General features: G+C 43.7%; 3 long non-coding RNA genes across 3 annotated transcripts in view; 2 read left to right on the top strand and 1 right to left on the bottom strand.

Annotated features, from left to right (window-relative positions):
• LOC116603021 overlaps positions 1–13,171 on the top strand; it is a 16,212-nt gene extending 3,041 nt beyond the window's left edge. The window contains exon 2 of the long non-coding RNA XR_007308187.1: positions 12,734–13,171. This is a non-coding gene — a long non-coding RNA (uncharacterized LOC116603021). The remainder of the gene's footprint in view (positions 1–12,733) is intronic.
• A 22,700-nt stretch (positions 13,172–35,871) lies between these two features.
• LOC116613955 lies at positions 35,872–71,821 on the bottom strand. Its single transcript, XR_007308040.1, has 2 exons — positions 71,252–71,821; positions 35,872–37,283 (listed from the first exon to the last, which is right to left on the bottom strand). It is a non-coding gene; the product is annotated as an uncharacterized LOC116613955 (long non-coding RNA).
• Positions 37,194–44,763, top strand: LOC125562990. Its single transcript, XR_007308041.1, has 4 exons — positions 37,194–37,279; positions 42,735–42,821; positions 43,420–43,527; positions 43,748–44,763. It is a non-coding gene; the product is annotated as an uncharacterized LOC125562990 (long non-coding RNA).
• Positions 71,822–72,089: the final 268 nt, after the last annotated feature.

The raw sequence follows: 72,089 nt of genomic DNA, 5'->3' as shown, positions 1-72,089 counted from the left end.
TGTAATTACAACACCAATAATCCCTTTGTCAATAATGTAAGTACAACACCAATCATCCCTTTGTCAATAATGTAAGTACAACACCAATCATCCCTTTGTCATATGTGTAAGTACAACACCAATCATACCTTTGTCATATGTGTAAGTACAACACCAATCATCCCTTTGTCATTTGTGTAAGAACAACACTAACCATCCCTTTGCCATAGATGTGAATACAACACCAATAATCCCTTTGTCATATGTGTAAGTACAACACCAATCATCCCTTCGTCATAGGTGTAAGTTCAAACCTACCATCCCTTTGTCATTTGTGTAAGAACAACACTAACCATCCCTTTGTCATAGATGTAAATACAACACCAATAATCCCTTTGTCATATGCGAAAGTACAACACCAATAATCCCTTTGTCATATGTGTAAGTACAACACCAATAATCCCTATGTCATATGTGTAAGTACAACACCAATAATCCCTATGTCATATGTGTAAGTACAACATCAATAATCCCTTTGTCATATGTGTAAGTACAACACCACTAATCCCTTCGTCATAGGTGTAAGTTCAACACCAATAACCCCTTTGGGGATGGTTAGAAAGTACACCACCAATCATCCCTTTGTTATAGGTGTAAGTACACCACCAATCATCCCTTCGTCATAGGTGTAAGTTCAACACCTACCATCCCTTTGTCATAGATGTAAATACAACACCAATAATCCCTTTGTCATATGTGAAAGTACAACACCAATAATCCCTTTGTCATATGTGAAAGTACAACACCAATAATCCCTTTGTCATATGTGAAACTACAACACCAATAATCCCTTTGTCATAAGTGTAAATTCAACACCAATAACCCCTTTGTCATATGTGTAAGTACAACATCAATAATCCCTTTGTCATATCTGTAAGTACAACACTAATAATCCCTTCGTCATAGGTGTAAGTTCAACACCAACCATTCCTTTGTCATTTGTGTAAGAACAACACTAACCTTCCTTTTGTCATAGATATAAATACAACACCAATAATCCCTTTGTCATATGTGAAAGTACAACACCAATAATCCCTTTGTCATAAGTGTAAATTCAACGCCAATAATCCCTTTGTCATATGTGAAAGTACAACACCAATAATCCCTTTGTCATAGTTGTAAATTCAACACCAATAATCCCTTTGTCATATGTGTAAGTACAACACCAATAATCCCTATGTCATATGTGTAAGTACAACACCAATAACCCCTTTGTCATATGTGTAAGTACAACATCAATAATCCCTTTGTCATAGGTGTAAGTACAACACTAATAATTCCTTCGTCATAGGTTTAAGTTCAACACCAACCATTCCTTTGTCATTTGTGTAAGAACAACACTAACCTTCCTTTTGTCATAGATATAAATACAACACCAATAATCCCTTTGTCATATGTGAAAGTACAACACCAATAATCCCTTTGTCATAAGTGTAAATTCAACGCCAATAATCCCTTTGTCATATGTGTAAGTACAACACCAATAATCCCTTTGTCATATCTGTAAGTACACCATTAATCATCCCTATGTTATGTGTAAGTACACCACCAATCATCCCTTTGTCATATGTGTAAGTACACCACTAATCATCCCTTTGTCATATGTGTAAGTACACCACCAATCATCCCTATGTCATATGTGTAAGTACAACACCAATCATCCCTTTGTCATAGGTGTAAGTACAACACCAATCATCCCTTCGTCATAGGTGTAAGTTCAAACCTACCATCCCTTTGTCATTTGTGTAAGAACAACACTAACCATCCCTTTGTCATAGATGTAAATACAACACCAATAATCCCTTTGTCATATGCGAAAGTACAACACCAATAATCCCTTTGTCATAGTTGTAAATTCAACACCAATAATCCCTTTGTCATATGTGTAAGTACAACACCAATAATCCCTATGTCATATGTGTAAGTACAACACCAATAATCCCTATGTCATATGTGTAAGTACAACATCAATAATCCCTTTGTCATATGTGTAAGTACAACACCACAAATCCCTTTGTCATAGTTGTAAATTAAACACCAATAATCCCTTTGTCATATGTGTAAGTACAACATCAATAATCCCTTTGTCATAGGTGTAAGTACAACACTAATAATTCCTTCGTCATAGGTTTAAGTTCAACACCAACCATTCCTTTGTCATTTGTGTAAGAACAACACTAACCTTCCTTTTGTCATAGGTATAAATACAACACCAATAATCCCTTTGTCATATGTGAAAGTACAACACCAATAATCCCTTTGTCATAAGTGTAAATTCAACGCCAATAATCCCTTTGTCATATGTGTAAGTACAACACCAATAATCCCTTTGTCATATCTGTAAGTACACCATTAATCATCCCTATGTTATGTGTAAGTACACCACCAATCATCCCTTTGTCATATGTGTAAGTACACCACTAATCATCCCTTTGTCATATGTGTAAGTACACCACCAATCATCCCTATGTCATATGTGTAAGTACAACACCAATCATCCCTTTGTCATAGGTGTAAGTACAACACCAATCATCCCTTCGTCATAGGTGTAAGTTCAAACCTACCATCCCTTTGTCATTTGTGTAAGAACAACACTAACCATCCCTTTGTCATAGATGTAAATACAACACCAATAATCCCTTTGTCATATGCGAAAGTATAACACCAATAATCCCTTTGTCATAGTTGTAAATTCAACACCAATAATCCCTTTGTCATATGTGTAAGTACAACACCAATAATCCCTATGTCATATGTGTAAGTACAACACCAATAATCCCTATGTCATATGTGTAAGTACAACATCAATAATCCCTTTGTCATATGTGTAAGTACAACACCACAAATCCCTTCGTCGTAGGTGTAAGTTCAACACCAATAACCCCTTTGGGGATGGTTAGAAAGTACACCACCAATCATCCCTTTGTCATAGGTGTAAGTACACCACCAATCATCCCTTTGTCATAGGTGTAAGTACACCACCAATCATCCCTTTGTATAGGTGAAAGTACACCAGCAATCATCCCTTTGTCATAGGTGTAAGTACAACACCAATCATCCCTTTGTCATAGGTGTAAGTTCAACACCTACCATCCCTTTGTCATTTGTGTAAGAACAACACTAACCATCCCTTTGTCATAGATGTAAATACAACATCAATAATCCCTTTTTCATATGTAAAAGTACAACACCAATAATCCCTTTGTCATAGTTGTAAATTCAACACCAATAATCCCTTTGTCATATGTGTAAGAACAACACCAATAATCCCTATGTCATATGTGTAAGTACAACACCAATAACCCCTTTGTCATATGTGTAAGTACAACATCAATAATCCCTTTGTCATAGGTGTAAGTACAACACTAATAATCCCTTCGTCATAGGTGTAAGTTCAACACCAACCATTCCTTTGTCATTTGTGTAAGAACAACACTAACCTTCCTTTTGTCATAGATATAAATACAACACCAATAATCCCTTTGTCATATGTGAAAGTACAACACCAATAATCCCTTTGTCATAAGTGTAAATTCAACGCCAATAATCCCTTTGTCATATGTGTAAGTACAACACCAATAATCCCTTTGTCATATCTGTAAGTACACCACCAATCATCCCTATGTTATGTGTAAGTACACCACCAATCATCCCTTTGTCATATGTGTAAGCACACCATTAATCATCCCTTTGTCATATGTGTAAGTACACCACCAATCATCCCTTTGTCGTAGGTGTAAGTACAACACCAATCATCCCTTTGTCATAGGTGTAAGTACACCACCAATCATCCCTTTGTCATAGGTGTAAGTACACCACCAATCATCTCTTTGTCATAGGTGTAAGTACACCACCAATCATCCCTTTGTCATATGTGTAAGTACACCACTAATCATCCCTTTGTCATATGTGTAAGTACACCACCAATCATCCCTTTGTCATATGTGTAAGTACACCACCAATCATCCCTTTGTCATATGTGTAAGTACACCACCAATCATCCCTTTGTCATTTGTGTAAGCACACCATTAATCATCCCTTTGTCATATGTGTAAGTACACCACCAATCATCCCTTTGTCATTTCTGTAAGAGCAACACTATCCTTTTGTCATAGATGTAAATACACCACCAATCATCCCTTTGTCATATGTTTAAGTACAACACCAATCATCCCTTTGTCATAGATGTAAGAACACCAATAATCCCTTTTTCATAAATGTAAGTACACCACCAATCATCCCTTTGTCATATGTGTAAGTACACCACCAATCATCCCTTTGTCATATGTGTAAGTACACCACCAATCATCCCTTTGTCATATGTGTAAGTACACCACCAATCATCCCTTTGTCATATGTGTAAGTACACCACCAATCATCCCTTTGTCATATGTGTAAGTACACCACCAATCATCCCTTTGTATAGGTGAAAGTACACCACCAATCATCCCTTTGTATAGGTGTAAGTACACCACCAACCGCCACTTTGTCATATGTGTAAGTAAACCACCAACCGCCACTTTGTCATAGGTGTAAGTACACCACCAACCGCCACTTTGTCATATGTGTAAGTACACCACCAACCGCCACTTTGTCATATGTGTAAGTACACCACCAACCGCCACTTTGTCATATGTGTAAGTACACCACCATCCGCCACTTTGTCATAGGTGTAAGTACACCACCAACCGCCACTTTGTCATAGGTGTAAGTACACCACCAATCATCCCTTTGTCGTAGGTGTAAGTACAACACCAATCATCCCTTTGTCATAGGTGTCAGTACACCACCAATCATCCCTTTGTCATAGGTGTAAGTACACCACCAATCATCTCTTTGTCATAGGTGTAAGTACACCACCAATCATCCCTTTGTCATAGGTGTAAGTACACCACCAATCATCCCTTTGTCATAGATGTAAGTACAACACCAATCATCCCTTCGTCATAGGTGTAAGTTCAAACCTACCATCCCTTTGTCATTTGTGTAAGAACAACACTAACCATCCCTTTGTCATAGATGTAAATACAACACCAATAATCCCTTTGTCATATGCGAAAGTACAACACCAATAATCCCTTTGTCATAGTTGTAAATACAACACCAATAACCCCTTTGTCATATGTGTAAGTACAACATCAATAATCCCTTTGTCATATGTGTAAGTACAACACCACTAATCCCTTCTTCATAAATGTAAGTACACCATCAATCATCCCTTTGTCATATGTGTAAGTACACCACCAATCATCCCTTTGTATAGGTGAAAGTACACCATCAACCGCCACTTTGTCATATGTGTAAGTACACCACCAATCATCTTTTTGTCATATGTGTAAGTACACCACTAATCATCCCTTTGTCATATGTGTAAGTACACCACCAATCATCCCTTTGTCATATGTGTAAGTACAACACCACTAATCCGTTTGTCATATGTGTAAGTACAACACCACTAATCCGTTTGTCATTTGTGTAAGTACACCACCAATCATCCCTTTGTCATTTGTGTAAGTACACCACCAATCATCCCTTTGTCGCCACTTTGTTTTTTGTTTAAGTACACCACCAATCATCCCTATGTCATATGTGTATGTACACCACCAATCATCCTTTTGTCATAGGTGTAAATACACCACCAATCATCCCTTTGTCATATGTTTAAGTACAACACCAATCATCCCTTTGTCATAGATGTAAGAACACCAATAATCCCTTTTTCATAAATGTAAGTACACCACCAATCATCCCTTTGTCATATGTGTAAGTACACCACCAATCATCCCTTTGTCATATGTGTAAGTACACCACCAATCATCCCTTTGTCATATGTGTAAGTACACCACTAATCATCCCTTTGTCATATGTGTAAGTACACCACCAATCATCCCTTTGTCATATGTGTAAGTACACCACCAATCATCCCTTTGTCATATGTGTAAGTACACCACCAATCATCCCTTTGTCATTTGTGTAAGCACACCATTAATCATCCCTTTGTCATATGTGTAAGTACACCACCAATCATCCCTTTGTCATTTCTGTAAGAGCAACACTATCCTTTTGTCTTAGATGTAAATACACCACCAATCATCCCTTTGTCATATGTTTAAGTACAACACCAATCATCCCTTTGTCATAGATGTAAGAACACCAATAATCCCTTTTTCATAAATGTAAGTACACCACCAATCATCCCTTTGTCATATGAGTAAGTACACCACCAATCATCCCTTTGTCATATGTGTAAGTACACCACCAATCATCCCTTTGTCATATGTGTAAGTACACCACCAATCATCCCTTTGTCATATGTGTAAGTACACCACCAATCATCCCTTTGTCATATGTGTAAGTACACCACCAATCATCCCTTTGTATAGGTGAAAGTACACCACCAATCATCCCTTTGTATAGGTGTAAGTACACCACCAACCGCCACTTTGTCATATGTGTAAGTAAACCACCAACCGCCACTTTGTCATAGGTGTAAGTACACCACCAACCGCCACTTTGTCATATGTGTAAGTACACCACCAACCGCCACTTTGTCATATGTGTAAGTACACCACCAACCGCCACTTTGTCATATGTGTAAGTACACCACCATCCGCCACTTTGTCATAGGTGTAAGTACACCACCAACCGCCACTTTGTCATAGGTGTAAGTACACCACCAATCATCCCTTTGTCGTAGGTGTAAGTACAACACCAATCATCCCTTTGTCATAGGTGTCAGTACACCACCAATCATCCCTTTGTCATAGGTGTAAGTACACCACCAATCATCTCTTTGTCATAGGTGTAAGTACACCACCAATCATCCCTTTGTCATAGGTGTAAGTACACCACCAATCATCCCTTTGTCATAGATGTAAGTACAACACCAATCATCCCTTCGTCATAGGTGTAAGTTCAAACCTACCATCCCTTTGTCATTTGTGTAAGAACAACACTAACCATCCCTTTGTCATAGATGTAAATACAACACCAATAATCCCTTTGTCATATGCGAAAGTACAACACCAATAATCCCTTTGTCATAGTTGTAAATACAACACCAATAACCCCTTTGTCATATGTGTAAGTACAACATCAATAATCCCTTTGTCATATGTGTAAGTACAACACCACTAATCCCTTCTTCATAAATGTAAGTACACCATCAATCATCCCTTTGTCATATGTGTAAGTACACCACCAATCATCCCTTTGTATAGGTGAAAGTACACCATCAACCGCCACTTTGTCATATGTGTAAGTACACCACCAATCATCTTTTTGTCATATGTGTAAGTACACCACTAATCATCCCTTTGTCATATGTGTAAGTACACCACCAATCATCCCTTTGTCATATGTGTAAGTACAACACCACTAATCCGTTTGTCATATGTGTAAGTACAACACCACTAATCCGTTTGTCATTTGTGTAAGTACACCACCAATCATCCCTTTGTCATTTGTGTAAGTACACCACCAATCATCCCTTTGTCGCCACTTTGTTTTTTGTTTAAGTACACCACCAATCATCCCTATGTCATATGTGTATGTACACCACCAATCATCCTTTTGTCATAGGTGTAAGTACAACACCAATCATCCCTTCGTCATATGTGAAAGTACACCACCAATCGCCACTTTGTCATATGTGAAAGTACAACACCACTAATCCCTTCTTCATAAATGTAAGTACACCATCAATCATCCCTTTGTCATATGTGTAAGTACACCACCAATCATCCCTTTGTATAGGTGAAAGTACACCATCAACCGCCACTTTGTCACATGTGTAAGTACACCACCAATCATCCCTTTGTCATATGTGTAAGTACACCACTAATCATCCCTTTGTCATATGTGTAAGTACACCACCAATCATCCCTTTGTCATATGTGTAAGTACAACACCACTAATCCGTTTGTCATATGTGTAAGTACAACACCACTAATCCGTTTGTCATTTGTGTAAGTACACCACCAATCATCCCTTTGTCATTTGTGTAAGTACACCACCAATCATCCCTTTGTCGCCACTTTGTTTTTTGTTTAAGTACACCACCAATCATCCCTATGTCATATGTGTATGTACACCACCAATCATCCCTTTGTCATAGGTGTAAGTACAACACCAATCATCCCTTCGTCATATGTGAAAGTACACCACCAATCGCCACTTTGTCATATGTGAAAGTACACCACCAATCGCCACTTTGTCATTTGTGTAAGTACACCACCAATCGCCACTTTGTCATATGTGTAAGTACACCACCAATCGCCACTTTGTCATTTGTGTAAGTACACCACCAATCGCCACTTTGTCATTTGTGTAAGTACACCACCAATCGCCACTTTGTCATTTGTGTAAGTACACCACCAATCGCCACTTTGTCATTTGTGTAAGTACACCACCAATCGCCACTTTGTCATTTGTGTAAGTACACCACCAATCGCCACTGTCATTTGTGTAAGTACACCACCAATCGCCACTGTCATTCGTGTAAGAACACCACCAATCGCCACTTTGTCATTTGTGTAAGAACACCACCAATCGCCACTTTGTCATTTGCGTAAATACACCACCAATCGCCACTTTGTCATTTGCGTTAGTACACCACCAATCGCCACTTTGTCATTTGCGTAAGTACACCACCAATTGCCACTTTGTCATTTGCGTAAGTACACCACCAATCGCCACTTTGTCATTTGCGTAAGTACACCACCAATCGCCACTTTGTCATTTGCGTAAGTACACCACCAATCGCCACTTTGTCATTTGTGAAAGTACACCACCAACCGCCACTTTGTCATATGTGTAAGTACACCACCAATCATCCCTTTGTATAGGTGAAAGTACACCACCAACCGCCACTTTGTCATTTGTGAAAGTACACCACCAACCGCCACTTTGTCATTTGTGAAAGTACACCACCAATCGCCACTTTGTCATTTGCGAAAGTACACCACCAATCGCCACTTTGTCATTTGCGAAAGTACACCACCAATCGCCACTTTGTCATTTGTGAAAGTACAGCACCAATCGCCACTTTGTCATTTGTGAAAGTACAGCACCAATCGCCACTTTGTCATTTGTGAAAGTACACCACCAATCGCCACTTTGTCGTATGTGTAAGTACACCACCAACCGCCACTTTGTCATATGTGTAAGTACACCACCAACCCCCACTTTGTCATATGTTTAAGTACACCACCAACCGCCACTTTGTCATATGTGTAAGTACACCACCAACCGCCACTTTGTCATATGTGTAAGTACACCACCAACCGCCACTTTGTCATATGTGTAAGTACACCACCAATCATCCCTTTGTATAGGTGAATGTACACCACCAACCGCCACTTTGTCATTTGTGAAAGTACACCACCAATCGCCACTTTGTCATTTGTGAAAGTACACCACCAATCGCCACTTTGTCATTTGTGAAAGTACACCACCAATTGCCACTTTGTCATTTGTGAAAGTACACCACCAACCGCCACTTTGTCATATGTGTAAGTACACCACCAACCGCCACTTTGTCATATGTGTAAGTACACCTTCAATCATCCCTTTGTATAGGTGAAAGTACACCACCAACCGCCACTTTGTCATTTGTGAAAGTACACCACCAACCGCCACTTTGTCATTTGTGAAAGTACACCACCAATCGCCACTTTGTCATTTGCGAAAGTACACCACCAATCGCCACTTTGTCATTTGCGAAAGTACACCACCAATCGCCACTTTGTCATTTGCGAAAGTACACCACCAATCGCCACTTTGTCATTTGTGAAAGTACACCACCAATCGCCACTTTGTCATTTGTGAAAGTACACCACCAACCGCCACTTTGTCATTTGTGAAAGTACACCACCAACCCCCACTTTGTCATTTGCGAAAGTACACCACCAATCGCCACTTTGTCATTTGTGAAAGTACACCACCAATCGCCACTTTGTCATTTGTGAAAGTACACCACCAATCGCCACTTTGTCATATGTGTAAGTACACCACCAATCATCCCTTTGTCATATGTGTAAGTACACCACCAATCATCCCTTTGTCAAATGTGTAAGTACACCACCAATCATCCCTTTGTCAAATGTGTAAGTACACCACCAATCATCCCTTTGTCATATGTGTAAGTACACCACCAATCATCCCTTTGTCATATGTGTAAGTACACCACCAACCGCCACTTTGTCATATGTGTAAGTACACCACCAACCGCCACTTTGTCATGTGTGTAAGTACACCACCAACCGCCACTTTGTCATGTGTGTAAGTACACCACCAACCGCCACTTTGTCATGTGTGTAAGTACACCACCAACCGCCACTTTGTCATTTGTGAAAGTACACCACCAACCGCCACTTTGTCATTTGTGAAAGTACACCACCAACCGCCACTTTGTCTTTTGTGAAAGTACACCACCAACCGCCACTTTGTCTTTTGTGAAAGTACACCACCAACCGCCACTTTGTCATTTGTGAAAGTACACCACCAACCGCCACTTTGTCATTTGTGAAAGTACACCACCCATCGCCACTTTGTCATTTGTGAAAGTACACCACCCATCGCCACTTTGTCATTTGTGAAAGTACACCACCCATCGCCACTTTGTCATTTGTGAAAGTACACCACCCATCGCCACTTTGTCATTTGTGAAAGTACACCACCCATCGCCACTTTGTCATTTGTGAAAGTACACCACCCATCGCCACTTTGTCATTTGTGAAAGTACACCACCCATCGCCACTTTGTCATTTGTGAAAGTACACCACCCATCGCCACTTTGTCATTTGTGAAAGTACACCACCCATCGCCACTTTGTCATTTGTGAAAGTACACCACCCATCGCCACTTTGTCATTTGTGAAAGTACACCACCCATCGCCACTTTGTCATTTGTGAAAGTACACCACCAATCGCCACTTTGTCATTTGTGAAAGTACACCACCAATCGCCACTTTGTCATTTGCGAAAGTACACCACCAATCGCCACTTTGTCATTTGCGAAAGTACACCACCAATCGCCACTTTGTCATTTGCGAAAGTACACCACCAATCGCCACTTTGTCATTTGCGAAAGTACACCACCAATCGCCACTTTGTCATTTGCGAAAGTACACCACCAATCGCCACTTTGTCATTTGCGAAAGTACACCACCAATCGCCACTTTGTCATTTGTGAAAGTACACCACCAATCGCCACTTTGTCATATGTGTAAGTACACCACCAATCGCCACTTTGTCATATGTTTAAGTAAACCACCAATCGCCACTTTGTCATTTGTGTAAGAACACCACCAATCGCCACTTTGTCATTTGCGAAAGTACACCACCAATCGCCACTTTGTCATTTGCGAAAGTACACCACCAATCGCCACTTTGTCATTTGCGAAAGTACACCACCAATCGCCACTTTGTCATTTGCGAAAGTACACCACCAATCGCCACTTTGTCATTTGCGAAAGTACACCACCAATCGCCACTTTGTCATTTGCGAAAGTACACCACCAATCGCCACTTTGTCATTTGCGAAAGTACACCACCAATCGCCACTTTGTCATTTGTGAAAGTACACCACCAATCGCCACTTTGTCATATGTGTAAGTACACCACCAATCGCCACTTTGTCATATGTTTAAGTAAACCACCAATCGCCACTTTGTCATTTGTGTAAGAACACCACCAATCGCCACTTTGTCATTTGCGAAAGTACACCACCAATCGCCACTTTGTCATTTGCGAAAGTACACCACCAACCGCCACTTTGTCATGTGTGTAAGTACACCACCAACCGCCACTTTGTCATATGTGTAAGTACACCTTCAATCATCCCTTTGTATAGGTGAAAGTACACCACCAACCGCCACTTTGTCATATGTGTAAGTACACCACCAACCGCCACTTTGTCATATGTGTAAGTACACCACCAACCGCCACTTTGTCATATGTGTAAGTACACCACCAACCACCACTTTGTCATATGTGTAAGTACACCACCAATCATCCCTTTGTATAGGTGAATGTACACCACCAACCGCCACTTTGTCATTTGTGAAAGTACACCACCAATCGCCACTTTGTCATTTGTGAAAGTACACCACCAACCACCACTTTGTCATTTGTGTAAGAACACCACCAATCGCCACTTTGTCATTTGTGTAAGTACACCACCAATCGCCACTTTGTCATTTGTGTAAGTACACCACCAATCGCCACTTTGTCATATGTGTAAGTACACCACCAATCGCCACTTTGTCATATGTGGTAAGTACACCACCAATCGCCACTTTGTCATATGTGTAAGTACACCACCAATCGCCACTTTGTCATTTGTGTAAGAACACCACCAATCGCCACTTTGTCATTTGTGTAAGAACACCACCAATCGCCACTTTGTCATTTGTGTAAGAACACCACCAATCGCCACTTTGTCATTTGTGTAAGAACACCACCAATCGCCACTTTGTCATTTGTGTAAGAACACCACCAATCGCCACTTTGTCATTTGTGTAAGAACACCACCAATCGCCACTTTGTCATTTGTGTAAGAACACCACCAATCGCCACTTTGTCATTTGTGTAAGAACACCACCAATAATCCCTTTGTCATATGTGAATGACTGACTGATCATTTTGTGACTTTCAAATCTTATGTGACCATATGTCACCATATGTCTTTGCAGACTGATGACAAAGGGGTGTTCCGTACAAGCTTGTCTAAAGAGTATGCCATCATGGCCAGCACTTTAAAGCTGACCAAAAGTCAAGTTTGGGACAAATCTTACAAAGCCATCGATCATGTGTTTGCTGATGATCAGCTCAAAGATGATCTGCGCGAAGTGTTTGACAACGAAAAGCTTGCATGTTTTAGCTGAGGGTTTCCTTGAAACTAGACTAATGAAAATGACGCATTTCCTCGTTCCAAAGATTTTGTCAATATTCATACAGTATATTAAAAAAGGTTTTATCTAAGAAACACCACATAGGGTGCTTTTCTATAACCCTTTAAACAAAGTGTAATGGTCAAAGATTTATAACCAAGGGAGTTCAAAAGCGAATTTTACCCTAATAAAGTGAAATATGCTATGATAAAAATAAATTGCGCATTATTTGAGCTTAAACACTGTTGAAGCTTGGCCTAACGAGGAGAGAATATAGTTTTACCTAAGGGGAGAAAGGAGAGTTCGACCTAATGGGAAGAGAGTATAGTTAGACCTTATGGGGAGAGAGGATAGTTGGACCTAACGGGGAAGAAGGATTGACAGAAGATGAAGAGCTTTGCTTAGAAAACTTTGTTTTTTTAACCTGGTTTCGCTTGATCAACCCTGCCCTACCTAAGCTCGTAAAGCAGAGGTACGGGACTGAGGGGGACTCGGGAGTTTCAGTGAAACCGGCCGGCCCGCCGAGCCTCCCAGCCCATTTTCCTAGTTTTGCCTTGCCCCCGATACCCCACTAATCATGAGTAACATAATGCTGGTCCTATAACAAGGTCTTTCCAGTTAAACCCGGAACTAGCCCCGCCCCAGCGTAGAACCTCTTTTTCGTACGCTCGACGCCTTTATCCCCCTGTAAAACTATTCGATGTCCGAGGATCTCTTTGCTCTTTCCGTGATGGAAGTTTGAGTGCACTAGTCCTAGCCGAAGAATCATAATCATGGTCCATGATCATGGTCATGGTCATGATCAGACGCTTAGTCATGTCCCGTTTGGCGATAGAACATTCTAGAGCACCCGTCATGCTGGTCACGTTCTAGATTCTAGCGTCTTAGATGAGTTTCGAAGGCCAGAAATCGTTCGAGAAGTACAGAATACTCTAAAGCGTGATAAATTAACAAACTGTTCGGAAAAATAAGAACGCAGACTGAATGTAGACATTACGCTTGAATGATCTGTCATCGGCAATAAAAGGTCATGGTCGCGGATGTGCACGTTATCGCCAGCTAGTTCGTTTTAAGCTGCACCCAGCCCATATTAACACGTGCATAGTCTAGGTATGGACCTGTGGACTGTGTAGTAGTTGTAAAGTCGTGAAAAGGTTCAGGCCGATTTCGCTAGGACACACTAGGTGGCAAATTCGCCCCTCGCGATAACTTAACCGCTTTTTGCGCTAGCCAACCTAGACTAGAGGTGACACAAGTCCATCCCAAACCAATTAGACGCTAGGTTGTTCTAGTCAAAACACGATTCCTCTCGCGAAAATATTGACAAAGGGGGAAAAAACTAGATTCGGCGGTTGTGGGACTATGTCATTCGGATGGGCGCGGCGAAAGTTTGGAATCGGGACACAAAGGCTGCAGTAATTTTGGGGCGAAGGCTTGCGCGAAAACGATGCGCGCGACGATGCCCAAGAAAATGAGGATGGCGACTCTCTGATGCAAAAAACTAAGCGCTGGAGGACCAAATAACTTTGATGTCTCATAGCCTAGAATCGAGAATGATCTGCTACGAGCTACGAGCTCCAACCAATAGCATCAGAATCAAAACAATCAATCAAAACTCGCAGTCGTTCAGTGAAAGAATGTCAAGTCTGGCGGAGCGTAAAACTTTTGCAGTCCCTGTTCGGAATATTGCTTTACGTGTCTGTCGTGGGGTGGAAACTTTGGGATCATTGTAACTCGCTACCTCCCCTACGCTCGAGACTGGCGCACACAAAAAATTGAATCCCTGATAACAACCCCAAAAACGCAGAAGACCCACAAAAGCGTCAGAGGCGAAACGAGTAGCATGCTATAACTTGCACTCATCAGTAGGCACACGTAAGCCTCAACGTTTGTGTCTACTATTGTAGTTTAGGCACGTAAGTAGGACGTTCAACTTGTTGTGCCACCCCTGACCGTCTCAAGGCGATCGATGCTGAAGCTCTGAGGGTGAGATTTTCTGTAACCCTGTAACAGCCCTTGGTCGCACACAACGGTGCACTTCTTTTCGGCGGCAGCAATCATCATACCATCACATGCTGACTACTGTCAGCCTGTGTATTTTTCCTTTTGGTGATCCTGTATCGCGTAACGCTTCACTGGGCGTAGCCTGAAGTTCTGTGGTTCTGTGGATTATCTTGTCGGCGTGTCGCACGCGGGAAATGCGTATACAGCATTTGTGATCGAGCCCTCTAGGCTGTGGTCTATAATCAAGAGACGGCGAGGTTGCTGAAAGGTCTTTTCCTGTCTTGTTTGGCTTGTTTGGCCTTGTTTGGCTCAAAGCTGTTTCAAACTGCATGGCCAACCGTCAGTCTGGCGCCACACGCGGCCCTTTATGTCTTGAAGTGAGAGCGAGGCGTGGCGTTGCATTGCAGCTTGCTTTGGCACGAGCCCGATCGTTTTGCATATACGCATCGATAGTCGGTGTCAAAACAGAGCACGTTTATAGCGTCAGCCCATTCCTGGAGCATAATATGGGACGGCTAACCAGATATTCGGATGGTGCGCCGCACTTGGTCTGGATTTTGCAGCATTCGTCGATAATGACAACCTCAGTGAGATAACTCAGTTTGTCCCAGTCCTCTATTGGCTTGTCGGCGGGAATGCGAGGATAGTGGTGATACGTCTGCGCGTTTACAGGCTACTCGCTATTGTGGAGGCGGGGATTGTGCGATGATCATCCGCTAGGTCATTTTCCGGGGTGAGCACGGCGATAGTTCGCCCATTTCACGGCTCACTCTTTATTTCCCGTACCGCCCTGACCAGTCAGATAGAGTCTCGCTGATGAAACAGCTTTAAGGTCTGCTGGCAAGGGTTGCGCATTGCTTTGCTCATTGTGCAAGCTAAGCTTGGGCTGCCAAGCAGCCTCCGGACGCCAGTCTGAGGCTGTTTGTGACGCCACTAGCCATATCTTGGGCCCTTTTCTACCAGACATCGTCGCACTTCATCGGGCACCAGTTTGATATATATAGCATCTGTGCAAACTCTGAGCACATCATCTCGCGGGAATCTTCGCAGCATCCTACGTATGACCATGTTGGTGTGAGCTTGCACGAAGGCGCGAATGTGATACCACTGGGAACGTCGTTTCCCGTCCTGTTTGGATCAGGTGTGCCCTGTCCGCGTGCTCAAAGTTAAGGAGATTATCGGTGCATGTTAACACAAATTTGTCAGATACGCCGCCTCTTCTCAGTCGCACACCACGATAGATGATTCATCTGCGTGGCGGGCACATTTGCCCACGAAACGCACCGCAAGGTCACGACCCCTGGGATACAGAGAGTCTTTGCTTTTGTTGTTTGACTGCGGAAATCTAATGCAGTACCTTTTCCCAACGCTGAACAGTGCTCCCGTGCAGTGGCATTGATGAGATCACAAGAATCGAGCAGGACTTTGAGTTCTGTCCTATACGGCCCGATGTGTAAGGAGAACTCCCATTCAGTGAGCGTCCGTAAACCGGAGGACTTCCCTTAGATCCTTCCCTCGAAGTTGGAGCGACGATACACGTCCGTAGGGAATCCATACTCGATGGCGTCAAACGATCAGCCAAATAATCTATCCCCGCACCCGAGGCTGCACGCAGGTCGATATGCGGGTGAGATTGCTTGATTCTCTCCGCTGTTCCAAACTTTCGACTCGACTTGCACATGCTGCCAGACATCTCGATATTTGAGGGGTGTAGGCTTATGTATTCCCTCTGCAACCACTTCTTGAAACGATACCCTTTTGCGCCGCCCATCGAGTGCGTAGCTTCGGTGCACTCTTGGTAGGCTGATGGTAGGATTATGTGCCGTCTCGGCTGTAAACGCCCTGTCACGTTGTCTTATCTCGATCGGTACAGTTTGCGTGACTATCAACGTGACCACAGAGCCATATGCGGGCCCTCCTTGGGATTGCCCTTTTTATGGCAGCAGAAGAGTGCTTCCCGTTTTTATGCGTCGCGTGTTTTCATGGCGTGATTGCAACACTGTTTTGGTCACGAGATAGAGCCCATGCACGTTTGAACAGGCGGGTCCGTCGAGAGCTCGATACATTGTTGTCACATGTAGATTTGTGTGCATCCTCTCTTGTATTTCACGGAATTCTAGAGAGTGTTACCAACTTTGATCTCCAACTTTCTGTCTAGGCGAAAGAGATCTTCCTAATTTCTCGTCGGTTTCGAGTACCTTGGCTTGTTTAGTCATTTCTTTGTCATCTCTAAAAAACGCGCTGCGCACCGTTTCCTCAGGTAGTCGGCCACGTAGGTGACAACAGAGTTAACCAGGGCCCGAGACCAAGCATTCCCTGCCTTTCTCCCATATGCCAGGGCATTGGCCCTCTAGAGCACCGATTGTAATCTTGTCACCCCTTCACCAGTAACCCGCCCTTTTTGTATTCTCCTGTATTTTTCTGTATTCTCCTATATTCTTCTGTATTTCCCTGTATTGTCCTGTGTTTCCCTGTATTCTCCTGTACTTCCCTGTATTCTCCTGTATTTCCCTGTATTCTTCTGTATTTTCCTGAATTCTCCTGTATTCCCCCTGTATTCTCCTATATTCCCTTGTATTTCCCTGCATTCTACTGTATTTCCCTGAATTCTTCTGTATTTTCCTGTATTCTCCTGTATTTCCTTGCATTTCCCTATATTCACCTGTATTTCCCTGTATTCCCATGTATTCCTTGTATTTCCATGTATTCTCCTGTTTTTCCCTGTATTTTCCTGTATTCTCTTGTATTTCCCTGTCTTCTCTTGTATTTCTCTGTATTCTCCTGTATTTCCATGTATTCTCCTGTTTTTCCCTGTATTCTCCTGTATTCCCTGTATACTTCTGTATTTCCCTGTATTCTCCTGCATTTCAATGTATTCTCCTGAATTTCCCTGTATTAGCCTGTATTTTCCTGTATTCTCCTGTATTTCAATGTTTTCTCCTGTAATTCCCTGTATTCTCCTGTATTTCAATGTTTTCTCCTGTATTTCCCTGTATTATCCTGTATTTACCTGTATTTTCCGTTATTCCCCTTTATTCCCCTGGTTTTTCCTTTATTCCCTAGTTTTTCCTGTATTTCCCAGTATTCTCATGTATTCTTCTGTATTTCCTTGTATTTTCCTGTATTCTCATGTATTTCCCTTCATGTTCCTGTATTCTCCTGTATTCCCATGATTCCCCTGTATTTCCCTGTATTCTCCTGTATTTCCCTGTTTCTCCTGTATTTTCCTGTTTTTTTTTCTGTATTTTCCTGTATCCCCCTGTATTCTCCTGTATTTCAATGTATTCTCCTGTATTTCCCTGTATTATCCTGTATTTCCCTGTATTAGCCTGTATTTCCTGTGTTCTCCTGTATTTCCCTGTATTTTCCGTTATTCCCCTGGTTTTTCCATTATTCCCTGGTTTTTCCCGTATTCTCCTGTATTTCCCTGTATTCTTCTGTATTTCCTTGTATTTTCCTGTATTCTCATGTATTTCCCTTCATGTTCCTGTATTCTCCTGTATTCCCATGATTCCCCTGTATTTCCCTGTATTCTCCTGTATTTCCCTGTTTCTCCTGTATTTCCCTGTATTCCCCTGTATTTCCCTGTATTCTCATGTATTCTTCTGTATTTCCTTGTATTTTCCTGTATTCTCATGTATTTCCCTTCATGTTCCTGTATTCTCCTGTATTCCCATGATTCCCCTGTATTTCCCTGTATTCTCCTGTATTTCCCTGTTTCTCCTGTATTTCCCTGTATTCTCCTGTATTTCCCTGTATTTTTCTGTATTTTCCTGTATCCCCCTGTATTCTCCTGTATTTCAATGTATTCTCCTGTATTTCCCTGTATTATCCTGTATTAGCCTGTATTTCCTGTATTCTCCTGTATTTCCCTGTATTCTCCTGTATTTCCCTGTATTTTCCTGAATTCTCCTGTTTTTCCTTGTATTCCCCTGTTTCCTGTATTTCCATGTATTCTCCTGTATTTCCCTGTATTTTCCTGTATTCTCCTGTATTTCCCTGTATTCTCCTGTATTTCAATGTATTCTCCTGTATTTCCCTGTATTAGCCCGTATTTCCTGTATTCTCCTGTATTCTCCTGTATTTTCCGTTATTCCCCTTGATTCCCCTGGTTTTTCCATTATTCCCTGGTTTTTCCTGTATTCTTCTGTATTTCCCTGTATTCTCATGTATTCTTCTGTATTTCCTTGTATTTTCCTGTATTCTCATGTATTTCCCTTCATGTTCCTGTATTCTCCTGTATTCCCCTGTATTTCCATGTATTCTCCTGTATTTCCCTGTATTCTCCTGTATTTCCCTGTATTCTCCTGTATTTCCCTGTATTTTCCTTAATTCTCCTGTTTTTCCTTGTATTTCCCTGTTTCCTGTATTTCCCTGTATTCTCCTGTATTTCCCTGTATTTTCCTGTATTCTCCTGTATTTCCCTGTATTCTCCTGTATTTCCCTGTATTTTCCTGAATTCTCCTGTTTTTCCTTGTATTCCCCTGTTTTCTCCAGTATATCCCTGTATTCTCCTGTATTTCCCTGTATTCTCCTGTATTTCCCTGTATTATCCTGTATTTCCCTGTATTCTTCTGTATTTCCCTGTATTCTCCTGTATTTCCATGTATTCTCCTGTATTTCCCTGTATTTTCCGTTATTCCCCTGGTTTTTCTATTATTCCCTGGTTTTTCCTGTATTCTCCTGTATTTCCCTGTATTCTCCTGTATTTCCCTGTATTCTCCTGTATTTCCCTGTATTCTCCTGTATTTCCCATAGAATCAAAAAGCCCAAACTGTCGCTATCTCGTACCAGAACAATGAATACAATACACCAAAAACTGGAAATCGACTCTGCCAAATTTTCGTCTTTAATAAGACTTCTTCTGTATTTCCCTGTATTCTCCTGTATTTCCCTGTATCCTCCTGTATTTCAATGTATTCTCCTGTATTTCCCTGTATTTTCCTGTATTCTCATGTATTTCCCTTCATGTTCCTGTATTCTCCTGTATTCCCCTGTATTTCCATGTATTCTCCTGTATTTCCCTGTATTCCCCTGTATTTCCCTGTATTCTCCTGTATTTCCCTGTTTCTCCTGTATTTCCCTGTTTTCTCATGTATTTCCCTGTATTTTTCTGTATTTTCCTGTATCCCCCTGTATTCTCCTGTATTTCAATGTATTCTCCTGTATTTCCCTGTTTCTCCTGTATTTCCCTGTTTTCTCATGTATTTCCCTGTATTTTTCTGTATTTTCCTGTATCCCCCTGTATTCTCCTGTATTTCAATGTATTCTCCTGTATTTCCCTGTATTATCCTGTATTTCCCTGTATTTCCCTGTATTAGCCTGTATTTCCTGTATTCTCCTGTATTTCCCTGTATTCTCCTGTATTTCCCTGTATTCTCCTGTATTTCCATGTATTTTCCGTTATTCCCCTTTATTCCCCTGGTTTTTCCTGTATTCTTCTGTATTTCCCTGTATTCTCATGTATTCTTCTGTATTTCCTTGTATTTTCCTGTATTCTCATGTATTTCCCTTCATGTTCCTGTATTCTCCTGTATTCCCCTGTATTTCCCTGTATTCTCCTGTATTCCCCTGTATTTCCCTGTATTTCCATGTATTTTCCTGTATTTCCCTGTATTCTCCTGTATTTGTATTCTCCTGTATTTCCCTGTATTCTCCTGTATTTCCTTGTATTCCCTTGTTTTCTCCAGTATATCCCTGTATTCTCCTGTATTTCCCTGTATTCTCCTGTATTTCCCTGTATTATCCTGTATTTCCCTGTATTCTTCTGTATTTCCCTGTATTCTCCTGTATTTCCATGTATTCTCCTGTATTTCCCTGTATTTTCCGTTATTCCCCTGGTTTTTCTATTATTCCCTGGTTTTTCCTGTATTCTCCTGTATTTCCCTGTATTCTCCTGTATTTCCCTGTATTCTCCTGTATTTCCCATAGAATCAAAAAGCCCAAACTGTCGCTATCTCGTACCAGAACAATGAATACAATACACCAAAAACTGGAAATCGACTCTGCCAAATTTTCGTCTTTAATAAGACTTCTTCTGTATTTCCCTGTATTCTCCTGTATTTCCCTGTATCCTCCTGTATTTCAATGTATTCTCCTGTATTTCCCTGTATTATCCTGTATTTCCCTGTATTAGCCTGTATTTCCTGTATTCTCCTGTATTTCCCTGTATTCTCCTGTATTTCAATGTATTCTCCTGTATTTCCCTGTATTAGCCCGTATTTCCCTGTATTCTCCTGTATTTCCCTGTATTTTCCGTTATTCCCCTTTATTCCCCTGGTTTTTCCATTATTCCCTGGTTTTTCCCTTATTCTTCTGTATTTCCCTGTATTCTCATGTATTCTTCTGTATTTCCTTGTATTTTCCTGTATTCTCATGTATTTCCCTTCATGTTCCTGTATTCTCCTGTATTCCCCTGTATTTCCATGTATTCTCCTGTATTTCCCTGTATTCTCCTGTATTTCCCTGTATTCTCCTGTATTTTCCTGAATTCTCCTGTTTTTCCTTGTATTTTCCTGTATTCTCCTGTATTTCCCTGTATTTTCCTGTATTCTCCTGTATTTCCCTGTATTCTCCTGTATTTCCCTGTATTTTCCTGTATTCTCCTGTATTTCCCTGTATTTTCCTGTATTTCCCTGTATTATTCTGTATTTCCCTGTATTCTCCTGTATTTCCCTGTATTTTCCGTTATTCCTCTTTACTCCCCTGGTTTTTCCATTATTCCCTGGTTTCTTCTGTATTTCCTTGTATTTTCCTGTATTCTCATGTATTTCCCTTCATGTTCCTGTATTCTCCTGTATTTCCCTGTACTTCCCTGTATTTCCATGTATTTTCCTGTATTCTCCTGTATTTGTATTCTCCTGTATTTCCCTGTATTGTCCTGTATTTCCCTGTATTCTCCTGTATTTCCTTGTATTCCCCTGTTTTCTCCAGTATATCCCTGTATTCTCCTGTTTTTCCCTGTATTCTCCTGTATTTCCCTGTATTCTCTTGTATTTCCCTGTCTTCTCTTGTATTTTCTGTATTCTCCTGTATTTTCCTGTATTCTCCTGTATTTCCCTGTATTTCCCTGTATTCTTCTGTATTTACCTGTATTCTCCTGTATTTCCATGTATTCTCCTGTATTTCCCTGTATTTTCCGTTATTCCCCTGGTTTTTCTATTATTCCCTGGTTTTTCCTGTATTCTCCTGTATTTCCCTGTATTCTCCTGTATTTCTCATAGAATCAAAAAGCCCAAACTGTCGCTATCTCGTACCAGAACAATGAATACAATACACCAAAAACTGGAAATCGACTCTGCCAAATTTTCGTCTTTAATAAGACTTCTTCTGTATTTCCCTGTATTCTCCTGTATTTCCCTGTACTCTCCTGTATTTCCCTGTATTTTCCTGTATTCTCCTGTTTTTCCCTGTATTCTCCTGTTTTCTCCAGTATTTCCCTGTATTCTCCTGTATTTTCCTGTATTCTTTTGTATTTCCCTGTCTTCTCTTGTATTTCCCTGTATTCTCCTGTATTCCCCTGTATTTCCCTGTATTTCCATGTATTTTCCTGTATTTCCCTGTATTCTCCTGTATTTGTATTCTCCTGTATTTCCCTGTATTCTCCTGTATTTCCCTGTATTCTCCTGTATTTCCTTGTATTCCCTTGTTTTCTCCAGTATATCCCTGTATTCTCCTGTATTTCCCTGTATTTTCCGTTATTCCTCTTTACTCCCCTGGTTTTTCCATTATTCCCTGGTTTCTTCTGTATTTCCTTGTATTTTCCTGTATTCTCATGTATTTCCCTTCATGTTCCTGTATTCTCCTGTATTTCCCTGTACTTCCCTGTATTTCCATGTATTTTCCTGTATTCTCCTGTATTTGTATTCTCCTGTATTTCCCTGTATTGTCCTGTATTTCCCTGTATTCTCCTGTATTTCCTTGTATTCCCCTGTTTTCTCCAGTATATCCCTGTATTCTCCTGTTTTTCCCTGTATTCTCCTGTATTTCCCTGTATTCTCTTGTATTTCCCTGTCTTCTCTTGTATTTTCTGTATTCTCCTGTATTTTCCTGTATTCTCCTGTATTTCCCTGTATTATCCTGTATTTCCCTGTATTCTTCTGTATTTACCTGTATTCTCCTGTATTTCCATGTATTCTCCTGTATTTCCCTGTATTTTCCGTTATTCCCCTGGTTTTTCTATTATTCCCTGGTTTTTCCTGTATTCTCCTGTATTTCCCTGTATTCTCCTGTATTTCTCATAGAATCAAAAAGCCCAAACTGTCGCTATCTCGTACCAGAACAATGAATACAATACACCAAAAACTGGAAATCGACTCTGCCAAATTTTCGTCTTTAATAAGACTTCTTCTGTATTTCCCTGTATTCTCCTGTATTTCCCTGTACTCTCCTGTATTTCCCTGTATTTTCCTGTATTCTCCTGTTTTTCCCTGTATTCTCCTGTTTTCTCCAGTATTTCCCTGTATTCTCCTGTATTTTCCTGTATTCTTTTGTATTTCCCTGTCTTCTCTTGTATTTCCCTGTATTCTCCTGTATTCTCCTGTATTCCCCTGTATTTCCCTGTATTTCCATGTATTTTCCTGTATTTCCCTGTATTCTCCTGTATTTGTATTCTCCTGTATTTCCCTGTATTCTCCTGTATTTCCCTGTATTCTCCTGTATTTCCTTGTATTCCCTTGTTTTCTCCAGTATATCCCTGTATTCTCCTGTATTTCCCTGTATTCTCCTGTACTTCCCTGTATTATCCTGTATTCTTCTGTATTTCCCTGTATTCTCCGTTATTTCCTTTATTCCCATGGTTTTTCCTTTATTCCCTGGTTTTTCCTGTATTCTCCTGTATTTCCCTGTATACTCATGTATTCTTCTGTATTTCCTTGTATTTTCCTGTATTCTCATGTATTTCCCTTCATGTTCCTGTATTCTCCTGTATTCCCATGTATTCCCCTGCATTCTCCACCACTCATTTCCTTTGCTCTCGATTGTGAAAATAAAGCCAGATATACTGTGCGTTTCAAATTTTCCACTCACAGCCACTGTAAAATTGGATCGCACTGGATCGCACGCACGTGGCACACTAATTGTAAACGCCCGATACGACGTGCGACGTACGACGATCGAACGTGCGCGATGCGGCGTCCTCTTGCCGGAGTCGTGGTTCTAAATCAGCCTACTTCAGTGGTGGCGGGTTGTATATCCCCCCCCCCCCCCCCATACACACGCACAAACACCTTGGAAAGAGGAACTATCCAAACTTTTTAACTAGTTTTTAATAGGCCATTCCAGCTATACTTTTGAGTACCATACCTTAATGGAATGCGACTATGTCAATGATATACGTCGAGTATTTTTTAATGATCTATTTGCAATCAATAACTCTTTCAAACTGTAAGGCCAAAAGACCTTTTTTGTATATTATGAGCTTAACAGATGACTCCATTACGAGCCTAGTCCTGAAATTTTGTGATGATGTAATTAAATATTATGAATAGAGGATAGGCATATCCTCCTATTTGTTGAAGGCAGCCATGTTTACGCCTTTTTTCGATGATTTTAGTATTCCAAGTATGTCCTAATGGTTTAAAAAACGATATTCCCTAGTCGAGGCAGAAATAATATTTTTATATTTTTCCGACAGTTCAGATAGCGTGAACTCCAAAAATAGCTTAATCCTTTAAAATAGGGCTTGCATAAAACGTTTATTAGTGTCTTTGTTGAAAGACATGACCCTAGTCATGAGGCTACTCAATAGTCACCGCATATATGTAGCTCTTCGAGTATGGCAAGTTTTTCCAGGAGCGTCAACTCAACATATTCTGTAAAAGTTAACATTGTTGTCTTTAAACTGTTCAAAAGACTACGAGATATAATACTAGCAACACTACCAGTAGTGCTTTTATGCAGTGACATCTTTTTCTCCTAGCATAGTAGTAAATTTCGCTCTGCAGTTGTGAATTATCTGTGCAGCCGCTGCCGGTGGAATTTTGCCGAAAGCTTTTTTATTTTCGCGCTGAACTCGCTCGAAGCGGGTTAGGTGAAATTAATTTGCTTGCCTTGTCTCTCTCTTCTCTTTGGTGGGGGAACTTTTCTCTCATGGAACTAAACCCTTTTCTGCGCAACAATTCATAGATCCGACATGTCAATCACGCGCGCACGAATAGCCAATCAGGAAAGAGATGATGCAATAACAGCCATGTGGTCCCACAAATGTCCCACAAAAAGTCGTCAATCGACGGCGAAAAAGATTACTTTGACATATTTTTCTGTGAATCTTGACAAGCAAATAAGCATTTTCCGGTTAGCATAGAAAGTGCTAGCCCCTTTTTTTTTGACCGGCCACATTTAGTGTAGAGTTGGGACTCAAATTGTAGAAAAACGCGTAAAATTTACTACGAAGAAACGAAAAACAAATAAGCAAACAAACCACTTACAAGATCAGTTCAAATCCTACCATTGAACTTGAAGTTTGATATTACCTAGGTTACTCCAATAACAACTATGAATGAGACGTTTGCCAATAAAAATTAAATTTAGGCGTAAACAGCGAATTCGACTTCCTCTTCTACTTTTCCCCGCACTTTAATACCTGCAAGTTGACAAAAATAGCTTTGAAAACACATAGACACGATCTACCTACCGAAAAGAGCACCGCTTTATCTTATCGATTCCAAGTTTTTGTATTAGCAAGTAGACATAACGGATACTAGGAACGTTCAACGGAAATTGTATACAAATTGCATATGAGAGAATGTCGAATATGAGTGCAATAACGTAGCACATTTGCGCTTAGTGATGTTGTCTTAGCATTTCACAACGGAATGTTTAATCGCCTTGCAAATTAGAAAGGAAATAAATGGTGATCATAGTATGACATCCCTACCCCTATAACTAAATATACTGGTTCCGCTGGTTCCGCCGGTTCCACTTTTTAGTAATGCCGAGGAAATACAGGAGAATACAGGGAAATACAGGAGAATACAGAGAAATACAGGAGAATACAGGGAAATACAGGGGAAAACAGGAGAATACAGAGAAATACAGGAGAATACAGGGAAATACAAGAAAACACAGGGGAATACAGGAGAATACATTTAAATACAGGAGAATACAGGGAAATACAGAAGAATACCGTGAAATACAGGAGAATGCAGGACAATACAGAAGAATAGAAGGAAATACAGGAGAATACAGGGAAAAACAGGAGAATACAGGGAAATACAAGAGAATGAAGGGAAAAAACAGGAGAATACAGGGAAATACAGGATAATACAAGGAAATACAGGGGAATACAGGGAAATACAGGTAAGAGTCGAGAAGAGCTTACCGCAAGCTTCACGGGCTACAATGGCGCCTCAGGTCCTTTCGAAGCCAAGGTCAACATGGCTCGAGCCCCCACTGCGCAAGGGTCGTCTTGCTTAGATCGGTGGTATCACCGTATTTTTTGTTATAGCTATTATTATTTCTATCTAGCTCAGCTCAGGAGCTCGGGTTTTTCTTTCAATATAGAATGTGCCCAGTTAGAATGAGTCTGTGGTATCTTGCAGTCACCTTCTTTCAGTCATTTTAATTTCTTATGCTTTGGCGTCCGTTTTATTCGCCTTAAAATGATAACAGGAAAGATGTATCGAATTAAATCAAAACGCGATGAACCAAATCAGTTTTAGCTTCACTAGATATGTTCATAGAACTTATTCAGGAACTTGGATTTGGTGCTTCGGAGATTTGTTATATCATGCAGGGTAATCTAAATGTGTTTGTTTGCCTTGGGAAATGTCAACAGACGCCATGTTTTATCCATATTATTCCCCCCCAAACCCACACCCCCTCTCTTTTTTCATAGGCTATCGCTCTCGCATTCCGGCTTTCTTTCCTCGTCTTTACGTTCTCTCCTACACGCCTTCTAGCAAGCTCTCTCCATGTAATGTCTAACCCTGTCTCTGGACGCTTGAGATCGCTTTGCTATAGGGTAACCTCTCCTTTCACCTTTTGCTCATTTCCTCCCTATACGTTTCTCCCTACGGCTGGTATGCTGGCGATTCGGTCACAGCGCCAGAGTCGCCGGGGTAGGGTATTACGTCTTTAGGACTGAGTAATGGGTAGAGAACAGAAGTTTCACTGTTTCGAACTTTATGTCACTGCATTTAGCTTGTGATAGCCAATTGTGGACACCGGACCACCGGAACTGCTGGTACTGACTGCAAGTGACTTTATTACCGAATAGCCTCGTACAGGGTCTGCCTTTATTTAGCCTGATTGGTCGTGTTATCTGTGCGGAGCCAGGTCTCCCCCTTAACTTATTTGAGCACAATGATGAGACCAGTGAGAACATATTACAAACGTAGGCAGTTTTTCAAGTAATATTTCTCAAACTATCCACCGAAGAATGCCACGATTTAATTGCAATTTTGCACTGATTGTAAAAGGCGGTTGAATGGGACGCATAACTGCTTTTCTGTTGACCAAAATCACGCGACAAACCGTTTTCGTTCTCCCAAGTGAGATGAGGACGAAAATAAATTGGTTGAAGCCAGCATCCCAAAATTTAATTAACCCACTATAAAAGGTTCAAAAAGAACAACTACTAAACTACGGAAGAAGCAAAGACATCTAGCAGTAAACAAGATCGCAACAGGATGAAACAAGGATGGAAAAAGAATTAACGATACCGTAAGCCCAAATGGCTTCATTTCGGGTGAAAATTTTTTATGCCATTCGGTGACAATAGGCACACTCTAGATGTTAGCAAAAAATACCACCAAAATCTTAAATACTCCGCCAGATATTCAAGAAAAACCGAATTCGAACGAGTGTAGCGTTATTCTCGAAGGCGTCAATAATCCCATAATCCTGTTTACTTAGATCAAAGTCCCGCGATCAACATCCGGGGAACTTAGTTTTACGGCTTTTCCCTCTAATTAGAATACAAGCGCGTCAGTATCATTATCGACGTTTTATCCGAGATTTATCCGTATTTATATCAACTTTATAAACGTTCACTCTAAAGTTTGCATAGTTGTTAATTACGCCAAGATTAAGTAAGAATCCTTGGCTTCTCTCGAAGAAGGCTAAGCGAGGAAGAAAGCCCAAAACATGGTGCAAGCTCGCTTCGGTCTAGGCATCTTCATTCACTTACACGACTAACGCTATGACATTTGAGCGCCTAAGACTTTTCCCGCTGCGTGTAGAGCGTGCAATGTGATTGGTTGCCATACGCTACGCGGCTCTATTTTGCACTTCGTCTGTCATTACTGTCACGCTGCGTCTAATGCTTACACAACTTCAATCCCCGATATCTCGCAATCAAATTTCATCCCATTTTACTCTAAATATGTAAATTAAAGGTACACTTCTAACCGCCCGATTCCTGCGCAACTTGGCAAGCGTCTAGTATAGATATTGTTCTGTCACACCGTGCCGCGGATAATCAATAGCTTTTTTTTGCTACGGACTTAATTAGCGCGTTGTAGACAAAGTAGCAAAATTATTCCACGCCTAACTTTGACCCTTGATTATTTATCAACAAGGCTGTGTGACGTCAAATGTAGACACGGTTTGTCAGTTCAGTACATTACGAAAGATATAAAGCAGATCCCGGGAGGTGACGCGCTTTTGGTGTGTATAAATAATTCGCATGTTTAAAAGTGGTCGATTTCGCACTTCGGACCAGGCAAAAGCACTCAAAATTCAGCGCGTATAAAAAATGATTATTTTAGGAGGAAAGTACAATCATTAAGCTTTAAATTGACATATAGTTTGTTGGCATTTGCTTTAATCCGACGCGAGCGCGAGCGATTTTGCCGGGACGATCGGGGTAATTACCGCTTGGGTCTACGGTATCCTTAAACAATCCAAGTGTTGGGTATGGTTAAAAACCGAGAGTGTTTCATAAATGGTTGTCTATGATAATTGTACAAATGATATTACTTGGATTGAGATACAGTCTATGACCATGTGAATAAGGCAACATTGTGTTAACTCGTTTTCATTGTCAAACTTTCATTAGCGCTTTTGTGCAATCAACAAACAAAAGCACGCATTTGATAAAGTGTTTTGAATAAAAAAATCCCGTCATCAAATCAAAATCACTTGTGTCATGTGTAGGTACGTGTTATGTAGGTTTGTGTCATGTGTAGGTATGTGTTATGTAGGTTTGTGTCATGTGTAGGTTTGTGTCATGAAAGTATGTGTCATGTGTAGGTTTGTGTCATGTGTAGGTGTGTGTCATGTAGGTATGTGTCATGTGTAGGTATGTGTCACGTGTATATATGTGTCATGTGCAGGTATGTGTCATGTGTAGGTATGTGTCATGTAGGTATGTGTCATACCTACACATGATACAAACCTACACATGACACATACCTACATGACATACCCACACATGACACATATCTACACATGACACATACCTACATGACACATACCTACACATGACACATACCTTCACATGACACTTACATACGCGTGGCACATACCTACACATGACACATACCTACATGACACAAACCTACATAACACATACCCACACATAACACATACCTGCACATGACACATACCTAAACATTACCATACCTAAACATGACACATACCTACACATGACACATATCTACACATGACACATACCTACACATGAGACATATATACACGTGACACATACCTACATGACACATACCCACACATGACACATATCTACACATGACACATATATACATGTGACACATATTTACACATGACACATACCTACACATGAGACATATATACACGTGACACATACCTACACATGACACATACCTACACATGACACAAACCTACATATGACACATACCTACATGACACCCACACATGACACATACCTACACATGACACATATCTAAACATGACACATACCTACACATGACACATATATACACGTGACACATACCTACACATGACACAAACCTAAACATGACACATATATACATGTGACACATACCTACACATGACACATACCTACATGACACATATATACACGTGACACATACCTACACATGACACATACCTACATGACACATACCTGCACATGACACAAACCTACATGACACATACCTACACATGACACATACCTGCACATGACACATACATACATGTGTGGGTATGTGTCATGTAGGTATGTGTCATGTGTAGGTATGTGTCATGTGTAGGTATGTGTCATGTGTAGATATGTGTCATGTGTAGGTATGTGTCATGTGTAGGTATGTCATGTGTAGATATGTGTCATGTGTGGGTATGTGTCATGTAGGTATGTGTCGTGTGTAGGTATGTGTCATGTGTATATATGTCTCATGTGTAGGTATGTGTCATGTGTAGGTATGGTAATGTTTAGGTATGTGTCATGTGCGGGTATGTGTCATGTGTAGGTATGTGTCATGTGTAGGTTTGTGTCATGTGTAGGTATGTGTTATGTAGGTTTGTGTCATGTGTAGGTTTGTGTCATGTTTAGAATTGTCATGTGTAGGTATGTGTCATGTATAGGTATGTGTCACGTGTATATATGTGTCATGTGTAGGTTTGTGTCATGAAAGTATGTGTCACATGTATATATGTGTCATGTGTAGGTATGTGTCATGTGTAGGTATGTGTCATGTGTGGGTATGTGTCATGTGTAGGTATGGTAATGTTTAGGTATATGTCATGTGCAGGTATGTGTCATGTGTAGGTATGTGTTATGTAGGTTTGTGTCATGTGTAGGTATGTGTTATGTAGGTATGTGTCATATGTAGGTTTGTATCATTTGTAGATATGAGTCATGTGTAGATATGTGTCATGTGTAGGTATGTGTCATGTAGGTATGTGACACATGTAGATATGCGTCATGTGTAGGTTTGTGTCATGTGTAGATATGTGTCATGTAGGTATGTGTCATGTGTAGATATGTGTCATGTGTGGGTATGTGTCATGTACCTACATGACACACATGTGTCATGTGTAGGTATGTGTCACGTGTATATATGTGTCATGTGTAGGTATGTGTCATTTGTAGATATGTGTCATGTGTAGGTTTGTGTCATGTAGGTTTCAAGGGGGTGCAACAACGTTCATGTGATCTGTGACATCAATGACGTTTTTAACAAACAGAAATATCATAGATGCCGTCATACAAATTTCAATACCTTATCGTAGAAACATCGTCAGACAACCAAAATTAGAAGAAGTCATGTAGTTCAAGGAGATAGTCATGCGATTTGTGAGGTTATCGGCAGCGTCGCAAGCAGTCGTAAAACTTTCTTTGATTATTGAACGAAAATAAGCAGTTTTTTTTGAAGCTCCGTTTTTGGTCAGCGCCTGATTCTATATCTTAGATATTTGACTTCTCTTTCTGGGATCTTTAGAAAAGGAAAATATCGTGGGATCTTTAAAAAAGGAAGATATCGTTTTCAAGACGGTCATCTCGCCGCTTCTCTATAAATTGCCTATTGATGGTTGAAAACCTGAATATAGAAGCCTAAAAAGTTGTTCTGTGCTGAAGGAAATTTGTGCTAAGGAAAAGAGAAAGGCTTTAAAGAAAAGGAAAACAAGTTTGATAATCTCACAAAAAGAATAAAATCTGTAGGTGAACGTTCTCTTAAAATCACCGTTTTATAACAGTTTCTCATCAGTGATTCATGATGCTTGCGTTGTCTATTTTCGTTTTGAAAATAGACCATGTATAATTAAAAAAAAAACTTTGGTAAAAGTTTGAAAAAAATGTTGGCCCTATGTATGTATGATTGTTATAATAGTCCCTGAATTTCTATAAAAAGTAATTAAAAGCCCTCGAATTTGATTTGTGATAAATTGTACTACTTTGCTTTTAATTTGCAAATTCTGAAATAAATATGAGATATTATTAATCGGCGAGGCATGATGCACGTGCAAAAGAATTCGCAGCTTAGGGTGTTTGGTACAAAATGGGGTCAGTCAGAAAGGTCTGGTGGACTTGGTGTCTTATATGACAGACGGACTCATATGACAGACGGATTCTCATGACAGACGGACTCTAATATGACAGACGGACTCTTATATGACAGACGGACTCTTCTATGACAGACGGACTCTTCTATGATAGACGGACTCTTCTATGACAGACGGACTCTTCTATGACAGACAGACTTTTCTATGACAGAAGGACTCTTCTATGACAGACGGACTCTTATATGACAGACGGACCAACGAATCGATTTCTTGGAAATATCTAAAAATATCGAGTGCGAATTTCTAATTTTTCGATATTTTCAAGGAATCGATTCGGTGGACCGCATTTCATATAAGACTGACCTCATATACGCAAAATGTGGACTGGATCTTATACCAAACACCCTTATATGAGAATTCATTTGCACTTTCATCGCGCTTCGCCGATTAATATTATCTCATATTTATTTTATTAATGAAATTTCCAGAATTTTGCAATCTAGAAGGATTGGTGATTATATTCGCCAGAGATCAGACCGATCGCACGCTTTGAAGAGGGCAATTAAATTGTTTTACATTCGAACGAATTTTTGAAAACAATTAGCGAAAGTTTATTTATTATCCCGAGGGGGGGGGGGGGGGGGGGGGAGGCGTGAGGATTTTGATAGAAGTGAGGGATAAAATTAGTTGACCCCCCTAGGGGTAACAAATTTTTTCATGGCCCCCCTTACGCTTCCCCCATATTTTTGGTGCCCCCCCCCTCCCGAAAACCGAAGAAAGACAAAAAGTTGAGGGGAAGGAATTGGATGAAAACATTAATTTAAAAAGAAGTGAAGACACTCAGTTTCCCAAAGATGCGACTGACTCAAGGTTGCCATCTGATAATGGTTGATGCTGTAGATGACGTTAAAGAAGCAAAAAGGCTTGTCGATCTTCCCTTTGCAAGAAAGCGCAGCACGAGACAAGAGAAAAGAGAGAGCGAGGAAGACAGCGAATCAGATATGAGCGAGGATTTTGATGATGGAGAATAAGCGCTTATAGCATTTAAACGTTTTGTTTATATTTTAGATTAGAAACATAAGCACTTATAATAACATATAGCGGAAACCATAAAAAGATGTATTTAGGGTGTATACAGGTTTGCATTGCATAGATAAAAAGTGGCTTCATTGGGCCCGTACCCAGGATTTTTCTTGGCGGAGTACGATATCCGAGAAAGTGGAACAAATTTTTCCCGGGGGGGGGGGGGGGGGACAGAGCAAAAAAAGGGCATGAAATTTTCCAATTCTCGATATATAAGCTCTCAAGATTCCGCATACAAGGAGTTCCTCTGACGAAAAGCTTAATTCCAAATTTTAAAGAAATTTAGAAGATATGAAATTCAGATATTAGCGAGCAAAGTTGCCTTAAATTTTTTATCAGAGCCCGACTTCTCCCTAAAAACGAGGAGAATTCATACTTTGAACATTCGAAAATTGCACTTCAAGCCTCATATCTCGAAGACGAATCCATTAAAAAAAACACTTTTTGATATGTTGGTTTACATAACATAAGGAACCTCTATTCAAAAATTCAAGCTTACCGAAGTTAACCAGACCTTATTCAGGGAAAACATGCCATTTTTTGCTCCGTCAGGAAATTTAGATATTAGCGAGCAAAGTTGCCTTAGTCCATGGGCCAGGCAAAATTTTAGTATCATTTCGGGGGACTAACGATCACTATGTCCAGTTCGAGAAGGACACTGTGAGGGTAAAAAAAATGTATGCTAGCCATTAAAAAAATGTAGCTAAATTAGTTATTTTTATGATTGAAATAAAAAAATCAATTCTGCATGAAAACGAGGCTCTAGATAAAAAAGCGACAAAATGATGGATAAAATGGTATTTATGAAAAAACAAACGAAATTCAGAAAGAACAATTAGACATGGACAATGGAAAATGGGCAGAGATATGTCTGAATGTGTCTTGCATCATAATATTGGCATTTATTGCTGTTAACAATTTAATTGCTCTTTTTTGGCATGTACATTTATCGAACTTCCAGTAACTCGAGAATTTTGGCTATTGGCCCATGGACTACCTTCCTTTGCAACTTTTGAGCAACAAATTGGTATGAAATCGATCCAAACCATCAAAAAGTTGGTTATGTCATCTAAAAATATATTATATTGTACCGACTTATGGTCATATGGTATATTATATTGTACCGACTTATGGTCATATGGTCTATTATATTGTACCGACTTATGGTCTATTATATTGTACCGACTTAAGGTCATATGGTCTATTATATTGTACCGACTTATGGTCATATGGTCTATTATATTGTACCGACATATGGTCTATTATATTGTACCGACTTATGGTCATATGGTCTATTATATTGTACCGAATTATGGTCTATATTGTACCGACTTATGGTCTATTATATTATACCAACATATGGTCTATTATATTGTACCGACTTATGGTCATATGGTCTATTATATTGTACCGACTTATGGTCATATGGTCTATTATATTGTACCGACTTATGGTATACTATATTGTACAGACTTATGGTCATATGGTATATTATATTGTACCGACTTATGGTATATTATATTGTACCGACTTATGGTATATTATATTGTACAGACTAATGGTCATATGGTATATTATATTGTACCGACTTATGGTCTATTATATTGTACCGACATATGGTCTATTATATTGTACCGACTTATGGTATATTATATTGTACCGACTTATGGTCATATAGTATATTATATTGTACCGACTTATGGTCTATTTTATTGTACAGACTTATGGTCATATGGTATATTATATTGTACCGACATATGGTCTATTATATTGTACCGACTTATGGTATATTATATTGTACAGACTTATGGTCATATGGTATATTATATTGTACCGACATATGGTCTGTTATATTGTACCGACTTATGGTATATTATATAGTACCGACTTATGGTATATTATATTGTACAGACTTATGGTCATATGGTATATTATATTGTACCGACTTATGGTCTATTATATTGTACCGACATATGGTCTATTATATTGTACCGACTTATGGTATATTATATTGTACCGACTTATGGTCATATGGTGTATTATATTGTACCGACTTATGGTATATTATATTGTACAGACTTATGGTCATATGGTAAATTATATTGTACAGACTTATGGTCATATGGTATATTATATTGTACCGACATATGGTCTATTATATTGTACCGACTTATGGTATATTATATTGTACCGACTTATAGTATATTATATTGTACAGACTTATGGTCATATGGTCTATTATATTGTACCGACATATGGTCATATGGTCTATTATATTGTACCGACTTATGGTCATATGGTCTATTATATTGTACAGACTTATGGTCATATGGTATATTATATTGTACCGACTTATGGTCATATGGTCTATTAGTGGTATATTATATTGTACAGACTTCATATGGTCTATTATATTGTACCGACATATGGTCATATGGTCTATTATATTGTACCGACTTATGGTCATATGGTCTATTATATTGTACCGACTTATGGTCATATGGTCTATTATATTGTACCGGCTTATGGTCATATGGTCTATTATATTGTACCGACATATGGTCATATGGTCTATTATATTGTACCGTATTGTATCTAACTGTACCGACATTTTACAGTGTTATATGCATTAAACACCCTTGCACAGCTTATACACCCTTTTACAGCCTAGACACCCAACTTACACGACCTTATACAGCCTAAACAACCTTATACAGCCTACACAACCTTATACAGCCTACACAACCATATACAACCCTACACAACGTTATACAGCTTACACAACCTTATACAGCCTTACACAATGTGATACAGCTTACACAACCTTATGTATCACCTTCTAACAATTTATCTGCTAATAGATATGCACGAAACGACGTCATCGTTAGAGTCCCCCCCCCGGCATACTTTAGACCCAACGATGTTTGACCTGTGTTATAAATGGAGTTTTTATTCAAACGATTTGACGAAATCCTTTTGTTGTTACAAATCCAGTTGATTATTGTTACAAATCCAGTTTTTAAACGTTACAAATCCGGGTGATTTTTGTTACAAATCCGGTTGATTAGTTTGTTACATATCCGGTTGATTTTTGTTACAAATCCGGTTGTTGTTACATATCTGGTTGGTTGTTGTTACGTATCACTTTGATTGTTACATATCCGAGTGATACATAAGTAACCACACCTGTCTTTTTGATCTTTTCTGTAATCATGAACGTATCTTTAATAATAGGAGATACTTTGCGCTGATTTATTTGCATTTTTGTCACACATTTCTTCCGTAATAACGGCATGTCCATAGAGAAAGAGTTGACTGTACATCGAAAGAGTCATAAGGATTTCTGTCAATCGCCATTTTGTTATCCTGATACGAAATTCACGAGATCTCATTATACATAAATATCTTTTGTAAAAGTCGCCATGTTACGGCGGAATTCTGTTTTCGTTTTTCATGGTCTTCTTTTTGTCAATTGTTTGCTTTGTGTATTGTTTTACCGGCCTTTGTTCTTTGCGTTCCAACGTACTTAGCTCATTAGTCCTTTCTATTGGTTATACCTAGTATTGAGTTTTATGTAAATCTTGTCAGTTTTGGCCAGCGCTCCGAGGAGTACGCTACCGTTAAGGTAATATTGGTTTCATTTTTCTTGTAATCTTCCTTCTCTCGATTTCTTCACATTTTAGTCAAATTGTATGCATTTTTTTGTTTGTTTCAGCACCGTTAGTTGTAAATAAACGCGTCACTTATGGTAGCTACAGTTCGTACCAGGGAAGGGCGAAAGAAGCTACAGAGAACTGTGTGATTCTCCTAGAGGAACAAGTCTATAAAGCTGCAAAAAAGATTTTAAAAGAAAACTTTGATCTATGTAATTTGATCATAAGATCGTTAATCGACCAAGTCGTCAAAGAGTCGTCAAAAAGCTCAAATGATCTGCGCAAAAGATTGTCACGCGCCTTCCAGTACACATGCAAGCCAAGTGGGCGGTAGAATCTGGGAAGTTTATCGAGGTGAGGTAAGATCCAACATTTAAACACCCTAACGGATTTTACTGACAGAAGAGCTCTATCTATCTATATTTTATATATTTATTTATATATTATCTATATTTTCCGAATGTAATTGACACATTTCCGTATTTGATCGATGTTTTCCGTAAGTAATCGATATCCCATGGTGTAGTTTTAACTTTTAGTTACGTTGTAAGTAATGGCTTTTGATGTTTTGTATCTTGCACAGCGGAATGTGAAGGAAATGCTTGTTGTTGGTGGGGTACGCTTGCTGGTAGATCTGCTGACACTTGCCGACCTACACACGACACGAGCCACCGCGCCACTCCAGGTACCTACGTATTATCAAGAGACTCGATGTTATAAATTATTACATATAATAGACGAACCAGGATGTGTGGATCTTAGACATCAATAGACAAACTACGTTAACAATGGTCCTTCCATTTGTTCGTTGCTATCGATTCTAAAGCGCAGCATTTTACTTGGAACTGAAGCTTGCAGCCACAGGGTCTTTGAAAGCACTACAGTGTTACCCCGCTGCTCTAAGGGCACCTGCCTAATAAGCACACCATGTTATTAAGGGTGTTGGGACATATCTCGTTACTTAGCGATTCGGTTGTTAGGCGCGCGCAATCATCCGGGAACCTTTACACTTTCAGGTGGCACAATCGAAGTCGGGAAAGCAATTTGTGCGCGCGCGACAATTTTAGCTTGGAGGCCTGGGTCTAAGGACTTTTCAAGATAAGTAAGAAAAAGATTTGACGAAGCGATCAAGTTTTTCTTGACAAATTTTTGCCTCGAGTCTCAATTGACGGGAATCGTCATTTTTCACCATGTTTTCTGTAGATCCGGGAGCGAAAATGGGCATCAATACCAAAGAAGGTAATACGTACGAAGGACACTATCCCTAGATCCCTGGGAAATATGTTTGATATGACCCGAACCTGGCGAGATATAAAATAGCTACGCTACGGGCTATGCTGTCTATGGAAATTACATTCCAAGGATGCCATTCGACCAGCTGCTATGTCCCGATCATCGACGGAAAGTTAAAATTGACGTTCAAAAAATCATTTCTCGCAGGTTTTTAAGCGGATTGCTCTAAAAATCGATTCGGGGATAGTTCCAGACCTCTCCCATCTTGTACCAAAATAATATTTTGAACCAATTGAAGTTCCTTTTCGAGAAAAGCAACCATAATATTCCTATTATCTAACAGAAGTGTTTAGCCTGCACACAGATAAAATATGGCGATGTTACTCACAGAGTAATGTCAGTCTTATGAGGATCAATACATACTGCGGTTGAGTCTCTTAAGTCGAATTGTGTTCCGAATTTCATACGGCGCTTTGCTGTTTTCCGAAGTTTCCAGGGAAGTTTGCTGGAATAATTTAGTCGGTAGTGGCGTTATACGCTCAAATTTGTTAATGGGAGCGATAATAACGGCTGTTCACGGTCAGATACCATGCCTCATTTCACCAATCTGTCGGCCATATTAGATTCGGTAAATACTCTAGTGTCAGTCTACCTTGGAAATGGGGACCCTGGGGACGAGGTTGGGTTTGCAGTTGTAGCATGGAAAATAGAAAAGTAGTCTCGAGTTCGTGTTATACCGGGGCACGAGTTTGATTTTTTTAATGAGCTTCGTTAGTTTGAGTATAAAAATGCCGGAGTAAAAATATTATGTACAATTAGGTAGTTTTGCTTTAATCCGCATGCGTAGTAAGAGTTATATCGTTTATCGACTTAAACAATAAAAAATTAAAACCATTAGTTAAGAACTCATTTAAAAAAGTGTGAAATTGATGAGGGTTGAGAATCAAAACCGTTGTGACGTCGCGGTTATCCTGATATACGAGTTTGCTCGTTTCCATCAAAATAGCTTCCCACATGGTTGTCTACAGCAACTCTCTAGCGTATAAATATTCGCTCGCAAGTCACGTAGTAAAGGGGAGGGGTGGTATGGGATTCACAAGAAACAATCTGACACTAGGGGAGGGGTGGTACTTTGCACATGTAGGGTCCAAAGGTAATTTGGGAAGCAAAGCCGGCCAGCCAACCACGCTTCACGGCGACTAAGAAGCTATTGAGCGCATGAGCAAATAGCTTAAAAAATTAAAAAAAAAAATTAAAAAAAAAAAATTAAAAAAAAAAATTAAAAATTTAAGTGTGTGCAGTTTTTTTTATTACCAAAAATTTGTTTCGCGCATTATATATTTTTACAGTTGTGAAGGTGAAACGTAACATTAACAGGGTGACCTTTTTTTAAAATGAGTTAAGACTGAACGTAATGTATGAAACCTTCTTTTATCAGGAGTTTCAAGACTGTTCTTGATAAAAAGAATGTCAGTTTATCAGGACTATGGAGACTGGCCTTGGTAACGAGGTGTTCTTATTATCAGATATCCTACTTTTATGAGGACTTTTGAGACTGGCCTTGATAACGAGGTGTTCTTATTAGCAGATATCCTACTTTTATCAGGACTTTGGAGACTGTCCTTGATAACGAGGTGTTCTTATTAGCAGATACCCTACTTTTATCAGGACTTTGGAGACTGTCTTTGATAACGAGGTGTTCTTATTAGCAGAAATCCTACTTTTATCAGGACTTTGGAGACTGTCCTTGATAACGAGGTGTTCTTATTAGCAGAAATCCTACTTTTATCAGGACTTTGGAGACTGGCCTTGATAACGAGGTGTTCTTATTAGCAGAAATCCTACTTTTATCAGGACTTTGGAGACTGGCCTTGATAACGAGGTGTTCTTATTAGCAGATAGATATCTTTCTTTTATCAGGACTTTGGAGACTGGCCTTGATAACTAGGTGTTCTTATTAGCAGATATCCTACTTTTATCAGGACTTTGGAGACTGTCCTTGATAACGAGGTGTTCTTATTATCAGATACCCTACTTTTATCAGGACTTTAGAGACTGGCCTTGGTAACGAGGTTTTCTTATTAGCAGATACCTACTTTTATCAGGACTTTGGAGACTGTCCTTGATAACAAGGTGTTCTTATTAGCAGATATCCTTCTTTTATCAGGACTTTGGAGACTGGCCTTGATAACGAGGTGTTCTTATTAGCAGATACCCTACTTTTATCAGGACTTTGGAGACTGTCCTTGATAACAAGCTTTTCTTATTAGCAGATATCCTACTTTTATCAGGACTTTGGAGACTGGACTTGGTAACGAGGTGTTCTTATTAGCAGAAATCCTACTTTTATCAGGACTTTGGAGACTGGCCTTGGTAACGAGGTGTTCTTATTAGCAGATATCCTACTTTTATCAGGACTTTGGAGACTGGCCTTGATAACAAGGTGTTCTTATTAGCAGATATCTTTCTTTTATCAGGACTTTGGAGACTGGCCTTGGTAACGAGGTGTTCTTATTAGCAGATAGATATCTTTCTTTTATCAGGACTTTGGAGACTGGCCTTGATAACGAGGTGTTCTTATTAGCAGATATCTTTCTTTTATCAGGACTTTGGAGACTGGCCTTGATAACAAGGTGTTCTTATTAGCAGATATCCTTCTTTTATCAGGACTTTGGAGACTGGCCTTGATAACAAGGTGTTCTTATTAGCAGATATCCTACTTTTACCAGGACTTTGGAGACTGGCCTTGATAACAAGGTGTTCTTATTAGCAGATCCTACTTTTATCAGGACTTTGGAGACTGTCCTTGATAACGAGGTGTTCTTATTAGCAGATATCCTACTTTTACCAGGACTTTGGAGACTGTCCTTGATAACGAGGTGTTCTTATTAGCAGATACCCTTCTTTTATCAGGACTTTGGAGACTGTCCTTGATAACGAGGTGTTCTTATTAGCAGATATCCTACTTTTATCAGGACTTTGGAGACTGGCCTTGATAACGAGGTGTTCTTATTAGCAGATAGATATCTTTCTTTTATCAGGACTTTGGAGACTGTCCTTGATAACGAGGTTTTCTTATTAGCAGATATCCTTCTTTTATCAGGACTTTGGAGACTGGCCTTGATAACGAGGTGTTCTTATTAGCAGATATCCTACTTTTATCAGGACTTTGGAGACTGGCCTTGATAACGAGGTGTTCTTATTAGAAGATATCTTTCTTTTATCAGGACTTTTGAGACTGGCCTTGATAACGAGGTGTTCTTATTAGCATATATCCTTCTTTTATCAGGACTTTGGAGACTGGCCTTGATAACGAGGTGTTCTTATTAGCAGATACCCTACTTTTATCAGGACTTTGGAGACTGGCCTTGATAACGAGGTGTTCTTATTAGCAGATATCCTACTTTTATCAGGACTTTGGAGACTGGCCTTGATAACGAGGTGTTCTTATTAGCAGATACCCTACTTTTATCAGGACTTTGGAGACTGGCCTTGATAACAAGGTGTTCTTATTAGCAGATATCCTACTTTTATCAGGACTTTGGAGACTGTCCTTGATAACAAGGTGTTCTTATTAGCAGATATCCTACTTTTACCAGGACTTTGGAGACTGGCCTTGATAACGAGGTTTTCTTATTAGCAGATATCCTTCTTTTATCAGGACTTTGGAGACTGGCCTTGATAACGAGGTGTTCTTATTAGCAGATATCCTACTTTTATCAGGACTTTGGAGACAGTCCTTGATAACGAGGTGTTCTTATTAGCAGATACCCTACTTTTATCAGGACTTTAGAGACTGTCCTTGATAACGAGGTGCCCTTTTTAGAAGATACCCTACTTTTATCAAGACTTTGGAGACTGGCCTTGATAACGAGGTGTTTTTATTAGCAGATATCTTTCTTTTATCAGGACTTTGGAGACTGGCCTTGATAACGAGGTGTTCTTATTAGCAGATACCCTACTTTTATCAGGACTTTGGAGACTGTCCTTGATAACGAGGTGTTCTTATTAGCAGATACCCTACTTTTATCAGGACTTTGGAGACTGGCCTTGATAACGAGGTGTTCTTATTAGCAGATATCCTTCTTTTATCAGGACTTTGGAGACTGTCCTTGATAACGAGGTGTTCTTATTAGCAGATATCCTACTTTTATCAGGACTTTGGAGACTGGCCTTGATAACGAGGTGTTCTTATTAGCAGATACCCTACTTTTATCAGGACATTAGAGACTGTCCTTGATAACGAGGTGCCCTTTTTAGAAGATACCCTACTTTTATCAGGACTTTGGAGACTGGCCTTGATAACGAGGTGTTCTTATTAGCAGATATCCTACTTTTATCATGACTTTGAAGACTGTCCTTGATAACGAGGTTTTCTTATTAGCAGATATCCTACTTTTATCAGGAGTTTGGAGACTGTCCTTGATAACGAGGTGTTCTTATTAGCAGATAGATATCTTTCTTTTATCAGGACTTTGGAGACTGGCCTTGATAACGAGGTGTTCTTATTAGCAGATATCCTTCTTTTATCAGGACTTTGGAGACTGTCCTTGATAACGAGGTGTTCTTATTAGCAGATAGATATCTTTCTTTTATCAGGACTTTTGAGACTGGCCTTGATAACTAGGTGTTCTTATTAGCAGATATCCTACTTTTATCAGGACTTTGGAGACTGTCCTTGATAACGAGGTTTTCTTATTAGCAGATATCCTACTTTTACCAGGACTTTGGAGACTGGCCTTGGTAACGAGGTTTTCTTATTAGCAGATAGATATCTTTCTTTTATCAGGATTTTGGAGACTGTCCTTGGTAACGAGATGTCATGAGTTCCTACCTTCAAATGTAAAAAGTAACAAATGAGTGGTTGATTGACACTCTTTAACCGTTATCTTATTTTTCTCTTGCAGGGACTCGGATGGCTATATTGTTCGCCCATTTCCACGAGTAAAGCGAATGTTGTGTCAGAAACCATTTGTCTGCCGCATGTGGTACAGGTATGAACGCTCTGAAGATTTAACTGCATTGTATGCCGCTTCTGGGTGTAAAAATTGATAGGATTAAGCAACCTTTTTTAATAAATATATTATTTTGTTAAATCTATCTGATAAATCCATCATTTACACCTCAAACAATCACCGGTATCAAGTGCTTTTTCTTTTTATTACCAAATGTGTAATGTATGCTTCCATTCTTCTCAGTGACATTATGCTGGTCAGTGCATTAGGCATCTTGCTGCCTCATTATCCATATCCTAGCCGTTTTTTGGGCAGTAAGAAATTTAGCATAGATGTTTCTCCTTACTAGCCTTCACAAGGCCAAACAACGAAATGTCAACCTGACGCATCGCCTTATTATGCAATCAAACAAGCTTTGTGTACATAAACATGCGTTTTATCCATGGATAGGTTTCTCGACTTGCTCAGCTTTTTTCGCTTGAACTAGTTTTTAAGAATATTGGAGACATCACCAACATCGCTTAGCATTGCTAGGCAATTGCCTAACTGCTTAACTGCTTCTGGCCATTTTGACCAGGTACCAGCGTTATTAGCACAGAGCTTACAATCATTCTTGATGAGATGTTTTTTTTTCTAGATTCGCACGTTGGAGGATCTCTTGAAGACGCGGAGGAAGAGTAAAAGCTGTCAACCATGTCCATCGACGAAGCTTATGAAAGCTAAAGCTGAAACATGATCTTTCAGGGTATGGTAAAACATATTCCATAATCGTGACCCACTCCTCGGGTGAAAGAGACCCTGGGTCAAGACCCTGGCCTTTTTTTTTGAGAAATTCTATTAGCTAGTGAAAGGTTTGGACCCCTTAGATACAGAATGAAGAAAATTCTAGTTTAGATGTTTTATAGACACTGTGACTTATTTCTGATGTTGCTAAAACATGTCTCTATTTTTCTTCTGGCTCTTAGACGGAGGCAAGATGAGGAAGGCATACTTTCTACTGGCACAGAAAGACCATCCGGACGGTAGGGTAATTAAATATCTGGTTACGCTCTTGCCTACAGAGCCCTTTTACTTTGACTAAGAGATACTTTTGTTTTTGTTTGGTTAACAGAGCCTTTTGACTTTGGCTAACAGAGTTCTTTTACTTTGGCTATGAGCCCTTTCACTTTGACTTAAATAGCACTTTTCCCCTGTCTACAAGAGCTTTCTTACTTTGACTAAAATATCCCTTTTTCGCTTTGACCATAAGAGCACTTTTACTTTGACTATAACATCGCTTTCACTTTGGCTATAAGAGCCTTTTTATTTTAACTATAACAGCCTATTTACATTGACTAAAGGAGTCCTCTTATTTAAGCTATAAAAGATTTTTTACTTCCATAAAAAGAGCCTTTTACCTGGACTATGGGCCCTAAGGACCCTTTTACTTTAACTTTAGCTATAAAAGCCTTTTTACTTTTGTACTATACGAGCCTTTTTACTTGGGGTATAAGGACTTTTTTACTTTTTGACTATAACATTTTTTTATACTATAAGAGCCCTTTTTCACTATCAGAGCTTGTTTTCTTTTATATTTTAAGAGCCCATTTACTTTGGCTATAAGAGCTCTTTTAATGTAAAATAACAGTCTTTTAACTTTTGTACTATAAGTTTTCTTTTACTTTGGCTACAAGATCCCCTTCACTTTAATATAAGAGCATTTATACTTTGACTATAAGAATCTTACTTTACACGAAGAGGATCAGCGGAAAAGAAGAAAAGAGAAACAAAAGGTAAAGCACCCAAGAAGGGAAGAGAAGGAAGAGGTAGAACAGAAAAGAGCCCTGTAAGAGCCCTTTTAGTTTTACTATCAGAACGTTTTACTTTGCAAGAAGAGGCTGAGCGGACAGAAGAGAAGAGAAAGAAGAGGTAACGTAGACAAGTAGACAAAAGTAAAAAGAAGCGGAACAGAAAAGGAAGGAATAGAATGAAGAGGCTGAACGGAAAAATTGAGAAGACAATGAATAGAATGACAACAAACAACAACAACAAACAAAAAACATCTTTTATTTGCACACAAAATTAAGTGTTACATAGGTTGTTTTTTTTTTTATATTCATATATTTATTGATAGGGAGAGGAGAGAAAAAAAGAAAAAAAAAAACCTAGAGTTGCATACCAAGAGGGGACAATACTTCGGTGCGGGCACCCTAGAATAGCTTGAGAGCTAAACGGGCTAGGGTGCACTTAAATGTTAGGGAAAAATCCTAGTTTGGAGATCTGGAGGGAAAACAAGACCAAGACAAGCAAGCCGCAAGACCAAGACAAGCAAGCCTCAAGACAAAGACAAGCAAGCCTCAAGACAAAGACAAGCAAGCCACAAGACCAAGACAAGCAAGCCGCAAGACCAAGACAAGCAAGCCGCAAGACCAAGACAAGCAAGCCTCAAGACCAAGACAAGCAAGCCTCAAGACCAAGACAAGCAAGCCTCAAGACCAAGACAAGCAAGCCTCAAGACCAAGACAAGCAAGCCTCAAGACCAAGACAAGCAAGCCTCAAGACCAAGACAAGCAAGCCGCAAGACCAGGACAAGCAAGCCGCAAGACCAGGACAAGCAAGCCGCAAGACCAAGACAAGCAAGCCGCAAGACCAAGACAAGCAAGCCGCAAGACCAAGACAAGCAAGCCGCAAGACCAAGCTGCAAGACCAAGACCAAGCTGCAAGACCAAGACGAGCAAGCCTCAAGACAAGCAAGGCGCAAGACAAGCACGCCGCAAGACCAAGACAAGCAAGACAAGCAAGCCGCAAGACCAAGACAAGCAAGCCGCAAGACCAAGACAAGCAAGAAAAGCGAGACAAGCAAGACAAGCAAGGCGCAAGCTGCAAAACAAGCAAGCCGGAAGATCAAGACAAGACAGCTGCAAGACCAAGCTGCAAGACCAAGCCGCAAGACCAAGACAAGCAAGCAGCAAGACCAAGACAAGCAAGACAAGCAAGACAAGCAAGCCACAAAACAAACAAGCTGCAAGACCAAAACAAGCAAGACAAGCAAGCCGCAAGACCAACAAGCCGCAGGATCAAGACAAGCAAGCTGCAAGACCAAGACAAGCAAGCCGCAAGACCAATAGAAGCAAGCCACAAGACCAAGAGAAGGAAGCCACAAGACCAAGACAAGCAAGCCGCAAGACCAAGACAAGCAAGCCGCAAGACCAAGACAAGTAAGCCTCAAGACAAGCAAGCTGCAAGACTAAGACAAGCAAGACTAGCAAGCCCAAGACAAGCAAGACTAGCAAGCCTCAAGACAAGCAAGACTAGCAAGCCTCAAGACAAGCAAGACGCAAGACCAGCAAGCCGCAGGACCAAGCCGCAGGACCAAGCCGCAAGACCAAGACAAGCAAGACGCAAGCCGGAAGACCAAGACAAGAAAGCCGCAAGACCAAGCCGCAAGACCAAGCCGCAAGACCAAGACAAGCAAGCAGCCTGATCAAGACAAGCAAGACGCAAGACCAAGACAAGCAAGCCGCTAGGCAAGCAAGCCCCAAGACCAAGACAAGCAAGCCGCAAGACCAAGACAAGCAAGCCGCAAGACAAGCAAGCCGCAAGACAAGCAAGCCGCAAGACCAAGCCGCAAGACCAAGCTGCAAGACCAAGCTGCAAGACCAAGACAAGCAATCCTCAAGACCAAGCTGCAAGACCAAGACAAGCAAACCTCAAGACCAAGCTGCAAGACCAAGCTGCAAGACCAAGACGAGCAAGCCTCAAGACAAGCAAGGCGCAAGACAAGCACGCCGCAAGACCAAGACAAGCAAGACAAGCAAGCCGCAAGACCAAGACAAGCAAGAAAAGCGAGACAAGCAAGACAAGCAAGGCGCAAGCTGCAAAACAAGCAAGCCGGAAGACCAAGACAAGACAGCTGCAAGACCAAGCTGCAAGACCAAGCAGCAAGACCAAGACAAGCAAGCAGCAAGACCAAGACAAGCAAGCCGCAAGACCAAGACAAGCAAGCCGCAAGACCAAGACAAGCAAGACAAGCAAGCCACAAGACCAACAAGCCGCAGGATCAAGACAAGCAAGCTGCAAGACCAAGACAAGCAAGCCGCAAGACCAAGACAAGCAAGCCACAAGACCAAGAGAAGCAAGCCACAAGACCAAGACAAGCAAGCCGCAAGACCAAGACAAGCAAGCTGCAAGACCAAAACAAGCAAGCCGGAAGACCAAGACAAGCAAGACTAGCAACCCTCAAGACAAGCAAGACGCAAGACCAGCAAGCCGCAGGACCAAGCCGCAAGACCAAGACAAGCAAGACGCAAGCCGGAAGACCAAGAAAAGAAAGCCGCAAGACCAAGACAAGCAAGCCGCAAGACCAAGACAAGCAAGCAGCCTGATCAAGACAAGCAAGACGCAAGACCAAGACAAGCAAGCCGCAAGACCAAGAAAAGCAAGCCGCAAGGCAAGCAAGCCGCAAGGCAAGCAAGCCGCAAGACCAAGACAAGCAAGCCGCAAGACCAAGACCAGCAAGCCGCAAGACCAAGACAAGCAAGCCGCAAGACCAAGACAAGCAAGCCGCAAGACCAAGCTGCAAGACCAAGCTGCAAGACCAAGACAAGCAATCCTCAAGACAAGCAAGCCGCAAGACAAGCAAGCCGCAAGACAAGCAAGCCGCAAGACCAAAACAAGCAAGACAAGCAGGCAGCAAAACCAGCAAGCCCCAGGACCATACCGCAAGACCAAGACAACCAAGACAAGCAAGCCGCAAGACCAAGACAAGCAAGCCGCAAGACAAGCAAGCTGCAAGACCAAAACAAGCAAGACAAGCAAGACGCAAGACCAGCAAGCCGCAGGACCAAGCCGCAAGACCAAGACAACACAAGACAAGTAAGACCAGCAAGACGTAAGCAACAAGACAAGCAAGCCGCAAGACCAAGACAAGCAAGCCGCAAGACCAAGACAAGCAAGCCGCAAGACCAAGCTGCAAGACCAAGCTGCAAGACCAAGCTGCAAGACCAAGACAAGCAATCCTCAAGACCAAGCTGCAAGACCAAGACGAGCAAGCCTCAAGACAAGCAAGGCGCAAGACAAGCACACCGCAAGACCAAGACAAGCAAGACAAGCAAGCCGCAAGACCAAGACAAGCAAGCCGCAAGACCAAGACAAGCAAGACAAGCAAGCTGCAAGACCAAGACAAGCAAGACAAGCAAGCCGCAAGACCAAGACAAGCAAGACAAGCAAGCCGCAAGACCAAGACAAGCAAGAAAAGCAAGCCACAAGACCAACAAGCCGCAGGATCAAGACAAGCAAGCTGCAAGACCAAGACAAGCAAGCCGCAAGACCAAGAGAAGCAAGCCACAAGACCAAGAGAAGCAAGCCACAAGACCAAGACAAGCAAGCCGCAAGACCAAGACAAGCAAGCCTCAAGACAAGCAAGCTGCAAGACCAAAACAAGCAAGCCACAAGACCAAGACAAGCAAGACTAGCAAGCCTCAAGACCAGCGAGCCGCAGGACCAAGCCGCAAGACCAAGACAAGCAAGACGCAAGCCGGAAGACCAAGACAAGAAAGCCGCAAGACCAAGCCGCAAGACCAAGACAAGCAAGCCGCAAGACCAAGACAAGCAAGCCGCAAGACCAAGACAATCAAGCTGCAAAACCAAGACAAGCAAGCCGCAAGACCAAGACAAGCAAGCAGCAAGACCAAGCCGCAAGACAAAGACAAGCAAGCCGCAAGACAAAGACAAGCAAGCCTCAAGACAAGCAAGCTGCAAGACCAAAACAACCAAGCCGCAAGACCAAGAAGAGCAAGACAAGCAAGCCTCAAGACAAGCAAGCTGCAAGACCAAAACAAGCAAGACAAGCAAGACGCAAGACCAGCAAGCCGCAGGACCAAGCCGCAAGACCAAGATAACACAAGACAAGTAAGACCAGCAAGATGTAAGCAACAAGACAAGCAAGCCGCAAGACCAAGACAAGCAAGCCGCAAGACCAAGACAAGCAAGCCGCAAGACCAAGCTGCAAGACCAAGACAAGCAATCCTCAAGACCAAGCTGCAAGACCAAGCTGCAAGACCAAGACGAGCAAGCCGCAAGACAAGCAAGGCGCAAGACAAGCACGCCGCAAGACCAAGACAAGCAAGACAAGCAAGCCGCAAGACCAAGACAAGCAAGACAAGCAAGCCGCAAGACCAAGACAAGCAAGCCGCAAGACCAAGACAAGCAAGACAAGCAAGACAAGCAAGCCGCAAGACCAAGACAAGCAAGAAAAGCAAGCCACAAGACCAACAAGCCGCAGGATCAAGACAAGCAAGCTGCAAGACCAAGACAAGCAAGCCGCAAGACCAAGAGAAGCAAGCCACAAGACCAAGAGAAGCAAGCCGCAAGACCAAGAGAAGCAAGCCACAAGACCAAGAGAAGCAAGCCACAAGACCAAGACAAGCAAGCCGCAAGACCAAGACAAGCAAGCCGCAAGACCAAGACAAGCAAGACTAGCAAGCCTCAAGACAAGCAAGACTAGCAAGCCTCAAGACAAGCAAGACGCAAGACCAGCGAGCCGCAGGACCAAGCCGCAAGACCAAGACAAGCAATCCTCAAGACCAAGCTGCAAGACCAAGACAAGCAATCCTCAAGACCAAGCTGCAAGACCAAGCTGCAAGACCAAGACGAGCAAGCCTCAAGACAAGCAAGGCGCAAGACAAGCACGCCGCAAGACCAAGACAAGCAAGACAAGCAAGCCGCAAGACCAAGACAAGCAAGAAAAGCGAGACAAGCAAGACAAGCAAGGCGCAAGCTGCAAAACAAGCAAGCCGGAAGACCAAGACAAGACAGCTGCAAGACCAAGCTGCAAGACCAAGCAGCAAGACCAAGACAAGCAAGCAGCAAGACCAAGACAAGCAAGCCGCAAGACCAAGACAAGCAAGCCGCAAGACCAAGACAAGCAAGACAAGCAAGCCACAAGACCAACAAGCCGCAGGATCAAGACAAGCAAGCCGCAAGACCAAGACAAGCAAGCCACAAGACCAAGAGAAGCAAGCCACAAGACCAAGACAAGCAAGCCACAAGACCAAGACAAGCAAGCCGGAAGACCAAGACAAGCAAGCCGGAAGACCAAGACAAGCAAGACTAGCAACCCTCAAGACAAGCAAGACGCAAGACCAGCAAGCCGCAGGACCAAGCCGCAAGACCAAGACAAGCAAGACGCAAGCCGGAAGACCAAGAAAAGAAAGCCGCAAGACCAAGACAAGCAAGCCGCAAGACCAAGACAAGCAAGCAGCCTGATCAAGACAAGCAAGACGCAAGACCAAGACAAGCAAGCCGCAAGACCAAGAAAAGCAAGCCGCAAGGCAAGCAAGCCGCAAGGCAAGCAAGCCGCAAGACCAAGACAAGCAAGCCGCAAGACCAAGACCAGCAAGCCGCAAGACCAAGACCAGCAAGCCGCAAGACCAAGACAAGCAAGCCGCAAGACCAAGCTGCAAGACCAAGCTGCAAGACCAAGACAAGCAATCCTCAAGACAAGCAAGCCGCAAGACAAGCAAGCCGCAAGACCAAAACAAGCAAGACAAGCAGGCAGCAAAACCAGCAAGCCCCAGGACCATACCGCAAGACCAAGACAACCAAGACAAGCAAGCCGCAAGACCAAGACAAGCAAGCCGCAAGACCAAGACAAGCGAGACAAGCAAGACGCAAGACAAGCAAGCTGCAAGACCAAAACAAGCAAGACAAGCAAGACGCAAGACCAGCAAGCCGCAGGACCAAGCCGCAAGACCAAGACAACACAAGACAAGTAAGACCAGCAAGACGTAAGCAACAAGACAAGCAAGCCGCAAGACCAAGACAAGCAAGCCGCAAGACCAAGACAAGCAAGCCGCAAGACCAAGCTGCAAGACCAAGCTGCAAGACCAAGCTGCAAGACCAAGACAAGCAATCCTCAAGACCAAGCTGCAAGACCAAGCTGCAAGACCAAGACGAGCAAGCCTCAAGACAAGCAAGGCGCAAGACAAGCACACCGCAAGACCAAGACAAGCAAGACAAGCAAGCCGCAAGACCAAGACAAGCAAGCCGCAAGACCAAGACAAGCAAGACAAGCAAGCTGCAAGACCAAGACAAGCAAGACAAGCAAGCCGCAAGACCAAGACAAGCAAGACAAGCAAGCCGCAAGACCAAGACAAGCAAGAAAAGCAAGCCACAAGACCAACAAGCCGCAGGATCAAGACAAGCAAGCTGCAAGACCAAGACAAGCAAGCCGCAAGACCAAGAGAAGCAAGCCACAAGACCAAGAGAAGCAAGCCACAAGACCAAGACAAGCAAGCCGCAAGACCAAGACAAGCAAGCCTCAAGACAAGCAAGCTGCAAGACCAAAACAAGCAAGCCACAAGACCAAGACAAGCAAGACTAGCAAGCCTCAAGACCAGCGAGCCGCAGGACCAAGCCGCAAGACCAAGACAAGCAAGACGCAAGCCGCAAGACCAAGACAAGAAAGCCGCAAGACCAAGCCGGAAGACCAAGACAAGCAAGCCGCAAGACCAAGCCGCAAGACCAAGACAAGCAAGCCGCAAGACCAAGACAAGCAAGCCGCAAGACCAAGACAAGCAAGCCGCAAGACCAAGACAATCAAGCTGCAAAACCAAGACAAGCAAGCCGCAAGACCAAGACAAGCAAGCAGCAAGACAAAGACAAGCAAGCCTCAAGACAAGCAAGCTGCAAGACCAAAACAACCAAGCCGCAAGACCAAGAAGAGCAAGACAAGCAAGCCTCAAGACAAGCAAGCTGCAAGACCAAAACAAGCAAGACAAGCAAGACGCAAGACCAGCAAGCCGCAGGACCAAGCCGCAAGACCAAGATAACACAAGACAAGTAAGACCAGCAAGATGTAAGCAACAAGACAAGCAAGCCGCAAGACCAAGACAAGCAAGCCGCAAGACCAAGCTGCAAGACCAAGACAAGCAATCCTCAAGACCAAGCTGCAAGACCAAGCTGCAAGACCAAGACGAGCAAGCCGCAAGACAAGCAAGGCGCAAGACAAGCACGCCGCAAGACCAAGACAAGCAAGACAAGCAAGCCGCAAGACCAAGACAAGCAAGACAAGCAAGCCGCAAGACCAAGACAAGCAAGCCGCAAGACCAAGACAAGCAAGCCGCAAGACCAAGACAAGCAAGACAAGCAAGCCGCAAGACCAAGACAAGCAAGAAAAGCAAGCCACAAGACCAACAAGCCGCAGGATCAAGACAAGCAAGCTGCAAGACCAAGACAAGCAAGCCGCAAGACCAAGAGAAGCAAGCCACAAGACCAAGAGAAGCAAGCCGCAAGACCAAGAGAAGCAAGCCACAAGACCAAGAGAAGCAAGCCACAAGACCAAGACAAGCAAGCCGCAAGACCAAGACAAGCAAGCCGCAAGACCAAGACAAGCAAGACTAGCAAGCCTCAAGACAAGCAAGACTAGCAAGCCTCAAGACAAGCAAGACGCAAGACCAGCGAGCCGCAGGACCAAGCCGCAAGACCAAGACAAGCAATCCTCAAGACCAAGCTGCAAGACCAAGACAAGCAATCCTCAAGACCAAGCTGCAAGACCAAGCTGCAAGACCAAGACGAGCAAGCCTCAAGACAAGCAAGGCGCAAGACAAGCACGCCGCAAGACCAAGACAAGCAAGACAAGCAAGCCGCAAGACCAAGACAAGCAAGAAAAGCAAGCCACAAGACCAACAAGCCGCAGGATCAAGACAAGCAAGCTGCAAGACCAAGACAAGCAAGCCGCAAGACCAAGAGAAGCAAGCCACAAGACCAAGAGAAGCAAGCCGCAAGACCAAGAGAAGCAAGCCACAAGACCAAGAGAAGCAAGCCACAAGACCAAGACAAGCAAGCCGCAAGACCAAGACAAGCAAGCCGCAAGACCAAGACAAGCAAGACTAGCAAGCCTCAAGACAAGCAAGACTAGCAAGCCTCAAGACAAGCAAGACGCAAGACCAGCGAGCCGCAGGACCAAGCCGCAAGACCAAGACAAGCAATCCTCAAGACCAAGCTGCAAGACCAAGACAAGCAATCCTCAAGACCAAGCTGCAAGACCAAGCTGCAAGACCAAGACGAGCAAGCCTCAAGACAAGCAAGGCGCAAGACAAGCACGCCGCAAGACCAAGACAAGCAAGACAAGCAAGCCGCAAGACCAAGACAAGCAAGAAAAGCGAGACAAGCAAGACAAGCAAGGCGCAAGCTGCAAAACAAGCAAGCCGGAAGACCAAGACAAGACAGCTGCAAGACCAAGCTGCAAGACCAAGCAGCAAGACCAAGACAAGCAAGCAGCAAGACCAAGACAAGCAAGCCGCAAGACCAAGACAAGCAAGCCGCAAGACCAAGACAAGCAAGACAAGCAAGCCACAAGACCAACAAGCCGCAGGATCAAGACAAGCAAGCCGCAAGACCAAGACAAGCAAGCCACAAGACCAAGAGAAGCAAGCCACAAGACCAAGACAAGCAAGCCGCAAGACCAAGACAAGCAAGCTGCAAGACCAAAACAAGCAAGCCGGAAGACCAAGACAAGCAAGACTAGCAACCCTCAAGACAAGCAAGACGCAAGACCAGCAAGCCGCAGGACCAAGCCGCAAGACCAAGACAAGCAAGACGCAAGCCGGAAGACCAAGAAAAGAAAGCCGCAAGACCAAGACAAGCAAGCCGCAAGACCAAGACAAGCAAGCAGCCTGATCAAGACAAGCAAGACGCAAGACCAAGGCAAGCAAGCCGCAAGACCAAGAAAAGCAAGCCGCAAGGCAAGCAAGCCGCAAGGCAAGCAAGCCGCAAGACCAAGACAAGCAAGCCGCAAGACCAAGACAAGCAAGCCGCAAGACCAAGACCAGCAAGCCGCAAGACCAAGACCAGCAAGCCGCAAGGCCAAGACAAGCAAGCCGCAAGACCAAGACAAGCAAGCCGCAAGACCAAGCTGCAAGACCAAGCTGCAAGACCAAGACAAGCAATCCTCAAGACAAGCAAGCCGCAAGACAAGCAAGCCGCAAGACCAAAACAAGCAAGACAAGCAGGCAGCAAAACCAGCAAGCCCCAGGACCATACCGCAAGACCAAGACAACCAAGACAAGCAAGCCGCAAGACCAAGACAAGCAAGCCGCAAGACAAGCAAGCTGCAAGACCAAAACAAGCAAGACAAGCAAGACGCAAGACCAGCAAGCCGCAGGACCAAGCCGCAAGACCAAGACAACACAAGACAAGTAAGACCAGCAAGACGTAAGCAACAAGACAAGCAAGCCGCAAGACCAAGACAAGCAAGCCGCAAGACCAAGACAAGCAAGCCGCAAGACCAAGCTGCAAGACCAAGCTGCAAGACCAAGCTGCAAGACCAAGACAAGCAATCCTCAAGACCAAGCTGCAAGACCAAGCTGCAAGACCAAGACGAGCAAGCCTCAAGACAAGCAAGGCGCAAGACAAGCACACCGCAAGACCGAGACAAGCAAGACAAGCAAGCCGCAAGACCAAGACAAGCAAGCCGCAAGACCAAGACAAGCAAGACAAGCAAGCTGCAAGACCAAGACAAGCAAGACAAGCAAGCCGCAAGACCAAGACAAGCAAGACAAGCAAGCCGCAAGACCAAGACAAGCAAGAAAAGCAAGCCACAAGACCAACAAGCCGCAGGATCAAGACAAGCAAGCTGCAAGACCAAGACAAGCAAGCCGCAAGACCAAGAGAAGCAAGCCACAAGACCAAGAGAAGCAAGCCACAAGACCAAGACAAGCAAGCCGCAAGACCAAGACAAGCAAGCCTCAAGACAAGCAAGCTGCAAGACCAAAACAAGCAAGCCACAAGACCAAGACAAGCAAGACTAGCAAGCCTCAAGACCAGCGAGCCGCAGGACCAAGCCGCAAGACCAAGACAAGCAAGACGCAAGCCGGAAGACCAAGACAAGAAAGCCGCAAGACCAAGCCGCAAGACCAAGACAAGCAAGCCGCAAGACCAAGACAAGCAAGCCGCAAGACCAAGACAAGCAAGCCGCAAGACCAAGACAATCAAGCTGCAAAACCAAGACAAGCAAGCCGCAAGACCAAGACAAGCAAGCAGCAAGACCAAGCCGCAAGACAAAGACAAGCAAGCCGCAAGACAAAGACAAGCAAGCCTCAAGACAAGCAAGCTGCAAGACCAAAACAACCAAGCCGCAAGACCAAGAAGAGCAAGACAAGCAAGCCTCAAGACAAGCAAGCTGCAAGACCAAAACAAGCAAGACAAGCAAGACGCAAGACCAGCAAGCCGCAGGACCAAGCCGCAAGACCAAGATAACACAAGACAAGTAAGACCAGCAAGATGTAAGCAACAAGACAAGCAAGCCGCAAGACCAAGACAAGCAAGCCGCAAGACCAAGACAAGCAAGCCGCAAGACCAAGACAAGCAAGCCGCAAGACCAAGCTGCAAGACCAAGACAAGCAATCCTCAAGACCAAGCTGCAAGACCAAGCTGCAAGACCAAGACGAGCAAGCCGCAAGACAAGCAAGGCGCAAGACAAGCACGCCGCAAGACCAAGACAAGCAAGACAAGCAAGCCGCAAGACCAAGACAAGCAAGACAAGCAAGCCGCAAGACCAAGACAAGCAAGCCGCAAGACCAAGACAAGCAAGACAAGCAAGACAAGCAAGCCGCAAGACCAAGACAAGCAAGAAAAGCAAGCCACAAGACCAACAAGCCGCAGGATCAAGACAAGCAAGCTGCAAGACCAAGACAAGCAAGCCGCAAGACCAAGAGAAGCAAGCCACAAGACCAAGAGAAGCAAGCCGCAAGACCAAGAGAAGCAAGCCACAAGACCAAGAGAAGCAAGCCACAAGACCAAGACAAGCAAGCCGCAAGACCAAGACAAGCAAGCCGCAAGACCAAGACAAGCAAGCCGCAAGACCAAGACAAGCAAGACAAGCAAGCCGCAAGACCAAGACAAGCAAGACAAGCAAGCCGCAAGACCAACAAGCCGCAGGATCAAGACAAGCAAGCTGCAAGACCAAGACAAGCAAGCCGCAAGACCAAGAGAAGCAAGCCGCAAGACCAAGAGAAGCAAGCCACAAGACCAAGAGAAGCAAGCCACAAGACCAAGACAAGCAAGCCGCAAGACCAAGACAAGCAAGCCGCAAGACCAAGACAAGCAAGACTAGCAAGCCTCAAGACAAGCAAGACTAGCAAGCCTCAAGACAAGCAAGACGCAAGACCAGCGAGCCGCAGGACCAAGCCGCAAGACCAAGACAAGCAAGACGCAAGCCGGAAGACCAAGACAAGAAAGCCGCAAGACCAAGACAAGCAAGCCGCAAGACCAAGACAAGCAAGCCGCAAGACCAAGACAAGCAAGCAGCCTGATCAAGAGAAGCAAGACGCAAGACCAAGACAAGCAAGCCTCAAAACCAAGACAAGCAAGCCGCAAGACCAAGACAAGCAAGCCGCAAGACCAAGCTGCAAGACCAAGCTGCAAGACCAAGACAAGCAATCCTCAAGACAAGCAAGCCGCAAGACCAAAACAAGCAAGACAAGCAGGCAGCAAAACCAGCAAGCCCCAGGACCATACCGCAAGACCAAGACAAGCAAGACAAGCAAGCCGCAAGACCTAGACAAGCAAGACAAGCGAGACAAGCGAGAAAAGAAAGACAAGCAAGGCGCAAGCCGCAAGACAAGCAAGCCGGAAGACCAAGACAAGACAGCTGCAAGACCAAGCCGCAAGACCAAGACAAGACAGCTGCAAGACCAAGCCGCAAGACCAAGACAAGCAAGCAGCAAGACCAAGCCGCAAGACAAAGACAAGCAAGCCGCAAGACCAAGACAAGCAAGCAGCAAGACCAAGCAGCAAGACAAAGACAAGCAAGCCGCAAGACAAAGACAAGCAAGCCTCAAGACAAAGACAAGCAAGCCTCAAGACAAGCAAGCTGCAAGACCAAAACAACCAAGCCGCAAGACGCAAGACCAGCAAGCCGCAGGACCAAGCCGCAAGACCAAGACAACACAAGACAAGTAAGACCAGCAAGATGTAAGCAACAAGACAAGCAAGCCGCAAGACCAAGCTGCAAGACCAAGACAAGCAATCCTCAAGACCAAGCTGCAAGACCAAGCTTCAAGACCAAGACCAGCAAGACAAGCAAGCCGCAAGACCAAGACAAGCAAGACAAGCAAGGCGCAAGCTGCAAAACAAGCAAGCCGGAAGACCAAGACAAGACAGCTGCAAGACCAAGCTGCAAGACCAAGCCGCAAGACCAAGACAAGCAAGCAGCAAGACCAAGACAAGCAAGCCGCAAGACCAAGACAAGCAAGCCGCAAGACCAAGACAAGCAAGACAAGCAAGACAAGCAAGCCACAAGACCAACAAGCCACAGGATCAAGACAAGCAAGCTGCAAGACCAAGACAAGCAAGCCGCAAGACCAAGAGAAGCAAGCCACAAGACCAAGAGAAGCAAGCCACAAGACAAGCAAGCGGCAAGACCAAAACAACCAAGACGCAAGACCAAGAAGAGCAAGACAAGCAAGCCTCAAGACAAGCAAGCTGCAAGACCAAAACAAGCAAGACAAGCAAGACGCAAGACCAGCAAGCCGCAGGACCAAGCCGCAAGACCAAGACAACACAAGACAAGTAAGACCAGCAAGACGTAAGCAACAAGACAAGCAAGCCGCAAGAACAAGACAAGACAGCTGTGAGACCGAGCCGCAAGAACAAGACAAGAAAGCCGCAAGACAAGCAAGGCGCAAGACAAGCACGCCGCAAGACCAAGACAAGCAAGACAAGCAAGCCGCAAGACCAAGACAAGCAAGACAAGCAAGCCGCAAGACCAAGACAAGCAAGCCGCAAGACCAAGACAAGCAAGCCGCAAGACCAAGACAAGCAAGACAAGCAAGCCGCAAGACCAAGACAAGCAAGACAAGCAAGCCGCAAGACCAAGACAAGCAAGACAAGCAAGCCGCAAGACCAAGACAAGCAAGAAAAGCAAGCCACAAGACCAACAAGCCGCAGGATCAAGACAAGCAAGCTGCAAGACCAAGACAAGCAAGCCGCAAGACCAAGAGAAGCAAGCCACAAGACCAAGACAAGCAAGCCGCAAGACCAAGACAAGCAAGCCTCAAGACAAGCAAGCTGCAAGACCAAAACAAGCAAGCCGCAAGACCAAGACAAGCAAGACTAGCAAGCCTCAAGACAAGCAAGACACAAGACCAGCGAGCCGCAGGACCAAGCCGCAAGACCAAGACAAGCAAGACGCAAGCCGGAAGACCAAGACAAGAAAGCCGCAAGACCAAGCCGCAAGACCAAGACAAGCAAGCCGCAAGACCAAGACAAGCAAGCCGCAAGACCAAGACAAGCAAGACGCAAAACCAAGACAAGCAAGCCGCAAGACCAAGACAAGCAAGCTGCAAGACCAAGCTGCAAGACCAAGACAAGCAATCCTCAAGACAAGCAAGCCGCAAGACCAAAACAAGCAAAGCAAGCGGGCAGCAAAACCAGCAAGCCCCAGGACCATACCGCAAGACCAAGACAAGCAAGACAAGCAAGCCGCAAGACCAAGACAAGCAAGCCGCAAGACCAAGACAAGCGAGACAAGCGAGAAAAGAAAGACAAGCAAGGCGCAAGCTGCAAGACAAGCAAGCCGGAAGACCAAGACAAGACAGCTGCAAGACCAAGCCGCAAGACCAAGACAAGACAGCTGCAAGAACAAGCCGCAAGACCAAGACAAGCAAGCAGCAAGACCAAGCCGCAAGACAAAGACAAGCAAGCCGCAAGACAAAGACAAGCAAGCCGCAAGACAAGCAAGCTGCAAGACCAAAACAACCAAGCCGCAAGACCAAGAAGAGCAAGACAAGCAAGCCTCAAGACAAGCAAGCTGCAAGACCAAAACAAGCAAGACAAGCAAGACGCAAAACCAGCAAGCCGCAGGACCAAGCCGCAAGACCAAGACAACACAAGACAAGTAAGACCAGCAAGATGTAAGCAACAAGACAAGCAAGCCGCAAGACCAAGACAAGCAAGCCGCAAGACCAAGACAAGCAAGCCGCAAGACCAAGCTGCAAGACCAAGACAAGCAATCCTCAAGACAAGCAAGCCGCAAGACCAAAACAAGCAAGACAAGCAGGCAGCAAAACCAGCAAGCCCCAGGACCATACCGCAAGACCAAGACAACCAAGACAAGCAAGCCGCAAGACCAAGACAAGCAAGCCGCAAGACAAGCAAGCTGCAAGACCAAAACAAGCAAGACAAGCAAGACGCAAGACCAGCAAGCCGCAGGACCAAGCCGCAAGACCAAGACAACACAAGACAAGTAAGACCAGCAAGACGTAAGCAACAAGACAAGCAAGCCGCAAGACCAAGACAAGCACGCCGCAAGACCAAGACAAGCAAGCCGCAAGACCAAGCTGCAAGACCAAGCTGCAAGACCAAGCTGCAAGACCAAGACAAGCAATCCTCAAGACCAAGCTGCAAGACCAAGCTGCAAGACCAAGACGAGCAAGCCTCAAAACAAGCAAGGCGCAAGACAAGCACACCGCAAGACCAAGACAAGCAAGACAAGCAAGCCGCAAGACCAAGACAAGCAAGCCGCAAGACCAAGACAAGCAAGACAAGCAAGCTGCAAGACCAAGACAAGCAAGACAAGCAAGCCGCAAGACCAAGACAAGCAAGACAAGCAAGCCGCAAGACCAAGACAAGCAAGAAAAGCAAGCCACAAGACCAACAAGCCGCAGGATCAAGACAAGCAAGCTGCAAGACCAAGACAAGCAAGCCGCAAGACCAAGAGAAGCAAGCCACAAGACCAAGAGAAGCAAGCCACAAGACCAAGACAAGCAAGCCGCAAGACCAAGACAAGCAAGCCTCAAGACAAGCAAGCTGCAAGACCAAAACAAGCAAGCCACAAGACCAAGACAAGCAAGACTAGCAAGCCTCAAGACCAGCGAGCCGCAGGACCAAGCCGCAAGACCAAGACAAGCAAGACGCAAGCCGGAAGACCAAGACAAGAAAGCCGCAAGACCAAGCCGCAAGACCAAGACAAGCAAGCCGCAAGACCAAGACAAGCAAGCCGCAAGACCAAGACAAGCAAGCCGCAAGACCAAGACAATCAAGCTGCAAAACCAAAACAAGCAAGCCGCAAGACCAAGACAAGCAAGCAGCAAGACCAAGCCGCAAGACAAAGACAAGCAAGCCGAAAGACAAAGACAAGCAAGCCTCAAGACAAGCAAGCTGCAAGACCAAAACAACCAAGCCGCAAGACCAAGAAGAGCAAGACAAGCAAGCCTCAAGACAAGCAAGCTGCAAGACCAAAACAAGCAAGACAAGCAAGACGCAAGACCAGCAAGCCGCAGGACCAAGCCGCAAGACCAAGATAACACAAGACAAGTAAGACCAGCAAGATGTAAGCAACAAGACAAGCAAGCCGCAAGACCAAGACAAGCAAGCCGCAAGACCAAGACAAGCAAGCCGCAAGACCAAGACAAGCAAGCCGCAAGACCAAGCTGCAAGACCAAGACAAGCAATCCTCAAGACCAAGCTGCAAGACCAAGCTGCAAGACCAAGACGAGCAAGCCGCAAGACAAGCAAGGCGCAAGACAAGCACGCCGCAAGACCAAGACAAGCAAGACAAGCAAGCCGCAAGACCAAGACAAGCAAGACAAGCAAGACAAGCAAGCCGCAAGACCAAGACAAGCAAGCCGCAAGACCAAGACAAGCAAGACAAGCAAGCCGCAAGACCAAGACAAGCAAGACAAGCAAGCCGCAAGACCAACAAGCCGCAGGATCAAGACAAGCAAGCTGCAAGACCAAGACAAGCAAGCCGCAAGACCAAGAGAAGCAAGCCACAAGACCAAGAGAAGCAAGCCGCAAGACCAAGAGAAGCAAGCCACAAGACCAAGAGAAGCAAGCCACAAGACCAAGACAAGCAAGCCGCAAGACCAAGACAAGCAAGCCGCAAGACCAAGACAAGCAAGACTAGCAAGCCTCAAGACAAGCAAGACTAGCAAGCCTCAAGACAAGCAAGACGCAAGACCAGCGAGCCGCAGGACCAAGCCGCAAGACCAAGACAAGCAAGACGCAAGCCGGAAGACCAAGACAAGAAAGCCGCAAGACCAAGACAAGCAAGCCGCAAGACCAAGACAAGCAAGCCGCAAGACCAAGACAAGCAAGCAGCCTGATCAAGAGAAGCAAGACGCAAGACCAAGACAAGCAAGCCTCAAAACCAAGACAAGCAAGCCGCAAGACCAAGACAAGCAAGCCGCAAGACCAAGCTGCAAGACCAAGCTGCAAGACCAAGACAAGCAATCCTCAAGACAAGCAAGCCGCAAGACCAAAACAAGCAAGACAAGCAGGCAGCAAAACCAGCAAGCCCCAGGACCATACCGCAAGACCAAGACAAGCAAGACAAGCAAGCCGCAAGACCTAGACAAGCAAGACAAGCGAGACAAGCGAGAAAAGAAAGACAAGCAAGGCGCAAGCCGCAAGACAAGCAAGCCGGAAGACCAAGACAAGACAGCTGCAAGACCAAGCCGCAAGACCAAGACAAGACAGCTGCAAGACCAAGACAAGCAAGCAGCAAGACCAAGCCGCAAGACAAAGACAAGCAAGCCGCAAGACCAAGACAAGCAAGCAGCAAGACCAAGCCGCAAGACAAAGACAAGCAAGCCGCAAGACAAAGACAAGCAAGCCTCAAGACAAAGACAAGCAAGCCTCAAGACGAAGCAAGCTGCAAGACCAAAACAACCAAGCCGCAAGACGCAAGACCAGCAAGCCGCAGGACCAAGCCGCAAGACCAAGACAACACAAGACAAGTAAGACCAGCAAGATGTAAGCAACAAGACAAGCAAGCCGCAAGACCAAGCTGCAAGACCAAGACAAGCAATCCTCAAGACCAAGCTGCAAGACCAAGCTTCAAGACCAAGACCAGCAAGACAAGCAAGCCGCAAGACCAAGACAAGCAAGACAAGCAAGGCGCAAGCTGCAAAACAAGCAAGCCGGAAGACCAAGACAAGACAGCTGCAAGACCAAGCTGCAAGACCAAGCCGCAAGACCAAGACAAGCAAGCAGCAAGACCAAGACAAGCAAGCCGCAAGACCAAGACAAGCAAGCCGCAAGACCAAGACAAGCAAGACAAGCAAGCCACAAGACCAACAAGCCACAGGATCAAGACAAGCAAGCTGCAAGACCAAGACAAGCAAGCCGCAAGACCAAGAGAAGCAAGCCACAAGACCAAGAGAAGCAAGCCACAAGACAAGCAAGCGGCAAGACCAAAACAACCAAGACGCAAGACCAAGAAGAGCAAGACAAGCAAGCCTCAAGACAAGCAAGCTGCAAGACCAAAACAAGCAAGACAAGCAAGACGCAAGACCAGCAAGCCGCAGGACCAAGCCGCAAGACCAAGACAACACAAGACAAGTAAGACCAGCAAGACGTAAGCAACAAGACAAGCAAGCCGCAAGAACAAGACAAGACAGCTGTGAGACCGAGCCGCAAGAACAAGACAAGAAAGCCGCAAGACAAGCAAGGCGCAAGACAAGCACGCCGCAAGACCAAGACAAGCAAGACAAGCAAGCCGCAAGACCAAGACAAGCAAGACAAGCAAGCCGCAAGACCAAGACAAGCAAGCCGCAAGACCAAGACAAGCAAGACAAGCAAGCCGCAAGACCAAGACAAGCAAGACAAGCAAGCCGCAAGACCAAGACAAGCAAGACAAGCAAGCCGCAAGACCAAGACAAGCAAGAAAAGCAAGCCACAAGACCAACAAGCCGCAGGATCAAGACAAGCAAGCTGCAAGACCAAGACAAGCAAGCCGCAAGACCAAGAGAAGCAAGCCACAAGACCAAGACAAGCAAGCCGCAAGACCAAGACAAGCAAGCCTCAAGACAAGCAAGCTGCAAGACCAAAACAAGCAAGCCGCAAGACCAAGACAAGCAAGACTAGCAAGCCTCAAGACAAGCAAGACACAAGACCAGCGAGCCGCAGGACCAAGCCGCAAGACCAAGACAAGCAAGACGCAAGCCGGAAGACCAAGACAAGAAAGCCGCAAGACCAAGCCGCAAGACCAAGACAAGCAAGCCGCAAGACCAAGACAAGCAAGCCGCAAGACCAAGACAAGCAAGACGCAAAACCAAGACAAGCAGGCCGCAAGACCAAGACAAGCAAGCTGCAAGACCAAGCTGCAAGACCAAGACAAGCAATCCTCAAGACAAGCAAGCCGCAAGACCAAAACAAGCAAAGCAAGCGGGCAGCAAAACCAGCAAGCCCCAGGACCATACCGCAAGACCAAGACAAGCAAGACAAGCAAGCCGCAAGACCAAGACAAGCAAGCCGCAAGACCAAGACAAGCGAGACAAGCGAGAAAAGAAAGACAAGCAAGGCGCAAGCTGCAAGACAAGCAAGCCGGAAGACCAAGACAAGACAGCTGCAAGACCAAGCCGCAAGACCAAGACAAGACAGCTGCAAGAACAAGCCGCAAGACCAAGACAAGCAAGCAGCAAGACCAAGCCGCAAGACAAAGACAAGCAAGCCGCAAGACAAAGACAAGCAAGCCGCAAGACAAGCAAGCTGCAAGACCAAAACAACCAAGCCGCAAGACCAAGAAGAGCAAGACAAGCAAGCCTCAAGACAAGCAAGCTGCAAGACCAAAACAAGCAAGACAAGCAAGACGCAAAACCAGCAAGCCGCAGGACCAAGCCGCAAGACCAAGACAACACAAGACAAGTAAGACCAGCAAGATGTAAGCAACAAGACAAGCAAGCCGCAAGACCAAGACAAGCAAGCCGCAAGACCAAGACAAGCAAGCCGCAAGACCAAGACAAGCAAGCCGCAAGACCAAGCTGCAAGACCAAGACAAGCAATCCTCAAGACCAAGCTGCAAGACCAAGCTTCAAGACCAAGACGAGCAAGCCTCAAGACAAGCAAGGCGCAAGACAAGCACGCCGCAAGACCAAGACAAGCAAGCCGCAAGACCAAGACAACCAAGACAAGCAAGACAAGCAAGACAAGCAAGACAAGCAAGCCGCAAGACCAAGACAAGCAAGACAAGCAAGCCGCAAGACCAAGACAAGCAAGACAAGCAAGGCGCAAGCTGCAAAACAAGCAAGCCGGAAGACCAAGACAAGACAGCTGCAAGACCAAGCTGCAAGACCAAGCTGCAAGACCAAGCTGCAAGACCAAGCCGCAAGACCAAGACAAGCAAGCAGCAAGACCAAGACAAGCAAGCCGCAAGACCAAGACAAGCAAGCCGCAAGACCAAGACAAGCAAGACAAGCAAGCCACAAGACCAACAAGCCACAGGATCAAGACAAGCAAGCTGCAAGACCAAGACAAGCAAGCCGCAAGACCAAGAGAAGCAAGCCGCAAGACCAAGAGAAGCAAGCCACAAGACCAAGAGAAGCAAGCCACAAGACAAGCAAGCTGCAAGACCAAAACAACCAAGCCGCAAGACCAAGAAGAGCAAGACAAGCAAGCCTCAAGACAAGCAAGCTGCAAGACCAAAACAAGCAAGACAAGCAAGACGCAAGACCAGCAAGCCGCAGGACCAAGCCGCAAGACCAAGACAACACAAGACAAGTAAGACCAGCAAGAGGTAAGCAACAAGACAAGCAAGCCGCAAGAACAAGACAAGACAGCTGTGAGACTGAGCCGCAAGAACAAGACAAGAAAGCCGCAAGACCAAGCCGCAAGACCAAGACAAGCAAGCCGCAAGACCAAGGCAAGCAAGCAGCCTGATCAAGACAAGCAAGCTGAAAGATCAAGACAAGCAAGACAAGCAAGCAGCAAGACCAAGACAAGCAAGACAAGCAAGACAAGCAAGACAAGCAAGCAGCAAGACCAAGCCACTAGATAAAGACAAACAAGGCAAGCAAGCCGCAAGAGCAAGACAAGACGCAAGACCAAGATAAGCAAGCCGTAAGACCAAGACAAGGAGGACAAGCAAGCCCCAAGACCAAGACAAGCAAGCCACAAGACCAAGACAAGCCCCAAGACCAAGACAAGCAAGCCGCAAGACCAAGACAAGCAAGCCGCAAGACCAAGACAAGCAAGCCACAAGTCCAAGACAAGCAAGCCACAAGACCAAGACAAGCAAGCCGCAAGACCAAGCCGTATGACCAAGCTGCAAGACCAAGACAAGCAAGACAAGCAAGCCGCAAGACCAAGACAAGCAATCCTCAAGACCAAGCTGCAAGACCAAGCTTCAAGACCAAGACCAGCAAGACAAGCAAGCCGCAAGACCAAGACAAGCAAGACAAGCAAGGCGCAAGCTGCAAAACAAGCAAGCCGGAAGACCAAGACAAGACAGCTGCAAGACCAAGCTGCAAGACCAAGCCGCAAGACCAAGACAAGCAAGCAGCAAGACCAAGACAAGCAAGCCGCAAGACCAAGACAAGCAAGCCGCAAGACCAAGACAAGCAAGACAAGCAAGCCACAAGACCAACAAGCCACAGGATCAAGACAAGCAAGCTGCAAGACCAAGACAAGCAAGCCGCAAGACCAAGAGAAGCAAGCCACAAGACCAAGAGAAGCAAGCCACAAGACAAGCAAGCGGCAAGACCAAAACAACCAAGACGCAAGACCAAGAAGAGCAAGACAAGCAAGCCTCAAGACAAGCAAGCTGCAAGACCAAAACAAGCAAGACAAGCAAGACGCAAGACCAGCAAGCCGCAGGACCAAGCCGCAAGACCAAGACAACACAAGACAAGTAAGACCAGCAAGACGTAAGCAACAAGACAAGCAAGCCGCAAGAACAAGACAAGACAGCTGTGAGACCGAGCCGCAAGAACAAGACAAGAAAGCCGCAAGACAAGCAAGGCGCAAGACAAGCACGCCGCAAGACCAAGACAAGCAAGACAAGCAAGCCACAAGACCAAGACAAGCAAGACAAGCAAGCCGCAAGACCAAGACAAGCAAGCCGCAAGACCAAGACAAGCAAGACAAGCAAGCCGCAAGACCAAGACAAGCAAGACAAGCAAGCCGCAAGACCAAGACAAGCAAGACAAGCAAGCCGCAAGACCAAGACAAGCAAGAAAAGCAAGCCACAAGACCAACAAGCCGCAGGATCAAGACAAGCAAGCTGCAAGACCAAGACAAGCAAGCCGCAAGACCAAGAGAAGCAAGCCACAAGACCAAGACAAGCAAGCCGCAAGACCAAGACAAGCAAGCCTCAAGACAAGCAAGCTGCAAGACCAAAACAAGCAAGCCGCAAGACCAAGACAAGCAAGACTAGCAAGCCTCAAGACAAGCAAGACACAAGACCAGCGAGCCGCAGGACCAAGCCGCAAGACCAAGACAAGCAAGACGCAAGCCGGAAGACCAAGACAAGAAAGCCGCAAGACCAAGCCGCAAGACCAAGACAAGCAAGCCGCAAGACCAAGACAAGCAAGCCGCAAGACCAAGACAAGCAAGACGCAAAACCAAGACAAGCAGGCCGCAAGACCAAGACAAGCAAGCTGCAAGACCAAGCTGCAAGACCAAGACAAGCAATCCTCAAGACAAGCAAGCCGCAAGACCAAAACAAGCAAAGCAAGCGGGCAGCAAAACCAGCAAGCCCCAGGACCATACCGCAAGACCAAGACAAGCAAGACAAGCAAGCCGCAAGACCAAGACAAGCAAGCCGCAAGACCAAGACAAGCGAGACAAGCGAGAAAAGAAAGACAAGCAAGGCGCAAGCTGCAAGACAAGCAAGCCGGAAGACCAAGACAAGACAGCTGCAAGACCAAGCCGCAAGACCAAGACAAGACAGCTGCAAGAACAAGCCGCAAGACCAAGACAAGCAAGCAGCAAGACCAAGCCGCAAGACAAAGACAAGCAAGCCGCAAGACAAAGACAAGCAAGCCGCAAGACAAGCAAGCTGCAAGACCAAAACAACCAAGCCGCAAGACCAAGAAGAGCAAGACAAGCAAGCCTCAAGACAAGCAAGCTGCAAGACCAAAACAAGCAAGACAAGCAAGACGCAAAACCAGCAAGCCGCAGGACCAAGCCGCAAGACCAAGACAACACAAGACAAGTAAGACCAGCAAGATGTAAGCAACAAGACAAGCAAGCCGCAAGACCAAGACAAGCAAGCCGCAAGACCAAGACAAGCAAGCCGCAAGACCAAGACAAGCAAGCCGCAAGACCAAGCTGCAAGACCAAGACAAGCAATCCTCAAGACCAAGCTGCAAGACCAAGCTTCAAGACCAAGACGAGCAAGCCTCAAGACAAGCAAGGCGCAAGACAAGCACGCCGCAAGACCAAGACAAGCAAGCCGCAAGACCAAGACAACCAAGACAAGCAAGACAAGCAAGACAAGCAAGACAAGCAAGCCGCAAGACCAAGACAAGCAAGACAAGCAAGCCGCAAGACCAAGACAAGCAAGACAAGCAAGGCGCAAGCTGCAAAACAAGCAAGCCGGAAGACCAAGACAAGACAGCTGCAAGACCAAGCTGCAAGACCAAGCTGCAAGACCAAGCTGCAAGACCAAGCCGCAAGACCAAGACAAGCAAGCAGCAAGACCAAGACAAGCAAGCCGCAAGACCAAGACAAGCAAGCCGCAAGACCAAGACAAGCAAGACAAGCAAGCCACAAGACCAACAAGCCACAGGATCAAGACAAGCAAGCTGCAAGACCAAGACAAGCAAGCCGCAAGACCAAGAGAAGCAAGCCGCAAGACCAAGAGAAGCAAGCCACAAGACCAAGAGAAGCAAGCCACAAGACAAGCAAGCTGCAAGACCAAAACAACCAAGCCGCAAGACCAAGAAGAGCAAGACAAGCAAGCCTCAAGACAAGCAAGCTGCAAGACCAAAACAAGCAAGACAAGCAAGACGCAAGACCAGCAAGCCGCAGGACCAAGCCGCAAGACCAAGACAACACAAGACAAGTAAGACCAGCAAGAGGTAAGCAACAAGACAAGCAAGCCGCAAGAACAAGACAAGACAGCTGTGAGACTGAGCCGCAAGAACAAGACAAGAAAGCCGCAAGACCAAGCCGCAAGACCAAGACAAGCAAGCCGCAAGACCAAGGCAAGCAAGCAGCCTGATCAAGACAAGCAAGCTGAAAGATCAAGACAAGCAAGACAAGCAAGCAGCAAGACCAAGACAAGCAAGACAAGCAAGACAAGCAAGCAGCAAGACCAAGCCACTAGATAAAGACAAACAAGGCAAGCAAGCCGCAAGAGCAAGACAAGACGCAAGACCAAGATAAGCAAGCCGTAAGACCAAGACAAGGAGGACAAGCAAGCCCCAAGACCAAGACAAGCAAGCCACAAGAGCAAGACAAGCCCCAAGACCAAGACAAGCAAGCCGCAAGACCAAGACAAGCAAGCCGCAAGACCAAGACAAGCAAGCCACAAGTCCAAGACAAGCAAGCCACAAGACCAAGACAAGCAAGCCGCAAGACCAAGCCGTATGACCAAGCTGCAAGACCAAGACAAGCAAGACAAGCAAGCCGCAAGACCCAGAGAAGCAAGCCGCAAGACCAAGCCACTAGATAAAGACAAACAAGACAAGCAAGCCGCAAGAGCAAGACAAGAAAGCCGCAAGAGCTAGACAAGCAAGCCGCAAGACCAAGCCGCATGACCAAGCTGCAAGACCAAGACAAGCAAGACAAGCAAGCCGCAAGACCAAGAGAAGCAAGCTGCAAGACAAAAACAAGCAAGACGCAAGACCAGCAAGCCGCAGGACCAAGCCGCAAGACCAAGACAACACAAGACAAGTGAGACAAGCAAGACGCAAGCAACAAGACAAGCAAGACGCAAGCAACAAGACAAGCAAGACGCAAGCAACAAGACAAGCAAGACGCAAGCAACAAGACAAGCAAGCCGGAAGACCAAGACAAGACAGCTGCGAGACCAAGCCGCAAGAACAAGACAAGAAAGCCGCAAGACCAAGCCGCAAGACCAAGACAAGCAAGACCAAGGCAAGCAAGCAGCCTGATCAAGACAAGCAAGCTGCAAGACCAAGACAAGCAAGACAAGCAAGCAGCAAGACCAAGACAAGATGCAAGACCAAGACAAGCAAGCCGCAAGACCAAGAGAAGCAAGCCGCAAGACCAAGACAAGCAAGCCGCAAGACCAAGCCACTAGATAAAGACAAACAAGACAAGCAAGCCGCAAGAGCAAGACAAGCAAGCCGCAAGAGCAAGACAAGCAAGCCGCAAGAGCAAGACAAGCAAGCCGCAAGAGCAAGACAAGCAAGCCGCAAGACCAAGAAAAGCAAGCCGCAAGACCAAGACAAGCAAGCCGCAAGACCAAGACAAGCAAGCCGCAAGACCAAGCTGCAAGACCAAGACAAGCAATCCTCAAGACAAGCAAGCCGCAAGACCAAAACAAGCAAGACAAGCGAGACAAGCGAGAAAAGAAAGACAAGCAAGGCGCAAGCCGCAAGACAAGCAAGCCGCAAGACCAAGACAAGCAAGACGCAAGACCAAGACAAGCAAGACGCAAGACCAAGACAAGCAAGACGCAAGACCAAGACAAGCAAGACGCAAGACCAAGCCGCAAAACCAAGACAAGCAAGCCCCAAGACCAAGCCGCAAGATCAAGACAAACAACACAAGCAAGCCGCAAGAGTAAGACAAGCGAGCTGCAAGACCAGCAAGCCACAAGACCAAGACAAGCAAGCCACAAGACCAAGACAAGCGAGCCGCAAGACCAAGACAAGCGAGCCGCAAGACCAAGACAAGCGAGCTGCAAGACCAAGGCAAGCAATCTGCAAGACGAGCTAGCCGCAAGACCAAGACGAGCAAGCCGCAAGGCCATGTTAAGAGGAGCTATAGCCTATAATGTGACCTATAAATGCTATGTGTTATCTATAAAGTAATGCAGTTTTGTTGCTCAGTCAGTTTTGTTTTCTGACGTTTGAACATGTCTCTTTCCATAGTGTTCCAGCACAGGCCAAATGACTAGTTTCCCCTTGATGGTAAGTGTCACTCTGGAATAATGGGTAAATTTTTTATTATAAATAACACTATTATGTCAATCAGTTTTATGATAAATCTAAGATTATTTATAGGATTGGCTGAGGCTCACAAGGGAAAAAGAAAATTTCCTGAATTCTCTCAGTCAATAAGTTTTTTTAAATATTAACCAACTGGGGAACATTTGATTTGAGCTTCTGCACATAACATTGACGAAGAGTGTGCATTCGAGTCGACTATGCACCAGCTATATAAAAATAGAATATATAGATTTAAGCATTACCTAAAGGCGAGGCCAGCACATTTGTATTGCAAATGCTTTTCATAGTTTTTACAATAATAATAATAATATAAGGTATAGCCTACACACAATGGTGTCAGGACTAATCTAATTCAATGGTGAAGAACAATAACAGGGATAATACAGTTCAGATACAATGGAAGTATAGTGATGCCTCTGCAATCACCTCTGGGAATGGCTGAGTAGCCTTTTGATAGGGATTGGCCACTTTATTGTGGTTCACAAGAAAAGCAATGAAAGTACTATAGACTACCTCTGAATTTGTTATTGTCCCTTTTTTTATCTATCACAGACTTTTTTTTTGGCCACTAAAAAAAAACACCCCAGTAATCTGTTAGAAATGTGGCTGCCTTACAGGGGTGGTTTAATAATAACTAAAACTGATTGGAGTTTTTTTCAAAATCCTGTGCAACAAAATGTAATTGTTAAAGTGTAATAGTCAAGCCAGAAAAAAAGAGAACAAAGACATTACAAAGTATTAGTACTGAATAAACTAAATAGTATTTCATTGGTTTTTGAAAACCACTCTACCAATGCTTTTATCGAGAGCTATTTGCTAAAGAAACAGCAGCATTGGTAGAGGTGCATCATCTTACTTTGATAGGTTTGATATTACTGAAAAACAAGAAAACTTTTTTCATTTCTTTTTATGTACTGCCAAGTTCAGTGAATTTTATGTACCGCCAAGTTCAGTCCGGTATCAAGAGCCTTATTCATTCTTTCCCAGAGCAGTCAGATTAAGAAACCTCTAACCTATGTAGGCCAGCCTTCAAGGCAGGCATCACCACACCTTAAGCAGCTTTGATTTAATTTTTTTTTCTATAAATTCTTTTATTTCACTATTCATTATTAGTTATTTATTATTTATGTCTATTTTTAATCCGTAAGGACCTTCTAGGATTAGTGCAAACTAGTTGTTGAGGTGAAAGAAACCAATAATGCCGAACTATTTTCCCCTCAGAAAGAAAGAATTTACTAAACTAACCTAAATAAATTGAAAAACAAAAATCAAAGCTGAGAAAATATGAGATAACATACATTCGTTTACTCTTTTTGCCTTTTAGTCTGGCTTAGATTCTATAGTAAATTATAGAATACCATTGACACGAGAAATTGTCATTTGGACAGAAATAACAGAAGCGGTTTTGTTCGAACAATTCGCACTTTAGATTTTTGAGTACACCGTGATTATAAATAAAAACAGTAACTCTACAAAATAATAGTTACAGTAAAAGAAAACTACAGTTTAAATTTAGACTAAACTGAACATCAACGAATGAGTAAAGTACTCAATCAGAACAATAGCCCACAAACTACGATCAGAAGCGATAAAATTGTTTGGTAAGTTTACGATTTGAAAACGTACCGTTTCATCCGTTTCAAGTCGGCGAGAGACCAATATTAATAATCATACTTTTGCTGCTTTATTGTCTTCGATTTCTTCGTCTTTAAGACATGGATCCTTTCTTATATTTGAGGCTGTTTGTAAAGACTTTTGTAGACTTTCTTTCACCGCTATATTGTGAATCGGTAGTGTAATCGATCTTCCGCCGTGTGATAACCAGTTTGTTGTAGGCGAAATTCGACAGCGGACTCAGAGAGATTGTAGATTCATTGATTTAAGCAATGAACTGTGAATGACTGTAATAGGGTCTCTCAAATATTTGTTCCACTCCTTAGATGTTTGGAAGTTTGCGTTTTTCTGGAGTGAAAGCGACCGTATCAACGAAGGGAAGCAATTTCCCACGGACGTAGATTGTGGTCGAGTCCGCGGCCTTGCAGCGGTCATACCCAATCTCTCGGTAAGTACTTCATGTAACCATATTAAAGTGTATCATTTTCATGCATTCTCATGTATTTCCTTGTATTATCATGTATTTCACTGTATTCCCCTGTATTTCCCTGTATTCTCGTGTATTACCCTGTATTCTCCGGTTTCCCCCTGTATCCTCCTGTATTTCCCTGTATTCTCTTGTATTTCCCTGTATTCTCCTGTATTTCCCTGTATTCTCCTGTATTTCCTTGTATTCTCCTGTATTTCCCTGTATTCTCCTGTATTTCCCAATACACCAAAAACTGGGAATCGACTCTGCCAGTTTCACCAGTTTTTGGTGTATTGTATAAATTGTTCTGGTACGAGATCGCGACAGTTTGGGCTTTTTGATTCTACTCCAGTATTTCCCTGTATTCCCCTGTATTTCCCT

Source organism: Nematostella vectensis, chromosome 5 (assembly GCF_932526225.1).
Source record: "Nematostella vectensis chromosome 5, jaNemVect1.1, whole genome shotgun sequence".
Taxonomy (NCBI): domain Eukaryota; kingdom Metazoa; phylum Cnidaria; class Anthozoa; order Actiniaria; family Edwardsiidae; genus Nematostella; species Nematostella vectensis.
Note: the sequence above shows the minus strand (reverse complement) of the source record. Positions and strands in the feature narration are given on the sequence as shown.